This window comes from Bufo gargarizans, chromosome 8 (assembly GCF_014858855.1).
Source record: "Bufo gargarizans isolate SCDJY-AF-19 chromosome 8, ASM1485885v1, whole genome shotgun sequence".
In the NCBI taxonomy this organism is placed as follows: domain Eukaryota; kingdom Metazoa; phylum Chordata; class Amphibia; order Anura; family Bufonidae; genus Bufo; species Bufo gargarizans.
This window is the reverse complement of record NC_058087.1, coordinates 176,957,976-177,029,386: the sequence shown is the minus strand read 5'-3', so window position 1 is coordinate 177,029,386 and position 71,411 is coordinate 176,957,976. Positions and strand designations below refer to the sequence as shown.

General features: G+C 47.5%; 4 protein-coding genes across 4 annotated transcripts in view; 2 read left to right on the top strand and 2 right to left on the bottom strand.

Moving 5' to 3' along the window:
- WFIKKN1 (WAP, follistatin/kazal, immunoglobulin, kunitz and netrin domain containing 1) overlaps positions 1–977 on the top strand; it is a 3,453-nt gene extending 2,476 nt beyond the window's left edge. The window contains exon 2 of the mRNA XM_044305021.1: positions 1–977. This exon is cut by the window's left edge and continues 511 nt beyond it. Within this exon, the coding sequence (XP_044160956.1) occupies positions 1–977 (977 nt within the window).
- Positions 978–3,808: 2,831 nt separating this feature from the next.
- Positions 3,809–8,328, bottom strand: METTL26 (methyltransferase like 26). Its single transcript, XM_044304308.1, has 6 exons — positions 8,083–8,328; positions 7,073–7,232; positions 6,839–6,898; positions 5,451–5,518; positions 4,955–5,033; positions 3,809–4,004 (listed from the first exon to the last, which is right to left on the bottom strand). Exons 1-6 carry the CDS (start codon positions 8,277–8,279, stop codon positions 3,957–3,959), a joined length of 612 nt encoding a protein of 203 aa, XP_044160243.1. The 5' UTR covers positions 8,280–8,328; the 3' UTR covers positions 3,809–3,956.
- Positions 8,329–14,297: 5,969 nt separating this feature from the next.
- On the top strand, positions 14,298–27,026 carry MCRIP2 (MAPK regulated corepressor interacting protein 2). The gene is made up of 5 exons (XM_044303904.1): positions 14,298–14,443; positions 14,717–14,813; positions 17,544–17,668; positions 20,128–20,223; positions 26,284–27,026. The coding sequence occupies exons 1-5, from the start codon at positions 14,392–14,394 to the stop codon at positions 26,352–26,354; spliced, it is 441 nt and encodes a 146-aa protein (XP_044159839.1). The 5' UTR covers positions 14,298–14,391; the 3' UTR covers positions 26,355–27,026.
- Positions 27,027–38,014: 10,988 nt separating this feature from the next.
- On the bottom strand, positions 38,015–70,016 carry ABCA3 (ATP binding cassette subfamily A member 3). The gene is given in 33 exon segments (XM_044303092.1): positions 38,015–39,522; positions 39,969–40,042; positions 40,455–40,639; positions 40,733–40,903; positions 40,990–41,177; positions 41,283–41,477; positions 43,233–43,367; positions 43,522–43,679; positions 50,528–50,689; positions 51,138–51,357; positions 52,930–53,134; positions 53,430–53,703; positions 55,391–55,697; positions 57,834–58,017; positions 58,107–58,205; positions 58,307–58,457; positions 59,988–60,198; positions 60,287–60,442; positions 60,533–60,687; positions 61,730–61,859; positions 63,188–63,334; positions 64,213–64,394; positions 64,504–64,677; positions 64,771–64,891; positions 65,840–65,956; positions 66,066–66,098; positions 66,100–66,326; positions 66,940–67,105; positions 67,829–67,956; positions 68,922–68,952; positions 68,954–69,178; positions 69,697–69,786; positions 69,882–70,016. Coding segments are annotated over 32 exon segments (5,097 nt in total). The 5' UTR covers positions 69,751–69,786; positions 69,882–70,016; the 3' UTR covers positions 38,015–39,390.
- Positions 70,017–71,411: the final 1,395 nt, after the last annotated feature.

The following is a 71,411-nucleotide window of genomic DNA, read 5'->3' as shown; positions in this document are numbered from 1 at the left end:
AGTTGGGTGAAGGTCCCGCTGCACCACTCATGCGACCAGACCAGATGTATGGCAACCTTGTGGTGACCAATTCTGGCCAGCTTGTCGTCTACAATGCTCGCCTAGAAGACGCGGGCATTTACGTCTGCATGGTGCGAAACTCTGCGGGAATTGTCCGGGCTCAGTTCCCACTCTCTGTGGTGAAGAAGGGCTCATCTTCAGGGGCTGCAATGAAACACCGTCCAGTTCACCCCTCTGAATGTCTCAAGCCCCCAGATCATAGAGACTGCCAAGGTTTTCGAGTCCTTCGCTGGTTCTACGACTCCCAAAGTGGTGACTGCCAGACCTATAACAAGGGGTGTTCAGGCGGAACGAACGTCTTTCAAACTTATGATGAGTGCAAATCATCATGCCAGCCCCGTCCACCAGACCTTTGTACGCTACCGCCTGTAAGAGGACCATGCAAGGCTCTGCAGTGGAGGTGGGCTTATAGTCCTCTCATGCGCCAGTGTTTCTCTTTCATTTACGGTGGGTGCCAGGGCAACCAAAACAACTTTGAGAGCCGAAAAGCATGTGACGACCGCTGCCCTCTGCCCCGTGACAAGCAATGCCAAGGTTGCCACCTACGAGGACGACTTGTGCCTAGCCTGTGCCGTAGTGACTTTGTGATTGTGGGAAGGCTTGAAGATTCTGGTGAAGAGCGAGTGGTGAGGGTGGTCCTCATTGAAGTGCTAAAAGATGACTACATGGGTCTCCGACTTTTCCATGCCAAGTACCTGGAAGTGACATTGGGGGATGGCGGGGGAGGCGGGTGTGTGTGCAACAACCTGGCAGGTTCGGGAGACAGTCAGCTCTTGATCATGGGGGAAGTACAAGATGGCATGGCTTTATTAGGACCCTCAAGTTATGTCAGACCCGCCAACGAGAAACGACTGAGGAAGGTCAGAGACATGCTTGAAAAGGGAACATGTCAGATGCTGAACCGATTTCAGGACTGAAATGACAAGGGATTTTATGGAGTCCCAGACCTGCTAGGCTGGTGGTCTTCATGACAGAGAAGGGCAAGTGATCCCAGTGCTGGTGACCAATGGACGATCGAACACGATATTGTCTCATGCCTTAATTATGTCACTAGTTACTGCTGACTTTATAGGCTACAATCTTATGATTATTGTATGAGCTCACAGGATGCGCCCTCCACAGGGTTCTGGTGAATGTAAAAAGAACTGGTAGAAGGAAATGCAGTAATTGAGTCCTTAAAGGGGTTGTCCAGACTCTTAAGAAAATAATCCACACAGGAAATGGTATAAAACACACACATATATATATATATATATATATATATATATATATAAAAAAAGAAAAAAGAGATGGCAGCACCGTCACAAATAAAACAAGTTGAATGCAGGGTGCACGCAGCCCAGTTTGGATATAAGCCAATCCAGCAAATGTAAATGATGAAAAGAAGGGCAGCACTCCAATGAATAAAAATTGAAAAAACTTTAATTACCCATAAGGCTATAGCGACGTTTCGGCTCCTTACATCTGAGCCTTCCTCAAGCTTGAGGAAGGCTCAGATGTAAGGAGCCGAAACGTCGCTATAGCCTTATGGGTAATTAAAGTTTTTTCAATTTTTATTCATTGGAGTGCTGCCCTTCTTTTCATCATTTATATATATATATATATATATATATATATATATATATATATTTGGAAAATTGGGCAGCACTCCAAAAAGTAAAATGAAAAAAGAGAATTTATTCACCCATGCAGGCAATGCGACGTTTCGGCTCAAGGCTTGAGGAAGGCTCCAGCATTGATCTGAAACGTCGCATTGCCTGCATGGGTGAATACATTCTCTTTTTTCATTTAACTTTTTGGAGTGCAGCCAGTTTTTCCAAATCCATATACTGGGTTTGCTCATTCCCAATAGAGCCACCCCCTTGTCTCTTTATTAGACGGTGCTGCCACTTTTTTCTTTATATACACCATTACATAGTTGTCCCCGGTTTCCCATATTGATCTATCCTAAGGAAAGGACTCAGATCGGCAGGAGTCCCACAACCCCCCCCCCCCCTTCCCATCAGCTGCTTTTTAAAGAGAACGTGGAGCTTGTGCGAGGATAGGTCATCAATATGGGAAACCGGATAACCCCTTTAAATCTCCCGCCGCTCGGTTGGTCCCAGCTGGTCCTGCAGTGATGATGTCACGTACATCAATCACATGACCACTGTGGTTAATCATTGGTCTCACGGGTGATGCTTTCATATACAGTACCGGCGTTGCAGAGGATTAGCGGGTAAGTAATGGCTAATTATATTTCTATGTCCTATAATATACCATACGTTATATTGTAGACAACCCCTTTAAATAGTTCACTTTGGACAATCTCTTATTGTCCCCTGACAATAAGCTGACCACAGGGTGTCCTGCTGCTGGAGCCATCTGTGATCAGCTGTAATCTGTGAGTGAATTTGGCAGTAAGTGTTCAGTTCTGCTGCAGCGCCACCACAGGGGAAATGGAGCATTACACAGACCATTTAAATCCATGGTCTGGATGGGTCCTCCAGAGTGAGAGACGCTCTTTTTAGCTGCTCTTCTTTCTGGCTAATAGTTGAGAATAGGAAAGGGCACCCTATTAAAGGGGTTGTCCGATGAGGACAACTTATCCCTTATCCACAGGATAGAGGATGTGTCTGATCGGTGGTAGTCTTACCGCTAGGACCCCCGGCCGATCACAAGAATAGAATCCCGTGCTCCCTGTTTGAATAGAGCAACACGCATGCATATCCTTCACCTCATTCAAACAGGGAAGAATGGGCCCCCAATCTTGTGATCTTGATTAGACCCAGCCTCTATTGTGTAGATAGGGGATAAGCTGTCTTCATGGGATGACCCCTTTAATTCAGAATTCCGGACATCCCTTTTAATACCAAGGACAGGAGGAAGTGTAACTTTTTAACATTGTGTGATGTATGACCAGCTGTTTTCTATGTACATTACATTTTTAAGGACTCTTTTTTTTTTTTATGCCAAATGTGTTTGATAAGACTGCTGCAGCTTTTCGTTTTACTATACCTATTATGTATCTTGGTGACTTTTATGTTATTTTGATAATTTTATATAGACCTTTTTTTTTTTACCTTTCTGACGTTATAAATAAATTAAAATAACCCTTTACTCAAAGTGGCCAAATGTCCGAAATTTCAGCAAAGTGGCTAAATGTCCCATCTATTATTATATAATGTAAGACAGTGCGTTACCACAAGTGGCCACACGAGGGCGCACCATACTTAAAGTAGAATTTTGCTCATTCAGAATAAAGTGGACACTTTTTTTATTATATTTTTTTTTCCTTATTGTATTAGACTCTTCTGAAGACTCTTAGACTCTGCCACTTTAAACTATTCAGAATTACACATTAAATATATAAACTGAAGTTGAGGGGGTTATGATACATTTTTGTAGACACTAGAGCAGGCATCCTCAAACTGCGGCCCTCCAGCTGTTGCAAAACTACAACTCCCAGCATGCCCGAACAGCCTACAGCAGGCATGTCCAAACTGCGGCCCTCCAGCTGTTGCAAAACTACAACTCCTAGCATGCCCTAATAGCTGTAAGCTATCCAGGCATGCTGGGAGTTGTAGTTTTGCAACAGCTGGAGGGCCGCAGTTTGGACATGCCTGGCCTACAGGTATCAGCCTACAGCAGGGCATTATGGGAGTTGTAGTTTCACAACAGCTGGAGGGCCGCAGTTTGAGGATGCCTGCCCTAGAGCATTATCCACCCTAAAGAAAGTGACAATCAGGTGTGATTTTATCATTTTTTCCCTTTTATTACAATACATGCACTGCACATAATTATACACAATTGTACATATATATATATATATATATATATATAGAAACCTCATCAAAGGTGCATTTGTCACTGCGGTGTATAATGGCTTTCTTCACTTAGGACCATATGACCCTGGGTCACATCTTACGGAAGATCAAACACTTGTTATTTGCTGGCATGTCCACCTGAAAGACAGCGTAAGAGTCGGAGATCAGTGGCACAAGGGTTGTGCGTCACATGACAGGGGACAGGGCAATGGTTAAACATAACCTTGTGAAGCGGGGGAGGCGCAGCCTGCAAACATTAAAATGCTTTTGTGTCTGGCAATGTGATAGATATGTAGACCATTAACCTCAAGTATTACAGCAGCAACGTGCTGCATGAAAGTCTGTTGTTGTTTTTACTAGAAACAGTGCCACCGTTGTCCACAGGCTATGCCTGGTATTGCAGCTCAAGTGAATACTGCAATACCAGACACAGCCCATGGACAAAGGTGGGGCTGTTTCTAGGTAAAATGCAGACCCTTTTTTCTAATCTCGGACACCTCTTTAACATGTAATGGTAATGGGGGGCCACCATCTTCCCATGGTGGAAGTGCAGAAATCAGAACAGGTTTTTTTTTGGTTTTTTTAAAGGGAAAGTCAAAAACTGATTCTTGTGTTGTAATGCTCGTTACCAAATTATTAGAGCCTTCGGCATGCCAGCTGTTGCAAAATTACAACTCCAAGCTGCTCAGCTGTCCTCAAAAAACCCGTAGGAAAGAATGGAGCATGCTGGGAGTTGTAGTTTCACAACAGCTGCAGTGCAAAAGGTTGCTGCTCCCTGCTGTATGGTCGATAATATATTACCGTCATGTCAGAATCTGACAATAAAGGAGGTCGTACATGTGGACATCAACCTAACCCACCAGTATCAGCAGGAACAGCCGACCATCTAAAGTGTATGGTGGTATCCCGACTTGTCTGCAGATGTCGGAGGAAAGAAAGATCACGTATGCTGGATTATAACACAACAGCTTATTCCCTTCTACCCATTAAGAACACATGCACGCTCAGCTGCATCAAGCATGCATGTGAACTGGGAGTTAAGAGGCATAGTTGTCAGCGTGAATGCCATCTAAGGTGTATGGCCCTACCATTCTCTCCAGTGCCATCCCGCAGGTCTTTGCCAACTCATGCAGATCAGACGTATCCCAGATTCCCCAGGCTGGATTGCTGCAAAATGAGAAGTTACATCAGAAAGGTCTATACAGCGTACAGACAGCACAGTGATGTGGCATCCGTCACCTGCAATACCAAACGCAGCCACAATACAAAATATGGCGCTATGGTTGGTGTGTTATGAAGAGGCCACAGCACAGCCACCCACCAATCAGATACTGATGACCTATCCCGAGGACAAGCCGTCAGTATTTCATTCCTGGGAAACCCCTTCGAGACCAATGATCATGAATCAGATTGACACACACTCTATATGACAAAGTCTGGGTACGTCCAGTACCTTGTTAAACATTACCTGTCGACTAATGGAGACCACCAATCAAATGTACACATCACTGACACAAGCGTATAGCACACCAGGCAACAAAGTTAGGAATGTGGAGAAAACAGCGAGGATACGTTGAGTAATACCTGTTTTTCAGACTCTGGTGGAAATCAATATTGCTCTGCGGGGTGAGGACGCCATTGACAGAGTACGGCTGGGGAGACAACAGGGATAGTGATTAGAAGTAAGATCTAAAGCTGAACAGATGGCTCCAGGTATGGCCTTTGTACTGTATGGCCCTTTAAATAGCAGCACCCCAATCCTATCACAATATAATGAAGTACGGACGGCACTCCTCTCTTCTGTAGGTCCCGGTGCTCGAGTCAGGGAAAGACAGCCCACTTGAAATCCTATCCAATCCTATCACATATGGGAGCGCTGGTTGGTTTGGATGCGGACTGTCTTAGCTATGGCTAGCTGATACTTAGTTGTTAAAAAAATCACTAGATTTAGATCCTTTGATTTAGACCCCTGGGGGCCTTTCTGGCAGACACCCCCTCCCCCAGAGTGCGACCTGCAGAGGGAATCATACTTGCCTGATCACCACTGCCTCTGCTATTTTTCTTGTCTCCCTCGTATCAACATCCAGTTTGACATGGGTCACGCAGCTGCTGCAGCCAATAACTGGCCCCAGGAGTGACGTGCCCCCCCATCCATCATGTCACGTGAGACAGGGGGGACATATCACCATTGCGTGCAGTCATTGGCTGCAGCAGACAAGTGACGGCAGTCGGGAGTGAAAGCAGCTGAAACCTGCTTTCACTTCCAGCTGCTATCTCTCCCGACCCAGGAAATCTCCCAAAGAAGAGGAAATAATGCTGTGATTCAGGTCTTGTTTTAAAGCTTAGATTGTCAGCTTTCAAACAAGACAGGCCCATATCACTACGGATCCTGAGATATGAGGGGTTAAAGCAACCCTCACCCTGCTTCCTGAGCTCTGCTCAGGCTGAACTGTTAAGTCCTTTCCTCAAAGCCCCAGTAGAGATCGACCAAAAGGGGTTAGGCCACTATGAGCTCACTGCCACCAATTTTTTTCAGGTTGGAAAACCCCTTTAAAAGAAGTTTTCCATCTTCAGGGACCTTTCGGACAGACCCCCAACCCTTGTGGACGGAACTATAGAGGGAATCATATTTTTCTGCTCCCTGCCTTTGGGTTCCAGCTCCTTCACTCCCCTGCCACTGCTGAAGTGATTCTGTATCCCCATGTCAACATCTGACCACAGAGGCCACTGGGTCACGTGATGAAGGGGGAACGCGCCACCTCTGCGGCTAGTTATAGGCTGCAACGGCTGTCAAACTGGAAGCTGACACTTTGTGGCTGGAGCAAGTAAGTATGCTTCCCTCCGCATGTATGGCTACATGGAGGGGGAGGGGGTCAGCCTGAAAGACTCCTAAAGATGGAAAACCTCTTTGAGGATTACGTTCAGTTTATACCTTCAGCTATTCACGTCACAATACTAGAGGTCAATCTTACCCCATAGGTGAGCAGAACACCTCCAGGTCGTAGGACATGGCCGGCCCCGTGAAACAGACCCTGTAAAAATTGTCAGAAAATATATTAAATGAGCGTAAAAATATAGAGATTCTCTTCATAGGTATGGACACTTTTTTGGATATAATATGCATTACATTTTTGGGGAACAGTAATGGGGTCCACACACAGGCCACAAAGTGAAAGCAGATTCTAAACATGAACTGAAGCGGTCACCTGGGTACAGACGGGATCAGATATATGAATCATGTTGATGGAGACAACCAGGTCCAGTGAATTCGGCTCCACGCCCCACGTCTTCCAGCTCAGAGAGGCATCCAGGGTGCGGGGCTGCTCCACATTTGTAAGGGACGACTTGGAGATGTGTTCGGTTATACTACAGAACAAAAAAATAATAAAAATAAGAACGAGAACCCATAAGACTCTAGTTTAACCCCTCCCTGCACCTTAACCTAATAGTACGTCACAATGGCCAGGGAGATGACGCCCCTTGTCCTGCTATTGAATCTAGGTAAGTGTTCATACTGAAGAACCTATGATTTTGGTGGTTTAACCCCTAGATGGTTGGATGGAGGGGGTGCCAATAGGTTGCCATGGCAACTGGGGTCCAACAAAGTCTATAGCCTATAGATTAGCTTGGCGTATTGAGTATATAACTCCCCCACCCCCATCAAAAAAAAAAACAACTAATTATGCAACTCCAAGTGGTTCTATAAAAAATGGCTCGCCAGCAAAGAAAATCGATACAGAATCATGCCTGGTTATTAAAGGGTTAAATGCATCCTCTCCTTATGGCACAGTAGAGCATGGCTTGCTGAGGCTTGTCGTTCCACAAAACACAAGTAGAAAACTAAATGATCCATTAAAAACTGCTGCAAGTTGCTCAGCAAATCAGAATCCAGCTCTCATCCCTCAGCGACCCTATGGAAAGTGAGTTTGCCCACAGTAGCCAATGGGAATCCAGCTTTCATTTCTCTGCCACCTAACAGAAAGTTTGCCCAGAGTAGCCAATCAGAGTCCAGCTTTCAATTCTCAGCCACCCTATGGAAGGTGAGTTTACCCATAGCAGCCAATCAGAATTCAGGTCTCCTTTTCCAGCGAGCCTATGCAAAGTGAAAGCGGCGACCTGATTGGTTGGTTGCTACGGGCTTCATTTTTCTTTCCCCCACTCGTTTCCTAGCTAACCTCATCCCCGTCACATGACCCGCTGTGACCACATGACTCACCTCCGCAGGCAGCGCTGATCCACCTCAGAAGGAATCCAACGCGCGTTGGGCAAGGCCTGGGCGAAATGAGCTGCGTGCTGCCCGGTGCCCGATGCCACCTCCAGTACCCGCACCACAGGAGCTGCGGGGTTGACATACTGCCGCAGGACTTGGAGGATCGGCTCCTTGTTTCTGTCCGCGGCTGCGGCCACTAGCATCCTTCCGAGTTTCAGGGTGACGGCGTGCCTTAACCCGTCTAATGGGCGGAACTACAATTCCCAAAATCCCACAGTCATAGCGAACTACAGCTTCTTAAAGTGACAGTACCACAGATTTTTTAGATTTTTTTTTACACTGACCATGGAGGGCGCTGTCCTCTATAACCTCAGAGGAATCATTACAAGGTAGAAAAAACGAAATCCATAGATACCTGTCAGTGCAGCACCATTCACTAGCTTTCAGATATGGTTACCGCCACAGATGTGAACCTAGCCTTAAAAAGCGTTTGCATACATTTTAGGTCTTGGACCTTCACCAACTGTGCACATATAGAAAATTTGTGTCACAGGGCAAAGAAAAAGAAAAAGCATATTTTCTTAGAATTCTAAAGTCCCTCTGTTATTCCTCCTGGAAATGTGGTGTTACCGTTCCTTCTGTCAATAGGACGAACCGTTCAGCAGCGTGTAGGTCCACGCCCTGTTCACAAGGGGAACGGTAACGGTCGTCAGTGTTTATACACTTCCAATAGGAATTCCAGAGGAATGTGCTCCAGAATTATTCTGTGGGGTCCTTGAGTCGTCATCTTCTGTCAGCCGTATGGAAACCAATATGGCCGCCGTTACAACCAACACAGGAATTGTCGCTTCGCCTTCTCAGGCTTCAGCGCGCTGTTCACATGTTAAGGATTTCAGGGCAAATTCTGAGGGGGAAAAAATCGGCATCAAATTTTTCTCAGAAAGCGCCATTTCTATACCAAGAGAACGCCCACAAACCATGCAGGGCCGCCCATTTTTGGCATGGGACAGCTGGAGGGCCGCAGGTTGAGCATGCCTGGCACTCTAGCTGCTGTGGAACTACAACTCCCAGAATCCTCCTTTCGCTTCTGTAGGAGTTACATGAACAGCCGAGTAAGGTTGCATGCTGGGAGTTGTAGTTCCACAGCAGCTGGAGTGCCGAAGGTTGCTACTTTTTTGTCAGCTGAGGTTTTTTTTTTTGTTTTTTTTTTCCAAATCGCAGCAACCATTGGGTCAGACATTTTTTCTTTACCTCATCATTTGGCGTTTTTCTCCCATAGACCTCTAACCCAGAAAGACAGGTGCAATGGTTTTAGTGTTTTTTAAATAGTTTTTTTTCCCCATACAACTCTATAGAGGAACACTAGCTGTGCAAAATACACTATTAAATAAACGCCAGGTGCTATGAGCGAAACACCTCAAAAAAAAAACACACCAAAAACTCTGATCAGGGTGGGTTTTTTAAAAGGTTTTTTTTTATGCCCAAAACCAGTAGAGGATCCTGTAACAGAGATATGTAATTCAGAAGCCTGGGAAAGCTGGGTGACGACCTCAGAGCTGTAATGACGGCCATACTGGTTCTCAGTCTCCCAGAAAAGGACGTCATACCATTTGAATAAGGGGTCCCGCACACGACCTTATGTATTTTGCGGTCCGCAAAAAGCACGGATGACGTCCATGTGCCTTCCGTATTTTGCGGAAAGGAACAGCTGGCCCCTAATAGAACAGTCCTATCCTTGTCTGTGATATGGACAATAATAGGACATGTTCTATTTTTTTGCGGAATGGACATACGGAAACGGGATGCACACGAGTAACTATTTTATTTTATTTTTTTCTTTGCGGACCCATTGAAATGAATGGTTCCGCATACAGTCCGCCAAAAAAAAAAAGGCTCATGCACACAACCGTATGTATTTTGCGGTCCGCAAAACACGGATTAGCAAAAAATACAGGTGACGTCCGTGTTGCATCCTTTTTTTTTTTTGGGATCCATTCTAACAATGCCGGTCCTTGTCCGTAAAACGGACAAGAATAGGACACGTTCTATGTTTTTTGAGGACATACGGAATCCACACTGAGTCATTTCCGTATTTTTGCGGACCCATTGAAGTGAATGGTTCCACATATACAGGCTGCAAGAAAACCCGTAACGGACAAAAAATACCTTCGTATGCATGAGCCCTAAAGGTGACAACTTCTATATGTGGGATTTTTTTGGGGTTAATGTTCCGCTCTTTCATTCTTGTGTCTGACTCCTCGACTGATCAAAGGAACTCACTTTCTCAACTGACAATGAGCAAAGCATGCTGGGAACCTCCGAGGCTGCTGCCCTGAAGGTCATTAAAGGGGAGCTCTCTGTTTTGTGACCTCGTTAGCATGGCAGATTTCCCAGAATCCTTTGTGTCGCACCATGCCTCTGCAGGATTCCACCTACGAAATAACAGCGCTATTTTCACGCCATGACAGCGCATGTTTTGCGCCAATGTTCCATTGTTTCCAGTGGGAATCTGTGTTGCCGTTAAGATTTTGGCATATGGTTTTGAAGTGATGTGGTTGAATGGGGCAAACAGAAGAGCGGCTCGTACCGCAGAAATCCGCCATGTGTGCGCACCCCGGGACCATGAGACCGATGACGGGGACGGGCTGCCGGAAATATTACCAATTTCTACATTTACTGTCTCCATATTGCACAATGATATAGTCAGATGTCTCACCCATCACTACCCAAATCACAGCATTGAAAACCCTACTATCTATCTATATCTATCTATCGATTCATCCATCTAATATCTATCTCCTATCTTTTTATCTATCTAATATATATATATATCTATCCCCTATCTATCTCTTTATCTATCTCCTATCTATCTATCTATCTATCTATCTATCATCTATCTCTTTATCTATCATCTATATCTTTATCTATCATCTATCTCTTTATCTATCTATCTATCTATCTCATATCTATCTATCTATCTATCATCTATCTATCTCCTATCATTTATCTCTTTATCTATCATCTATCTATCTTCTATCTCTTTATCTATCTATCATCTATCTCTTTATCTATCATCTATATCTTTATCTATCATCTATCTCTTTATCTATCTATCCATCTATCTCATATCTATCTATCTATCATCTATCTATCTATCTATCTCATATCTATCTATCTCCTATCTATCTATCTATCTATCTATCTATCTTCTATCTCTTTATGTATCTATCTATCTCCTATCTATCTATCTATCTATCTATCTATCTTCTATCTCTTTATCTATCTAGATTTGGAGCGGCTCCTGTTAGAAGTCCTGCAGACGTTGGCCCTGGTGGGCTCTGATGCTGTGACCTTGGATCCTCACATGTTCAGGGCCAGCTGTCCTAAAACAACAGCATGCTACACTTAACCCTTCACACACTGCAGTGTCCTGGGTCGCCCAGACATTCCTCATTCTTGCTCTGTCACCTTGAGGAGAGATAACGTGACCTTGGGTACAAGCCATTGCTCAGTATGAGGAGTCTGGTATTTGGGGTGAGGGGTGCTCTGTGTGCTGCTTCCTATGTTGTCCTGTCTTTATAGTTTGTTACAATGTATCATGCAATGAGGTATCTCCCAGGGAGAGAGAACCGTCTCGCTAGCGCCTCCTTCTGGAAGTGGCTCCCTAGAAGTCAAAGTCCAACTTTTTAACAAGCCTTGGGACATGATCAGAGAAAACAGCCAAATATCCTGGTCATGTCCCAAGGCTTGTTAAAAAGTTGGACTTTGACTCATAGGGAGCCACTTCCAGAAGGAGGCGCTAGCGAGACGGTTCTCTCTCCCTGGGAGATACCTCATTGCATATTATTTTCCCATGAAGCATTGCCTCTAAGTCTGCATGCACTGCTGGTCTCCTAGTGCCAGTACCAACCACACGTTACAATGTATCAGTCTGGAGTCCAGGATGACAAAGGACTATCTAGACTGGATGCTATTGTAGCAAACCCTCAGCTGTAAGAAGTAGTAGAAGACCCGGTCACATGCCACGCCAAAATCCATGTCAAATCTGACAACAATCCTGCCACGTCCTGGGGGGTCCACAGCCCTGTTCACAATAAATTTCTAGGCAACTGTTTGGGCCCCACTGTAGGACAAAAATCGGATGCTAAATACACAGGATGCTAGAAACGCCAAGGATTAGCGTTAGTTCACGTGGCGGATTTTGCTGCGTTTTTTTTAACTTTGAATGCTGCAGACCCGCTCACCATTTAACCCATTGAATGGAGCTAAACCACGCAGAGGCCTTTGTTTTTTGCGGAACGGAAAGAGAATGCACACGGAGTACCTTCCGTTTTTTTTTGCAGACCCGTTAAAATGAATGGTTTCATATACGGTCCGCAAAAATGAATTTTTGTTTGTGTGCATGAGGCCTTAAAAGCAACGTCTGATCAGAGCCTTAAGGGCTCATACACACGGCTGTATGTATTTTGCGGCCTGCAAAACACGGATCTGCAAAAAAAACGGATGACTCCGTGTTGCATCTGCTTTTTTTGTGGATCTATTGTAACAATGCCTGTCCTTGTCCGCAAAACGGACAAGAATAGGACATGTTGCGGAATGGACATACGGACACGGAATGCACACAGATTCATTTCTGGGTTTTTTTCAAGCCCCATTAAAATGAATGGTTCCGTATACGGACCTGTAAACGATCATTTTAAAACACGTATAAAGATTTGGATTGCTCGTTCATCGGGCAGTCGGTGGCGGTATTACACTACAGCATGATTGCTAACGAGTGTTCGTACGAGCGATCGTCCGCCGATGTAATACAGGCTTTAGGTTTCTACAGATTTGCAGCCAGAATGCTTCCGTTTCTTGACAGCAAGCAGAAAACTTGGCAGAGCTGCTCCCCTGGGGAATCAAACGGGCACTGTAAAATCTAGCACATGTCGGGGTACAGCCCAATAGATATAATACAAAATGGAATGTGATCAGTATCCCATCAGATAAGGGGCGCCTGATTGCTGCTTATCCTCCCCCTCCATAGTGAATGGGAGATTAGGGGAGGATTGCTGAGGACAGGGTAGCGTTCCCTGTGTGATAATAGAGCAGTAAAGTCTCACTGATGCAATAATCACAAGAACCCAGTAATACTGGCAAAGCCGGCGCCGCTGCCTGTGCTCTACATAGATAAGCTATAACAGGGATGCCCAACCTGCAGCCCTCCAGCTATTGCAAAACTACAACTCCCAGTATGCCTGGACAGCCTAGAGCAGGCATGTCAAAACTGCGGCCCTCCAGCTGTTGCAAAACTACAACTCCCAGTACGCCTGGGCAGCCTAGAGCAGGCATGTCCAAACTGCGGCCCTCCAGCTGTTCCAAAACTACAACTCCCAGTATGCCTGGACAGCCTAGAGCTATTAGGGCACGCTGGGAGTTGTAGTTTTGCAACAGCTGGAGGGCCACAGGTTGACCATGCCTGTTCTATAACCTGCGCTCAAATGCCGCTGCCATCTTAGAGTATCCGTAGAGTAACCGTATCCGTTTTGCGGTCCGCAAATCAGGGATTTGCTAAATACGGAGGTGGTCCGCGTGCGACTGCGTTTTTTTAAATTAAGGACCCATTGACTTCATTTGCATTTTGCGGATGTATTCTGTCTTTTTGCGAAAAGGACATACGGATGCGAAATCCACGCTATTTTATTTTTTTTGCCTCAAATAATGTCACGAAAGTCAATAAACCTTTTTTTTGTGCTTTTTTCAATCACATTCTTCCTGCATTTTTTGTCGTTAGACATTTTTTTAAAACCCCGATAGATAAAATGCCGCACCCAGAGCGTAGCGTTTTTGAAAAAGTGAACCTGCCCTAAAGCTTGACATCCGCAGCGATCATGGTAAGGTCATTGCGGCAATATTGCGCCTAGTTTAACCCCGCAGGGTTTCTTTTCATGTAAAACCTCCGCCGCCTTCGATGTTTCTGCGATAAATACGAAAGCTCTCCCTGTAGGGTTCTATTCAGATTGCCTGCGGTATATGAAGCTGATGGCGGTTTTATTCAACTAAAAGAATTTTGTCACGCTTCATTGGCAAAATATTCTCAGTGCCTGGATGCTGAGCTGTCAAACCACACAATAGCAGAGGCTCCTGTTGCACAACGCGTTAGATAAGCAAGCTGTGCGGTGCCTTTAAGAGAGACCAGGGGGCGTGTCCTGCAGCACATGCCTTCTTAAAGCGCCAGCTGCTGCAGTCAAAAGTCACAGGCAGCCTGCTCATCCTACAGGTACCAGGGGGCATCTCACCCTGCAAGTGCTGCCCTGTTCCCTCCCCCACGTCATGTACACCATCACCCGAGGACCCAGCAAGCTCACCACCCAGAGGAGAACAGGTAACCCTGTGTGCATGCCTGACCTTCCAGCTGCCCAGCCTGTTATATGCTTATTACACTCTCCTGCAGTGATCACAGGGCCAGCATAGCCTGGGAGGCTCCTCAGCCTGCTCCTTGTGTCTGCTCCTATCGATTATGCATGTGCAGTCTGTAATATTACATGGTTACAATGTTTCTTGTGTTATACTGTTATATTGTCTATTATTATACTGTCTGTTGCATATTATACTGTTATAATGTCTCCCGTTGATCTCTGTCTTGTTTCCTTTCCAGGTCCCAAGCAGCAGATTGACACTAAGCTGCAGGAACTGAAAAGCAAGCAGCAGCTGTTGCTCCCCACCTTGTCCAACGGCTGGGACCCCCTCCCAAGGTCAGTACCGTGTGTGTGTGATTATCTGGGGGGGGATGACCTGATGTGGCCTCCTCCTTTTTTAACTGTGCACTCTGGAAAGGAAAGAGTTAACGGCGCCGATTCCATCCGGGTCTTGTGCTGAGGCAGGATTTGACGCCGACTTAACTCCTTCCCTCCCAGAGCGCAGGTCGGCGTTGGCACCCATGCTCCCATTTACGTGGAGGTGAAAGGCGGCGGCGCAGCGTGACCTTGTGCAGAGGTTACCATGCGCACAGTGTCATTGTCACATGGTTTTTACAGGGAGGGCGTGGTGACGCAGGTGGGAGGGGAGGGGGCCTGGATTCCCTTAACCCCTTAGTGTCCTGCTGGCTGCCTGCAGGGTCACATGTGCTTTTGCATAGTTGTAAGATTAGGATCCTGGTGCTGAACCTGGATGACTACTGTATACTTGCCCAGGGCTATAGGGCAAACCCCCCTCCCCCTTCTCCTCTATATGATCTGACCTGGTATACGGCAAATATTTTAGAGGAGAATTCAATATATTCCCAAATATATCATTTATTTTAAATTTTATTATGCTTGTTTGGAGCCGTTTGTGGCTTGATTCGGGGCCAGCTGCATGTGGGTCTCTGGGTAAGTGCTCATGCACACGACCGCGCTGTTTTGCGGTCCGCAAATGGCGGATCCTGCCTATGTGCGTTCCGCAGTTTGTGGAACGGAATGGGCAGCCCATGATAGGAATGCCTATTCTTGTCCGCAAAATAGACAAGAATAGGACAGCACACCCCCACTGTCCGCATCCGCTGCTCTGTTCCGTGGGGCCACAAAAAAAAAAAAAAATAATAATAATAATAATAATAATAATAATAATAATAATAATAATTTTTATTTTATTCTCTTTATTTAAATTTTTTTTTTTTTTTTGTGGCCCTACGGAACAGAGCAGAGGATGCGGACAGTGGGGGTGTGCTTCCCAATATGGCTGACACGATAGCTGTATGGAATTCTCATAGGTATGAAGGCTGATCGGGACAAAAGCTTGTGGCAGGTGGTTCTCGAAGACTCATCTGTCCCACTCTGCAACCCCATATCCCTCCTTATGGCCTTGTGTCCACTCCTCTAACGCTGGGTTCACACCTGAGCGTTCTGAAAGGAGCGCTCTGTATGCGCGATTGTACCGGCGTTTACAATCGCGCATACAGAGACAAGCGAACGCCCATTGTCACGCGTTCCCGAAAGTCTATGTACGGGAACGTGCGACAAAACGCCCCAAAGAAGCTCAAGAACTTTTTTGAGCGTAGGGCGTTTTTCAGCGCGCTCAAACGCGCTGTAAAACGCTCAAGTGTGAACCAGGGCCATAGGGAAGCATTGGTTTTCATGTGTTGAGCGTTTTACTGCGCGTTTGAACGCGCTGTAAAATGCTCAGGTGTGAACCCAGCGTTAGAGTGCGGGTGCATGCGTCTGTCATGGAATGACATTATTAGGAATTGCTATATCCAGAACTGGAACAAGCGGCTGTGGACACCTAGACCGAGGGGCTATTATGATGGCTGTCGACACAAAGCGACAGCCCCTGTGCTCAGCATGGGAGTTGTGTGCTGCTGGGGGTCAGTGATGGGGCACCAGGTGCCTGTGTCTACTTCCTTCCACTAGATGCACAGATCAGGGGTCAGCAACATCTGTCGCAGAACTACGATTCCCAGCATGCTCACTTCCTTGGCTGCTCTCAAAACTCCTATAGAAGTGAATGGAACACACTGGGAGTTGTAATTTACCAGCTAAAGTACTGAAGGTTGGTTGCTTACTCCTGGTATTGAGGCATCAAGCCCGTCAGGGAGGGCAGATTCGCTGCCTCTGCAGCGATGTACCACATTCCCACTTCATCCATCAGTCCATACTGCCATCCTGTGTTATGCAGCCCGGACAGCAGAGTGTTTTACCCACATGCGACAGCCTGGTCTGACTATAGTTGCTTCTGAAAAAAAAATATAATTTTATTATTTCGTATTTTATTTTTACACTTTATTTTATGTATACATTTGACTTTGTAGTTACTTTTTTTTGTATTAATTTATTACTTTTCTTAAAAATAAAAATGTTTCCCTACTAAAATGAAAAAAAATAAAAATAATTAGTTTCATCTAGCCCAGGTCCAAAGGAACAGCACCTATGGCTACTTTATTCACAGCACTTTTTCTGGTGTACCCATTGAGACCCATGGACTAATCTTGGTTACATAGAATATTGGACACAACCTGTAAATTCTGCGGAGTGATGGACGCGTCCAGCTGCTATTAAGTACTGTTCCCAGTCCGGAAAATGTCCAGCATACTGTATCTTGTTTTCCAGAGATAATGGGTTACGTGGGAAGGGATGCATATGTTACAGTTCCCTTTATCGCCAGGAGCTGCGACTTCTCGATATAAAGATAAATGCATTTCCTTGTTTTATATTCTCTGCTGATTAGTATAAAAATTATATATATTTTATTATTTATTTATTTATTTATATTGTCAGAGCTCTCCTTTTGTGATGCACAGCTCCAAATCTCCAGGCACAGACACGGGAGTTAGAATTCTGTCTGCCTGCAGCCACCACTAGGGGGAGCTTACGAGTTGTATACTGTTCATACATTTTAATATAAACTCCCTCTAGTGGTGACCATCCATAATTTTTGTATTCTTCACATGCAATGCTTCTCTGTTGCTATAGATCTTTCCTTGACCTGGATCTCTTTTTCTCTTGCAGTCCTGCTCCTCCAAAGCTAGTTTTCAGTCGAGTGAACGGCAAGCGTAGCGCGTCCCTCAGCCCCACGTCAGAAGAAGAAGCCTACACACCGGCACACGAGGAGAACGTCCGCTTTGTATACCAGGGTAAGGGCTTCAGCATACTGGGGTCTCGGTAGAGGAACTATTTGCTTCCTCTTGCAGGACCTCCAAATGAAAAGGGTTGTCCCAACTTTCATGTGGCTTTTTTTTATTTTATTTTTTTCTACTAGCCTTCCTTTATAACCCATAGAGGTTGGTCCTGAATAGGGAGGCCTCACCCTCCATGATATCTATATGCCCTTGTATTGCTCTAACATGTCTCTTCTAGTAGTTGCTCCAGGATGATTACTTTTATGAGATTTTAGCTGTACAAAAAAAAGCATGTTACCATGCCGTCACTTGTGACACCAGAAAACATGGAGGGCATCGTAGACTTTATCTGTCAAAATACCCCTTTAATTGATATTATTAAAGGGGTATTCCCATCCGGGATATGGCTAAGCATATGCCATCAATGTCAGATGGTCCCACCTCTGGGACTCGCTCCTATCTCAAGAATAGGACCCCTCAAGTGAAGAGAGCAGCCGCGCGTGTGTGCTACCCTCCGTTCAAAGCTATGGGACTTCCAAAAATAATAGCCAGCGCTCAGCAATTTCTGAAGGTCTCTTAGCGCTGAATAGAGAGGTGGCTGCGCTTGCGCAGTGTGCTATCCATTCGCGACTAAGGGACCTAGGAATATAGCCGAGTGTGCTCGCTCAGCTATGTTAGAAACTTCCATTGTGATGAACAGAGAGCGTGCTGTGCATGCGCTCCATGCTTTCCTTCACTTGGAGGTGTTCTCCAGATAGGTGGACCCTCCCATATCTGACATGGTTGGCATATGTCCTTTAAGGTATGAGTGCACGTAGACTAGGTAGTGGCTCATCTACCTTAAGGTTAGGTCTACACGGCGGCGATGTGTCGCACAAAATTTGCGCAGTAATTTTATAATGATAATCTATGGTGACGCAACAGTCTCAGAAAAGTCCATCTTGTCGCAGCATATCGTAGTGCGATACCATAGACCAGGGATGGCTAACCTGAGGCTCTCCAGCTGTTGTAAAACTACAACTCCCAACATGCCCAAACTGCCTACAGCTATTAGCCTACAGCAGGGCATGGTGGGAGTTGTAGTTTTACAACAGCTGGAGAGCCGCGGGTTGGCCATGCCTGCCATAGACTATCACAATAAAAAATTGTCACGCGACCCTAGCCTAGGAACTAAGCACTGGGCATGTTATAATCCAACATGGCCGACTCTCCTTTCCATAACATCAGCACGTTTGGCCAACATTCGTCTACTGCAGGGATCAGCTACCTTCGGCACTCCAGCTGCTGTAAAACTACAACTCCCAGCATTCACACTTACTAGGCTGTTCTTGTAACTCCCATAAAAGTGAAAGGAGGATTCTGGGAGTTGTAGTTTCAGAACAGCTGGAGGTTGCTGATCCCTGGACTAATGTGTGTGTGCTATGGACGCCTCAAAAGTTCCCACAGGATTCTGTCATTCATATTAGTGCGGATGTGAAGATGGGGGTGATCCCCTGCCTCTAATGTCAGAAGCCAGCTGAACAGACATCGTAGGAGATCTTCACGCTCCCATACTTGTGTAACAGATCGTGGCTGCAGTCGCTGGTGCTTTAATTAAAATATGAATCCTGTTTTACGAGTTTTAATGGGTGATGCCAGCCCACGAGGAAAGCCGCTGCCGGAGACTTACCAGTCAGGCCTAAGCTGTATGGGAAACCACTGCGCTTGTCATATAAATTTAGTCACCAAGTAACTACACCCTTAAAGCGTTATTCCAGAATCTTATACTACCTGATTGGCGGAGTCAGACATCTCACCCCCCCAACCTCCCCGATCAGATGTTGCAGTGTAGCGGCAGCACTTTTACTGCTCCGTCCATTCATTTCAATAGGAGAAGTGCTGCAGTACCAGCCATTTCCACTACACAATGAATGGCGCTGTGTAGTTCCAGAGCTATTGAAGAACAGCTAAGCGGCGGGGGGTGCAGGGTGTTGGACCTCCGCCGATCAGACATTGATAGCCTATCAGACCCTCTTTTAAAGAGGTTCTCCCGTGATTGATGTAAAAAATGAAAATCAGACATCATATAGTACATGGCAATCTCTTCCTAATAAAGCTAGAACCAGCCCTGTGCCTCACATGGGGGGGGGGGGGGGGTCCTTTTTTGCTGCAGCTCAGGGGGTGTGTTCTTTCTGTAACTGTCACAGATTCTAGCATAACCTATAGCTGGTGACAGTTGAAGATTTAAACTAAGCATGTGCGACCATCTCAGTGAGGTGGACTGAAAAATAAGGGAAAGAACAAACAGCAGGTGGCGCTATACAGATACATTTTATTGAATAACTCAGTGGCTGTACAATATTTTTAATTGCATGCAATTAAGTATTCAGATCCAAGTGCTGTTTGAAAAATGCAGAATCCTTTTAAGACTTTTTTTTTTGTTTTTTTGTTCCCCTGCAATATTGACTTTTATTGATCTCTCCCCTCCCCATCAGCCTGGCAGGAGGTGCAGCATCAGCTGGAGAGGCCAGAACTCAACGGATGCAGACCCCAGCAATATCAGGATCCAACTCCAAATCCAACTCTTAAGAGTAAGCGCTCGGAATGAATGTCCTTTTACAATGGGGCTTTATTGCCTAAATTTATAACTTTAAAGGGTCTGTGCCGAGTTTGAAAAAGTACCCACCTATCCACAGGTAAGGGGATAAGAGTCTGATCGGGGTGGGTCGGACCACTGGGACCTCCATTGATCACAAGAATGGGGGTCCTACAACACCTCCTATGAACCACGTGGCGACCAAACATGTGCAACCGGTCGATAGAAGCGGAGTACAGTCCTAAGCAATCTCCGTAAGTGCCATAGAGCAGCAGTATTCCAGACTACCGCTCTAGTCCTATGGATAGCCACCGATTGATCTGATCAGACAGGACCCCGATTGATCAGATTCTTATCCCCCCCCCCCCCCAATCCTGTGGAGAAAGGAGAAGTTTAAAATCTGTCGCTACTCCTAAAATTAAAGAAGGAATGCTTCCGATTGTTTGATACGAGACCCATCTCCCTATGATGACACTTGGCGACAGCAGATCGTGTTGTCATAGGGAAACGGGTAAAGATGTACATTTTTATCCAAACCAAAGAAGCTTCAATCTAAAGTCTTGGGCCCCTTGCAGACGAGCGTGTCCGGATTAGGTCCGGATGCATTGCGGCAAACCCGCACGAGTAGGTACGCAATTGCATTCCGTTTTTATCGCGCAGGTGCAATGCGTTTTGCACGCGCGTGATAAAAAACTGAATGTGGTACCCAGACCTGAAGTTCATGTTTGGGTTCAAGGTTGTGTAGATGTAATTATTTTCCCTTATAACATGGTTATAAGGGAAAATAATAGCATTCTTTAATACAGAATACGTAATACAAGGTCAATTGAGGGTTAAAAAAAAAATATAATATATATATATATATATATACTCACCTCCTGCAATTGATCGCGTAGCTGCCGGTCTCCTGTTCTTTTTCAGGACCTGTGGTGACGTCACGGAGCTTATCACATGGTCCATCGCCCATGACCATGTGATGTGACGTCACCACAGGTCCTTTAGCCGGCAGCTCATGATTAAAGAAGTAAGAAGAGATCGGCAACTACGCGATCAAGAGGAGAAGGTGAGTTAATTTTTAATTTAATTTTTTTAACCCTCAATTGACCTACTAAGCGTTCTGTATTAAGAATGCTATTATTTTCCCTTATAACCATGTTATAAGGGAAAATAATACAGTGAATAGACTGTCATCTTAGCAACCATGCGTGAAAATCGCATTTTCTTGCGATTTTCACACAGCCCCATTCACTTCTATGGGGCCTGTGTTGCGTGATAAACGCACAATATAGAGCATGCTGCGATTTTTCACGCAACGCACAAGTGATGCGTGAAAATCACCCCTCATGTGCACAGACTTATAGAAATGAATGGGTCCGGATTCAGTGCAGGTGCAATGCGTTCACCTCACGCATTGCATCCGTGCGGAAATATCGCCCGTGTGAAAGGGGCCTAAGCGTCCTTGACTTCATCCTTCAGGAACTAATAAGGTGTAATTTATTCTTCTCCAGTCACATCCAAAGCTGCATTAAAAGCCCCAGGTAGTTTCTTGTGATAAAAAGGCTGTTTTTGGCACTTCCACTGTAAAATGAGATATTTGGCTCCATGGCCAGGTTTCAATTAGCAATTTGCTTTGTATGTGAACAGAGAATAAAACTTATTTTACTGCTCTGTATGTTACCAATGCTACTTCTTGCATTGACTGGCATCGGCTCGATAGATTTTAATTGGGGGTGCAGAGGTGGTGGTCCCAACAAGACCCTGGTGCTTGGGGGGCTTAAAGGAAGACATTGGTATTATAAATGGCCGCTGGGTTTGTTGGATTGGCCCCTGTGGTGGTGGGGCCCTGTTACAGATTTTGCAATAAATTCACTGATTTCATCACTTAGGGGGCATTCACACGACATTCAGTGGGGGGGGGGGGGGGGGTGTGTCTGACCACTTGGACCCCCTGATGATCACGACAACAAGATCAGTCAATACAGGATCTGTATTCTGCGGTTCCGAGATTGTGAACTGCAAAACTCTTATGGCCGTGTGCTCGACCCCTAAGGCATATACCGTACGTCGTCTGTGGCAGTGGTGGGCTTGTAATGAAGCGACACATTGCAGCCCACGCACAGGCTTCCTATAACCATTTATTATGAGTAATAGTAAACTAGATTCTGCCTCCTCGGCCAAAGTCCATCACTCCGTGGATGAAGCGTGATGTATTCATGTTAAGGATTTACACAAGCTGTCAGGTTGGGTTCTCACATGGCTTGTCTGTTAGGGCTCTTCATCCTGATTTCTGTGCTGGTTAACCTAATCTTCTGTAGAGTAGACGCAGATTTATGGGATAAAATTCTATGTTACGTACAGCCACCACTAGGGGGAGCTCAATAAGACAGTATTCGGATAGCTCCCTCTAGTGGTGACTGTGGGCAGTCAGTGTTTTAAAGAGTACCAATTACGTCGCCTAGCATGTCTGTTTTATTACTTATATTTGTTTTCTACATGTAAATTCTGGAGCATCTACTCTTATGCTTCTATTACGGCTGTAGCTATCAATTTATTTTAGTAATCAAGTATTCTATCAATTAGTCGAGTACTCTAAGAAAAAACTAAAAAGAACATTTTTCTTTATTAAAAACTCAGCAGACCCCCGCCCCCCTTCCAGTGCCATCAGCTCTTCCCCCCCCCCCCCCCCCATGCCACCATCTCCCCCTCCTACCCATAAGTCTCCAGCGCCAGTGAAATAAAATACTTACCTCTCCTGTAGGGGCGCTCCCGACACTCCAGAGATCTTCCATCCTCTTCTTCACGCGCTGCACCGTCGTCCTGATGTCACACAGCGTCACTATATCCTGCCGATGTGTGTATGTCAGGATCCAGTGCGGTGCAGGCCGGTGGGAGACCACAGAGCATGAGTAATAAGCGCTTCACTCGCGCTCCGTGGTCACATGACACAAACAAATTCTCGATGCAAAAAATTGCATTGAGGATTATTTTCTTTATTTTTTTTTATTTTTGATCGAGTGACTCTATTTTAATTGAGTAATCGTTTCAGCCCTAGCCTCTATTTTGTGCAATTTCTTTGTTCTTCCTGCTAGAAGGTATGAATGAACTGCCTACAGTTGCAGGTCCAGATGGGTGTTGCAGGGACACGTCCTTAACTGGTAACACTGAACTGGACCTTGTCTGCAAACTGCTGGCAATTCATTCATAACATCTAGCAGGAATAATAGAGGAACAGCACAAAAAAAAGGTGAGGAATGTAAGTAGGTACTAAAACAGACATGTCAGGAGAGGTGACGGCTCCTCTTTGACTCTGTAGTAGCCAGTGCTTCAAATCCCCGGCATAGCCATAAAGCTATTAATCAGTGCAGACTGATTGACCTTATATACACCACTAGCTGAATGACCCGGCTTTGCTCGGGTATATTTAAGGTTTGTGTGGGTCGTTAAAAGATAGACACTATCCACTATAACAGTGACCTCCACAGCCCCTGTGCCTTAAAATGGGACCTCCACAGCAGCCCACCCCCTTAACTTTGACCTCCACAGCAGCCTTTCCCTTTAACAGTGGGTTTCACAGCACACCACCTCCACAGGGGCCCACCCCCTTAACAGTGGCCTTTACATCAATCTGCCCCTTGGGCGTCTAGAGGTCCAGTTTTAGGCTGGACAGTCCAGCTTTCAGACTCTCTGTCCTCCGTCTGGCACAGAGCCTGAATGGACACAGGGATGTCATTTTGAACAGCTTACTCTTAGACAGCAGCACTATGCTGTCTGAGTGTGAGCAGAAGGGAGAAAGTCACCCTTAAGGCCCCTTGCAGACGAGCGTGTCCGGATAAGGTCCTGATGCGTTGCGGCAAACCCACGCGAGTAGGTACCCAATTGCAGTCAGTTTTGATTGCGTTCTGTTTTTATCGCACGGGTGCAATGTGTTTTGCACAGGCACGATAAAAAACTGTGGTACCCAAACCCGAACTTCTTCACACAAAAGTTCAGGTTTGGGTTCAAGGTTGTGTAGATTGTATTATTTCCCCTTATAACATGGTTATAAGGGAAAATAATAGCATTCTGAATACAGAATGCATTGTACAATAGGGCTTGAGGGGTTAAAAAAAGAATTTAACTAGCCTTAATCCACTTGTTCGCGCAGCCGGCATCTCTTCTGTCTCCTTCTTTGCTGTGAACGGAAATAGGACCTTTGACATCACTACGTTCATCACACGGTCCGTCACATGATCCATCACCATGGTAAAAGATTGTGTGATGGACCATGTGATGAGCGCAGTGACGTCAAAGGTCCTATTCCTCAAAGAAGGAGACAGAAGAGATGCCGGCTGCGCGAACAAGTGGATTAAGGCTAGTTAAATTCTTTTTTTTTTTTTTAACCCCTCCAGCCCTATTGTACTATGTATTAAGAATGCTATTATTTTCCCTTTTATAACCATGTTATAAGGGAAAATAATAATGATCGGGTCGTAGGGTGGCCACTGGCTTCACCCTAGAAAGCCGGACCGGCCAAAACCACACCCACAACGCCCAAACCACTCCCACAATGACCCAAACCACAAAGCCACGCCCCATGCCAGTGAAGCCACGCCCCCACCATCGGCTGGAAAAAAACACGGGGGAGGAGAGGGAAGAACTTTGTGTTGTGAATGAAAGGTAAACGGGGGCAGCTGGGGCGCTTCTCTTCCCCTCAGTCATCCACAGGGAGCCATATCTGCGGCTCTAGTGACTGACTGGGGGTGAGAGAAGCCTCGGTCAGTTGCTGCAGCTCACGCTCAGACAGCACAATGCTGCTGTCTGAGACGTGAGCTATTGAAAAGGAGGACATCCCTGTGTCCGTCCAGGCACTGCGCCGGACGGAGGACAGGGAGCCTGAAAACCGGACTGTCCGGCCTAAAACTGGACGTCTGGCCACCCTATCGGGTCGCCATCCCGATCGTCTCCTAGCAACCGTGCGTGAAAATTGCACCGCATCCGCACTTGCTTGCAATTTTCACACAGCCCATTCACTTCTATGGGGCCTGCGTTGCATGAAAAATGCAGAATATAAAACATGCTGCGATTTTCACACAACGCACAAGTGATGCGTGAAAATCACCGCTCGTGTGCACAGCCCCATAGAAATGAATGGGTCCGGATTCAGTGCAGGTGCAATGCGTTCACGTCACGCATTGCACCCGCGCGGAAAACTCGACCGTGTGAAAGGGGCCTTACTCCCACCCGTGGAGCTGACAGTAGTTAACTTTTAACTTCATTTTTTCAATCCCTGTCGGCTGAGGAGTGGGAGGGGCGTGGCCTAATTTGATCAGAGGTGTGGCTTAATGGGACCTGTGGCGAGGTTTTAAGTCCGTCTTTTGAAGGAGGCCTGAATGGCCATCCTAGACCTACCTGCCCCCTGAACTGTAACCTGCACAGCACTCCGCTCCCTTAACAGTGCCATCCAAAGCTGACCTACAGAAGTGAAGAAAAATTACAGGGTTGTTATGGAAACCTGGTGTAAAACTGTGTGTATGTTAAGGACCTGCGAGCTTCTATTGGCTGATAAGGGACATGTGACCATGTGTATGGCAGTTGGGATCTGAAGAGAAAGATCTGCAGGCTTCTATTGGCTAATTTAGGTCATGTGATGTGCCAGTTTTGCATTTTTGGGGAATATCTTAGGAACAGTATGTCCTAGAGAGCTGAGACTTCCCGGACACCTTATGTACTTGTGTGACAAATTTCGTGATGGTAAACGCGACGGTGCAGATTTCTTTAGCGGGCACACACACAGCTTTATATATTAGATTGTAATAAAAGAATGAATTACAACCAGCAGCAGCAATGACCATGGTGTGGTTGGGTGAGACACTTTATGGATGATGACAGCTTGGCTGGCCATCCATGTCCAGAGTCCATGCCTGGTTGACTCCGCACCGGACAGACGCTCCTAAGAAACACACAAAGTCTCATAGGAATGGTCCGTGCCAGCTGGAGAGCCCCCAGTGGTGACTACTGGTTTAGCGGAGTCATGGATTTTGTGCGGAGCTAACTTTTCACCTTTTCCCTCCTCCAGATTTTGTTCCTATCGACCTTGAAGACTGGTGGGCTGAACGTTTCCTGGCCAACATTGAGAACTGCGCCTGAAGGACCCTCGGAGGAGACCGCCTGACCTTTATAGTTTAATATGCACATTTTTTTTGCTCATTGCAGTAGCGTCCAAGAATCCAACCGTCCAATGCGGCTCTGTTCACACACTAGTATCCTAAAAGATGGCTGCAGCGAGACATGGTGCTGACATCGGGCCTGCTTGGACGAGGATTACAGTATTCAAAGCTACTTGAGAAAGCACAGAACGAGTAGGCGCTGGAGGCCGGGGCCTTCACGGTTCACTATGGGAGGAGAAGGGAACACTAGCACGGTGGTACTATGCACTACAGCAGTAACTGGCAACTTGTGGCTCTTTACAACCCTCAGCATGCAACAGGGGGAATGCTGAGAGTTGTAGTTTCACAACCGCTGGAGAGCCGCCACAGCTTGTCCATCACTGCACTATAGATTATGGAATGGGCAATAGTTGTACAAACTTGATATTGATGCTCAGTCTGAACCTTAATGGTCTCACGCACATTGACTCATTTCCCCTTGTCGTTCTCCTGTCTGCGTCTGTAGGGTACTGGGGTCTCTCTCAAGAGCTGTGAACCTGTGTGATGCCCACAACTGGTCTCCCTCATGTCTTGTCCATTTTTTTTTTGTATTAGAGGGATCTGTACAGAGCGGGAAATGTCTATTTTTCTAAATAAAGTTTGTTTTGCCTGATATTTATATGGTGCTGTACAAGGTCCCAGCTATCCCCATCTACAGTAGTGAAAGCCTCACTGGGACCTGTCACACGGCTCTGCTCATTATGGGCACTTCAGAACTAGTTCTACATGTCTCTGAATTACATATGAGCTGCTTATAACCACCTATCATAGTGCTAACTAGGTGAATACAGCTGGTGCACCACGCGGAATGGTTTGCAATGAATGAACAGATCTGTCATCAGATTTGTACCGATGAAACTGGCTGACCTGTTGCATGTCCATTTGGCATCTACGTTGGTCCCATGTTCATATGTGCCCGCATTGCTGAGAAAAATGAAGTTTTATTATATTCAAAAGAGCCTCTGGGAGCAACGGGGGCGTTGCCATTACACCTAGAGGCTCAGCTCTTCCCGAAACGGCCGCGCCCTCTCCATTGTGATCGATAGGGCCGGACGTGATGCCGTTTTCACTGCCTCGCCCTGTCAAAGTGCAGAGGACGCAGCAGTTGCAGAGAGAGCAGAGCCTCTAGGGGTAATGTTGCTTCTACAGGATCATTTGCATATATTAAAAGTTCTTTGTTCCCTGGCTTTTCATACAGCTGCCGAGCGCACATGTAACAGGTCAGCCGGTTTCATACGTACAGATCTGCTGACAGATGCCCTTTATAATATTCAGAGAAGTCCACAAAAACCCAATCTACTCCAGAGCTGCATTTAAATTTCAGGTTGTTCTTACTGGAAACAATTGAGGCAGTCCAATCGTATAAAAACACTTCCCAGAATTCAAATCGTGGAGGAAAAAAAAAAATATATAATCTTTGCGGAACAAGGAATGCTGGGGGGATTTTTAGCCCTGAAGCCTTCAAAACTGTAAATTTGGCTTGGCCTATATGTTGGAACATGCTAACTATACCCTGGGATGTAACAGTATATATATATTTGCTATACAAGTTCAGGGATGACCTAGAATAGGCCGTTTTCTGTCTTGCCATAGAAAGTGGTGCACAAATGAAGGGGAGGGGGAACCTACTGTTTTTGTGCATACAGCTCCTATACAGATTTATGTGTCTCCATGATTACAGACTACAAGCAAACCCACAAGTAGTCAGATTTAGTTATTCCCTTCCCTCTGCCTGAAGCAGACTATAGGGCAGGCATCCTCAAACTGCAGCCCTCCAGCTGTTGCAAAACTACAACTCCCAGCATGCCCGAACAGCCTACAGGTATCAGCCTACAGCAGGGCATTGTGGGAGTTGTAGTTTTACAACAGCTGGAGGGCTGCAGTTTGATATAGAGTATGTGTGTCTGTAACCATGACTATGCAGTGATTTTTTTAAATTTGGTATTTTATGCACTTATTTGTGCTCGGATCGTCTATCAGCACGTACCTAACCTGACTCCCCCTAGCTACACTTAGCAGTAGAGTTATGCCACAACTGCCGAAGTAGGGCCGCCTAAAGGGGGCAACCCTAATATGAATGATTGTAAGATGGTGTGGGTGGGTGAAACATTACCGAGCCAACGTCAGCCCGAGGACGCAGGTGAGGCTAAATAGGGTGGTCAATCAGCCTCCCCTGCCACAAATCCAGCAAACACCTTTGCTTAACACTTGTGCTCGGATCGTCTATCAGCACGTACCTAACCTGACTCCCCCTAGCTACACTTAGCAGTAGAGTTATGCCACAACTGCCGAAGTAGGGCCGCCTAAAGGGGGCAACCCTAATATGAATGATTGTAAGATGGTGTGGGTGGGTGAAACATTACCGAGCCAACGTCAGCCCGAGGACGCAGGTGAGGCTAAATAGGGTGGTCAATCAGCCTCCCCTGCCACAAATCCAGCAAACACCTTTGCTAAACACTTGTGCTCGGATCGTCTATCAGCACGTACCTAACCTGACTCCCCCTAGCTACACTTAGCAGTAGAGTTATGCCACAACTGCCGAAGTAGGGCCGCCTAAAGGGGGCAACCCTAATATGAATGATTGTAAGATGGTGTGGGTGGGTGAAACATTACCGAGCCAACGTCAGCCCGAGGACGCAGGTGAGGCTAAATAGGGTGGTCAATCAGCCTCCCCTGCCACAAATCCAGCAAACACCTTTGCTAAACACTTGTGCTCGGATCGTCTATCAGCACGTACCTAACCTGACTCCCCCTAGCTACACTTAGCAGTAGAGTTATGCCACAACTGCCGGAGTAGGGGACAAAAAATAACAGTCTATAGATTCAGAAAGAATATTTATATACACGTCGTTACAACACCAAGGTCTGAAAAGCGAGAGACATTTCATGATGAGGGTCTGGAATGTACCGTACGTAACAAGATGATTTCCACCTTCCCAATCTCTGAATAATATGAACTGGGACGTTGTTTCTGGAGGCAGCTGACGCTGCCTCAATTCTGAAGGAGTGGCCCGTGATAGACATAGGATCGACCCTCATATTAACAGTAGCCGGATATATTTCATGAATGTCTGAGTACTCAGGGGTGCAGCATTAAAGGCTAACAGCGGCGAGTCCGCTGAAGCCGCCCTGACGTACTCCAACCATTCATGAAGAGCCACTACCGGACACCAACTGTTCCCGGTGGGAAAATACTTCACCGCCACCAGTTCCCCAGGCTGAGCTGTTTTCGACGAACTTAAAGTTAAGACATAACATGTGTTACTCCACACAAGTTGTCCTTTATGTAAACATGCTTTAGCGGAAGCGGAACGTGTAAACTCGCTAGGCCTGAGGAACCCGTAAAACCCCAAATACATGGCCGTTTTAATCAACAGGCTAGTGCCATGGCCAAAGGGCTTCTTCTGCAGCAAGTCAGACAATGTCCTAAACATCCGTCCTGATAACAGCTGTCGAGTAGGAAGGCTCCTAGCTGTCACCATCTGAATACCTTTCAATAAGGCCTTCACCGGATGTGTCGAAAACAGCGACGGCTGATCGGGGTGTAGGATATAGCAGTGATGTTGTATGCCAGCAAGGTATAATTTGATGGTGCTATGTGCTAATTTAAGGTGAGAGTGGCAAAAAGCAATGAACGCCATCAAGTAGGTTATGTGCCCCCAGGTGGGTAATTTTCCTTAAATTTGCTGAACAACCCTCAAGCAGTCTCGTATACTCTAAGGCTGGGTTCAGACCTGAGCGTTTTACAGCGCGTTCCTACGCGCTGTAAAACGCTCAACAGGCAAGAACCAATGACTCCCTATGAGAATGGTTCTCACCTGAGCATTTTACAGCGCGTACGATCGCGCTGTAAAACGCCCGACGCCCCAAGAAGTACAGGAGCTTCTTTGGGGCGTCTTGTCGCGCATTCCCGTACATAGACTTCAGCAGGAATGCGCGACAATGGGTGTTCGCTTGTCTCTGTATGCGCGATTGCAAAGCCCGTACAATCGCGCATACAGAGCGCTCCTTTCAGTACACTCAGGTGTGAACCCAGCGTAAGCGTGTTGCTGGACAACGACATCTTATTAGCAAAATAATAACGGCCTTCCCACTTAATGCCGTGCCACTGCCATAAGTCTGGCTGTAAGGGAAGTAATTTAAAGGAGTCTGTGATGTCTGCTTTCGATAACCATGTGCCTTAACCTAAAAGAAGTATCACCTGGATAGCCTAGTCAATGGAAGCGTACTTCATAGAGAACTCCTCCGATGGTATCAAGGAGTTCAGGCTAGAGATAGGCAAGGAATGTGGTGCTGACAGATCATAAATTAATAATTTTTTTACTGGAGAATTTCCCAGTTACCACCCCCACCGGGTTTACCCTCCAACAGTCGAAGGGGGGGGGGGCTGACCAAATAACCTTTCTCCAATTCAGACTGTATCAGTTCCGAGACTGACACCGGGTCTTTGAAGGTTGAGAGCAGGTTCCTACACTCATAGGAGCCCTGAGGTAGTGCCACCAGCCCTGTATGGAAACCATTAACCATACCGTTCACCACATATTTAACCCAGCCTAGCTCCGGATGATCTCAAATAATAATCAAGCAGTTCTGAGTCTACCACGCCTAGTCATGCCGTATGGTTATTCCTCTGAGGACAAGCCACAAGGGGATAAGCCCTAAAACAAAATCGAACATAAGTGTAGCAACCTACACTGGCTGTAGTGACATGCCGAGAAATTAAAGTTGTTACACACCTGTGACCTGCCCAGATATTTAATTGGTCGTTCCTAATTTGTCCACCCCTGCCACTGCTGGTCGATGGACACGGAATGTTCCTAATCTGTAAGGCCTCTGTTGGTACGCTAAGACTGGAACACCAATCCGTAGTGTGTGAGTAGGAACTACACGTGGCACACGTCAGGGCTCTGAGACCCGCGAAGTGGCGGCAGAATAGTTCCGTGTCGACGACTGACCAGTCAACATGTTGGCTCTGCGCGAAGGTTGCCGCTGCCTTGGCCTAAAACGAACGGTGGTAGTCATTGAATGCTGTACCACTGTATTTATAACCTAAATCCACCACCTTGTACAAGTACAGATCCAACTCCTCCCTCCTCTGTGAGGTGACTGACGCAACCACGTCCCGAAATAAACTAAAGGCGAGGACAAATTCTGCCACACTTCGCTTTCTGTTGAGCCTGGCATCTTTGGGACTTAAGGACAATGGACACTTCCCCACAGGCTATCGTCTAATTATCGGGCACTTCATGCGTAGCTATAAGCAACAATGCTAAATTAACTTCCTTACCCGCAAGGATGTCCTGGCGAATGTTGGCTGGGAAGAAATGTGATGGCGCCACAGAGGGAAGATTAACTACCCCAGTAGCCACACTGGTCTGTGATGTCGAGGCCCTTGAAGGTCCCTGCATCGCTAACCCAGCGGCCACCTCCCTACTTTTCACCATCTCCTGCCTAGCCTGAACATCCGCATACAGCCGAGTCAAGAAAGTCTGTATCGTGCCCATGGACACTACGCCCTGACCAGGACCTGCTGACTCTGAAGAGAGTAGACGGTACAGTTCCGCTTTCCTGGCTGTTGCTGGGAAAGGAATTCCTAATTTCAGTAATTCTGCCGTCAGCTTGGGTATGGTCCAGGATCTTAACGAAGGTACAGTGGTCCATACAGACTGCCGATCCATGCTCCCATGCAATAAAGACGTGCCCTCGATGTCCGCGTTATGAGACATCGTGCAACTAAAACGAGACAAATGACAATATGACCAACCGAAACAGCTGCCTAGTGCTGACACCTGTAACTGACCCAGCCACCTATTGCTTATGACATGAGAAGCTTCATGCACAGTTAGTGCCTAATGAATGTGATGTGACCGTTCCGTAACATGCCTATGCTCTGCCAACTGCTAGTGAATGACATGACCGGACTGTTGTATCCAGTGCCTGTTAATCGTGGTTAACCTCGTAACGTCGTGCCTATGAACGTGCCTGGAGTCGTGACAGACATCGCAACCTCGTCACAGCCGTGGCGTTGTCCGACTGGACACGAACGGGATGGCCCCGAAGCAGCGGAGTCCAATGCCGAAGCGATAGGAGAATCGCCCTCAGTTCCAGAATGTTTTTCGGCAGTTGGAACTCCGACGGAGACCAAGAGCCCTGGACGGACCGAGAAGGAAACCCCCCACCCCCAACCCTGCAGACTGGCATCGGTGGTAACCACCAAGCAGGACATCGGCAGAAAGGATTTTCCTTGGAGGGGAGTCCGTAACCACCAAAGGAGGGAGGTCCGAGCATGGGGAGGAAGGGGGAAGGGCCGGTCCAGACTCTCCGGAGTCTTGTCCCAGGCAGACAGAATTGCCGCCTGGAAGATGCGGGAGTGATATTGCGCGAAAGGAATCGCTTCGAAATAGGACACCATCTGTCCCAATACCCGCATGCTGGACCGGAAGGACGGACGGCGGTGGAGAAGCAGGGTCCGAACCGAACGGTGAAGGAGCTGACGCTTTTCGAGTGGGAGCCGAACCTCCGCCGCTTCTGTATCCAGTAGCATCCCCAGGAAGACGAGTTGTCTGGATGGGATAAGTGAGGACTTGGGGAGGCTGATTATCCAACCGAACCGCTCCAAGGTTTGCAGCGCAAGGTTCACGCTGGTGGACGTCTGGGAAAAGGAGGGCGCCTTGATGAGCAGATCTTCTAAGTAGGGAAGTAGGAAAACGCCCCTGGAGCGGAGCAAGGCCAGGACAGGGGCAAGGATCTTGGTGAACACCCGAGGAGCCGTTGCCAGGCCAAAGGGGAGGGCGACAAATTGATAATGGTTGTTCCCCACCGCAAAGCGAAGGAAACGCTGGTGACACCGAGCGATTGGGATGTGGAGGTAAGCATCTTGGATGTCGATAGACGACAGAAACTCCCCTCTTTCTAGAGAGGCTACCACGGACCTGAGGGACTCCATCCTGAACCGCTGAAGACTGAGAAAACGGTTTAACCGCTTGAGGTCCAATATTGGTCTTACCAAACCGGCTTTTTTGGGAACCACAAAAAGGTTCGAGTAGAACCCCTTGAAACGGTCCCTCAGAGGAATGGGAGTGATCACTCATTTTTCCAGAAGGTTGCGAATGGCTTCGGAGAAGTTGGCTGCACACTGGGAGTCCCTCGGGACTCGGGAGCGAACCGGAGGGAGGGACGCAAATTCGATTTTGTATCCGGAAGATACAACTTCGAGAGCCCAGGCAGCGGAGACGTGTGCCTGCCAGATGTCCCTGAACAGCAAGAGTCGTCCCCCCCACCCGGGTGGGTGGGGGCTCACCTTCAGGTGGGGGTCTGCTTGGCCGAGGGAGGGCGAGCAGGCTGGGACTTACGCCAGGAGGGTTGAGTCCGAAAAAAAGGCTTTTTACGTCTATCCTGGGAAGAATTGGATGACGGGCCGGACGCGGATCGAGGACCGGAGGCCCTGCGGGAGGACCTAAAGCGAGAGAAACCAGGACGGCCACGAGTGGCGCTCTTGGTCCTAGGCTGGGGAAGATGGGTGCTCTTCCCCCCCCGTGGCTTCAGAAATGATCTCGTCCAGGCGGGTCCCGAATAAGCGGGAGCCCAAGAAGGGAAGACCAGCAAGTGACCGTTTGGAAGCAGCATCCGCCGTCCAAACCTTTAGCCAAAGTTCTCTCCTAGCTGAAATGGCCAGAGCAGAGGAACGGCCCATGAGGGCACCAGCATCAAGGGAAGCCTCACAAATAAATTTCCCTGCCTGAACAATGAGCTGGACTAAAGAACGGAGGTCCTGAATGGAGACGTCCGAATCAAGTTCCTGATCCAGCTGGGAAGCCCATTCCGAGACCGCTTTTCCGACCCAGGCGGAAGCAAAGACCGGCCTGAAGGCTGAACCGGAGGCGGCAAAAATGGCCCTTGTAAGGGATTCCATGCCCTCAGCGGACTGAAGAGATGAGCCGTCCGCCACAGGAATGGCCGTGCTTTTGGACAAGCGGGCCACAGGAGGGTCAACCTTAGGCGGAGACGCCCAAGTGGAGATGCAGTCCGCCGGGAAGGGATAACAGATATCCAGCTTCTTAGGGGGGGTAAAACGGGCATCAGGGCGAGACCAAGCCTTAGAGACTACCGACGAGAAGTCGGCATGGAGAGGGAATACTGTGGATGCCTGTTTGGGGCCGATAAAGGACACACCGGCCTTGTCAGAGCTGAGAGGGTCATCGTGAATTTTAAATGTGTCACGAATGTTGGTAATGAGATGGCCCACAGCAGAGGCCAGCTGGGACGGTAAAGCCGAGTCCATATCCCAATCTGAATCTACTAATTCTCCCTCTGAGGGCATGTCCTGTGAGGAGGAGGGGCCCGACAGAGCGTACCCTTGGAGGTGACAGGGATGCATCCGAGGATGAGACGCACTCCGCCCTGGACCGCTTCTGGGGGTGTCGGGCCCTGGAGGCGTCGCTGGGAGCGAGGGACCCAGACGGGTCAGCCGAAGTAGCGGACCCGGAGGGTACGGCAAGGGGTGTATCAGGCTGCGTGGCAGGCTGTGCATTTGCAAGGCGACCCACGACATGAGTGAGTCTTTCCACGGCTTGGGACAAGGATCTTGCCCATTCAGGAGGATCCAAGAGGACAGGGGGCAGCACAGCAAGTGGCGGGCCCTGTATTGGGACCTGGCATGCAGAGCAATGCGGGTCTGATTGCCCCTGTGGAAAGGGTGCACCACAGGCGGATACCAGGGCCCAGAGGCCCCTGAGGGATTGGACATGTTGGCTAGAATGTTATCGCCGACCAGACCTCAGGGCTGGAAGCAAACAGCAGGGACCGGAGCAGGAGCACGATCTCTCCTCAGGAAAAAGCGGCAGCAGAGATCACTGGTTTCCTGGACTGATCGGAAGGCGGGGATAAGAGGAGAGCGGGAAGCAAAGCCCCGCCCCCTGCTAGTTTCGCACGCGCGATTTAAATACACATAAGATCGGAAGTGATGGCCTGCAGCGCAGTAAGGGCACCAAAAGATGCCGGTTATTTTCATTCTTCCCCCCTGTATAATCATGGGGGGGGGGGGGTATGCGGCGCAGTAATGAAAAATGTCGCCGCAGGAAGGTACCGGCGCAAGAGCCACACCGCTCTCTCTGTGCGGCCATTGCGCTGCCAGCTGGCGGTTAAAGGGTCCGTCCGATGCAGAGGCAGGCTTAACCCGCCGGCACTTTCTGGGTGCCGCTGCTGCAGAGGGAGGAAGAGAGGGAGGGGAGGGGCGGTCTGCGGCTTGTAGCGAGAGACTGCGATTTCATATGGCCAGAGTCCACCTCCATTAGTCCCTGAGCAGCGAGCCGGCACTCCGCCCTAGCACAGCAAAGAGAGTCTGTGCCACCCCTGCAAATAAACAAACGCCGCGATTCCCATTTGCGGACATTCGCGATGCCGCCAGCAGTAAAGTGTGCCGGCTGCCAGGTGCTGCGCTCGCGATTGTTGGAGCCTCTTCCCCCCCCCCCCCCCTTCCTGTCGTGGCTGAAGAGGACTTAGCCAGACGTATCAGGGTCCGCTCTGTGGTGATTGGGCCCAAGTAACATTTCCAGCATACCATAGGTGAAGGGTCTTGGGGGGTGAGCGGAGAGCAGGAGAGGGGGGGGGGGGGCTGGAACAGCCACTCTCACCATCCTGAAGTCTTTACCCTCTGTCCATTCCAGCAGGGTCGCCCCTTCAGCTCCTGACACCACAGTGGCAGAAAGCTGGAGAGGGGCTTGACGTGTGGGCGACCCTTACGCTGGTGGGATGCAGGGGAGCTGGGCTCCCCTGGTCCTCCTTGTCTTCTGTGGGGGAGGCAGCAGTGCGGGTGACCGGCGCTGGCGCAGCTCGACCCTGGGAGAAACAGAGAGGTCTAGTGCGTCTCTGTTGTCCCTGATGGTCTGGAAGAAAAATAAAAAAGTAAAAATCTAAAAACTAAACAAGGAGAAAACAGCAGGGAGTGTCTTGCCTCCTTGGACACTAAGCAAAAACTGGCAGCTTCTCTCTCTCTCTCCAGGCTGAGGGTATAGCTGTGGAGGAGGGGCTTAACAGTCTTCACTTAGTGTCACGCCTCCTAGGGAGCTGAGCTATACCCAAGGTCTCCTGTGTCCCCCAAGGAATTGGGCGAGAAACAAAATTGTATTATCCCCTTTTTTTTTTTATAACATTTTTATTTATTTTTTGCGTAGGGCCCGCAACACCCACCCGCTTAATGTGATGCTGTCTTGCTCTGGCAGACCGACCAACTCTTACTCCGTCAGAAGCCAAAAAAAAGCGAAGCGTCTCCCTGCCGAAGTCAGACCAACTACCGATACGCCCTGTGAATTTGAGACATCGTCCAGAATGTGTATTGGGCCGAGAGATAGCGCTCACCACACGACCGTAACTTACCGTATTTATTTATATTTCACATATGTATTAATTTATTTATATTTTCCCTTCCTATTTCATGCCCCATCGCTCCCTTTGCGCATGCGCTGTGTGATGCCGTGCAGCGCAAAGCCTCAGAACCGGAGTGCTTGCTCTGAACACCCCCCCCGTGCACATGTGCTGCGCAGTCCCCAGCTGCGCGTACACTTAAAAGCCGGCTCCGGAGCATGCCCCGCGACAACCGCTGGCCGTTTAGCGGAACACAGGGCCCACCACCGAAGCCGTCACATCGCCCAACCAGTACCTGCCGGGCCGGCCGGGCCCAGTGAGGGTAAATTGGGCCCAGCCTCTCCCCCCCCCCCCCCCCCGGGAAGGACCCCCCCGATCCTATCTCACCGGCCATGGCACCCGATTCGACTGCCGCTTCCTCCGCTGCACCCTCCGTAACCGAAAAAAACGCTGCACGCTGTTGCCTGAAGTCACCCCCAGCGCCGACCTGGAATGTAGACTACCGAGCCGACGTCAGCCTGAGGACGCAGGTGAAGCTAAATAGGGTCGTCGGTCAGCCTCCCCTCCCACAAATCCAGCAAACACCTTTGCTTAACGCATAGCACTACTATATTTCGCAGCGCTTTACAGACATTAGCATCCAGCTGTCCCCAATAGGGCTCCATTGCATATAACACTACTTTTCTCATTTTTATTTCAGAGCAATAAGAATCTAAAATAGCACAAGTGTACACATCCTTTAAGGAGGTTATCCAGCTTTGGGGGCCTTTCCACCAGACATTACTCCCCCGGCCTCGCCAGACTGAATGAGCAAAGCATACTTACCTGCTCCCTGCCTTCTGACTCCTTTGGTCCCCCAGTGATTGATGCGTTCCAATTCCCGCTAGCAAAAAAATCCGGTTTGAAGGGGGTCACGTATGCCGCTACAGCGGTGGCATCTCCCCTCCATGTGTCGTGACTGGGTCACATGATGCATGGGGGACAAGTCACTGTTGCAGCCAATGACTATCCATCAAACCGGATCTTTTTGAAGCAGGGACTTAAGCGTATCAATGGCAGCGGGGGATTGAAGAAGCCAGAACCCAGCAGCAGGAAGCATTTAGGCATTCTTCGCTCCTTAGGTCAGGTGGGGTGGGTCTAGCAGAAAGACTCCCCAAAGCTGGACAACCCCTTTAATATGTCCGTTATACTTCACATTTATATTTTGCCTGGCCTCATAGATTAAATGATGCAAAGTCATTGGCTTTCAAAAGAGCAGCATAAATAAGATTTATTGAGTTTGTACAATCAGACGTCTGCATGGAGCAGTCAAAGTGTCTTCCGAAGGACAGACAGGGCAACACACCCATTGTTCCCTGGCTCTTCATACAAGGGGGTTAGTTTCGCAACGAGGGTCATGTCAGTGCCGACCATGCACAGCTGTGCGTACAGAGCACATACATTCACTTCAGCCTTTGGAGGCTAAAGTGTTAAATATTACTCCCTAGCTGTCATTCCTTGAAGCTCCTGGTCCCTCCATCTGGGCACTCAGTAGAGCTAGAAGGCACTGCAGGAGTAGGGCTACCAGTCCATGTGATGTAAAGGCAGCGCTCACAACGACAAGCCCATGGTTTAGTATTAATAATTCCCTTCTCTATCGAAATCCCTTTAAGCCTTAGTGTCCGATTCTAACCCAAAAAAATAAAAAATTGCATTGTTTCAAATCAACATAGTGCTCAACATAATTTCCATTCCAGCAGTAGAACAATTAGGGCAATATTACAAATCATCATGTAGTAGATCCCCGCTGTGCCTCATACAAGTTTTAGTGTGCAGTTGTCAGTGGTAGATCTTGATTTCAGTGCAGTCACTCCCAGGGTAGAATGACGGAAGTAATCCTAGAAGGCGGGACGGGTTAATGGTGGGCATCGACGGTTAGACAGTGGAGGAGACTGGTCATCGGCACGGGATAAGCTGGTTATAAAAAGTCCTGCCATAGAAGGGATCGGACGGGCGGATAATTCTCACACTGAAATGGTTAGACAGATGTAGACGTTGGTTCTTCTGCTAAGGAAAGTGCAAGTCTGGGCTAGACACCAAAAGTAGAAGCCACGGACGGAAAAATTGGTCAAGAGGGCAAACTGTGCATGGATGAACAGGGGACATCACAGGACAAAGACATCTGAGAATGCAGGCAGTGTCTGCAGTCTGTGGAGAGGTCTCACAGCAAACTGGACGGCTTGTCTCATCTCAGACACTGATAAACCATTAATTTTAGGTAGGTGCAGGTCCCACTGCCTACCTCCAGAACGGTGCCCCCAAAGTGAACAGCCAGCATTGCCACCCTCCATTCACCAGTATGGGAGTTCTGAAAATAGCCGAGTGCCAGCTCTGCTACTTTCGGCAGTGCAATAGCGGTGAATAGAGTGGTGGTCACGCTTACACCGACTGCGCTCGCTCGGCTCTTTCCTGAGCTCCCATAGCAGTGAATGGAGAGAAATACACGCAGGCATGGTGGCCTCTCCTTCACTTAGGGAGCAGAGTTCTAGAGAAAGAATGGGTCCCATCTGATTTTGTCGGCATATCCAAACCATATGTCTTCAATGTCTGTGACGGGTCTACCACTGTATGTTCTTCTATACTACGACCTCTTCTGGTGTCTGCTGGAAATGACTGAAGCTCAGGAAGACTTGCTCCAGCGAGATCTGACTCACGCAGTAATCTTCGAGATCAAATTTCTCTTTGGCTTTTTCTAAAGTTCCAAATACCTGAAAAAGATTAAAAAAAAGATTAATCTGAAAGTGTGGAGTAGATAAAACACAAAACACCAAAATCAAGTTAGAAAAACAGTTCCATAATCCACCATAGCTTCTCATGCATGTCTCATTACTATAGAGAAGTTAACATTGGACTGGTGGGGGGGGGGGGATACAGAAGGACCACAGTGGTCATTGTGGGCATACTTCTAGTGGAGACTTGTATCTTTGTAGTGTGTCCACGCTGCAAGGGTCTGAATGTTGGAAAACCACTTTAATACTTTATTCTGGGCAACAAACTGGAAGTTTGGCTTTTGGCCAGAGCTTTGGAGTTCTACATGCTCAAAGTCCCTTGCAAGATGTTAGGGTGTTAGTAGGATGACTGTGTGTATGCAGACTGTAAGATTATAGATATCGTACACAAGAACAAGAAGATATGATTATGACCCTCTTCTTACCTGTGGCCAACTCAGGTCCTGGTTTGTTATGTGGTAATGGACCATACCCTGGTGCTCGTGCTTCAGCTGGCTGCCTGCATGAGACAAAACATACCACTGCTTACAGAACAACATGTTACCGGCAGTGCCACCATCAGGGAACTACAGAAGGTCCTCAGATACCCGCCCAAACCATGAGCCCACCTGCCAGCTCATCAACGGGAGAAGCAGCCATAGGCCCCATGCACACAACTGTGTGTATTTCGCGGATCCAGAAAATATAGATACCGTCCGTGTTGCATCCACATTTTTTGTGGACCCATTGACTTCAATGGGTCCATGGTCTGCATTTTTAGGCCAAGTATAGGACATGTCCTTTGTGAAACTGGCATTACGGACGTGGACCCCAAACCCACTGAAATCAGTGGGTATGCAAAACAGAAACGGTCGTGGCCATACAGCCGGAGTAAGAGAAAGAAATAATTTGGCAGCTCACCACATACTAACCTGGGAAGACAGTCTCCACAAAATCTTTAAAAGCAACCAGATCGTCTCCACCTCTAGAAGTCTTGGCTAGCAGTGTGTATCCACTACCAAATTTGCATTTCAGGTGCTGAGGACTGCCGAGGCACTTGAGCTGACCATTCACCATGATGGCGAGCCGTGTGCAAAGAGCTTCGCACTCCTCCATGCTGGAAGACATGAAGAAGTTTTTGTCTCTAACTACATAATAAGAACGTGCCTTCCGTCCTCCTCACACTTCATGGTTTACAATAGTGTCTAACCTGTGAGAAGTGATGATTACAGCCTTTCCATTCTCTCGTGTTCTGGTCACTGCGTCCCACAGTAATCTCCGAGCCACCGGGTCCATTCCAGTGGAAGGTTCATCCATGAAGATGACTGGTGGACCACCAATCAGAGCAATGCCAGCACTGAGCTTCCTTTTGTTTCCACCGCTGGATACATGGGAGATAAATAACCATTATAATAGGGAAGAAACTAAACAAGACTACAAGACTGGCCAGCAGTGCGACCCACTCACCTGTACGCCCTGACTAGTTTATTAGCGTGTGGTTCCAGGAGAAGCCCCCGCAGCATGTTCTCTACACAGCTATTAATGTACATCTCAGGGACGCCCCGTAGACGGGCATACATGCACAGGGTTTCTCTGCCAGTCATATGATCCAGTAAGGGGTCAAACTGTGGGCAATAGCCAATCCGCTGCTGGGCCTTAATAATGCAAGGAAATTATCATAAGACAAGGAGATGTTTATAAGGAATTAAAAGGAGACAAATGAAAGAAGAAAGGTTTGGCCCGTGCATTGGCCCAGTTACCTTCTTGGTGTTGTTCAGGATGCTGTACCCGTCGATGTAGGCATCCCCCGAACTGATGCTTTCATCTCCCGTCAGCATTCGGAATGTGGTCGTCTTACCAGCTCCGTTGAAACCAAGCAACCCAAAGCATTCGCCACGACTCACAGCCAGAGACATGCGGTCGACGGCAAGAAGTAGAGCGCGGTGGCCATAAACCTTCAGGATGAAAGCGGCATTAAATCCATGGTGCTGTACATCAAGATGGGAATACACATATATAATATAAAATGCCATAAACCAGGAACTATTAACTGGTACAGAGGTCCCTTACAATCTACAAGGGAAGGGGGGGAGCACACAGTAGGCGAGGGTCAATGCTGCTCATTTGGCCATGTGGTAGCAGCATGCTTTTTGCAGGTGGTAGGCTTTCAAGGTTACTTGAATGTTTGGATATTGGGGGAGCGAGTTACAAAAGTAGGGGAGAGGCACGTGAGAAATCTTGTAGTCGACTGTGTGAAGAATAGATGAGAGGAGAAAAGATGAGGAGCAGGTCCTGTGAGGATCAGAGATTACGTGTGGGCAATGGGGACCCAGTGAACAGTTTGGTAGAAGAAGGGGGTGGGCAAAGGAGAAAGAGTGGAGAATAGATTTGAGGGGAGCAAAAGTGCTAAAAGAAAGGCCACAGAGGAGAACGTTGCAGTAGTCAAGGCGGGAGATGATGAGGGCATGCACTAGCATTTTAGGCTACTTTCACACTCACGTTTTTTGCGGATCCGTTCAGTTTGTATTATCTTTAACATGGCCAAGACGGATCCGTCTTGAACACCATTGAAAGTCAATAGAGGACGGATCCGTTTTCTATTGTGCCAGTGAAAACGCATCCGTCCTGGCACACAATGTAAGTCAATGGGGACGGATCCGTTTTCACTGACACAATCTGGCACAATAGAAAACGGATCCGTCCTCCATTGACTTTCAGTGGCGTTCAAGACGGATTAGTCTTGGCTATGTTAAAGATAATACAAACTGATCAATTCAGACGGTTGTATTATCTGAATGGATCCGTCCACGACGGATCCGCACAAAACTAGAGTGTGGAAGTACCCTGGCATCCCTGGAAGAAGCCTGTTAGGCGAAACGGCGTTGGGTGGTGGAGGCTGCAGGGTCGACGTGCCACACACTGTAGTACAGCGAATTCGGGATACAGGAAAATACTGACGTGTGAATGTAGCCCTAGATTTAGGTATACACTACAATGTCATAACTCCAGGTTCCCTAGTATCATACTCACTCTCTCCCTCCCCCCCCCCCCCCCCCCCCCCTTAATTATGGATGCATATGTCCCCTAGTAAGTGCCAACGACGGAATGCAGATTCCAGATCAATCCAGGGACCCCAAATAGCCTCAAATTTTGAGAGGCGGTTTCGCTTGAGATAGACCTCCTTGCATCTCACCAAGCACAGCTCTGTACATTGGATCCTGGTTGTGCTTGCTATTGTAGCTCAGCCCCATTAATTTGAATGGGCCTAGGTCGTGTGGCCAATGAACGGGACATCATATGGCTTAAGCATCGTGGCCGCTTCATAAAGCTAATTGGCATCAGACTCCTTGCTGAACTGATATCCCAAGGCCATCAATATCAAAACCCAGAGTGCCCCTGATGATGGCTGAGATACCTCCTTCCCTCATGCTTTATATGAAGATAAACCCCATTTCTAGTCTTGACCTTTAAATCCAGCTCCGACTTGACAGGCCATAGGTCAGGGACCCCCCACCATTAACCAAGTACCCTTTTCCAGCTAAAAAAATAAATAAAATTAAAAATAAAATTAAAATCAGGCGGTGCTCTAGCAGCCACTCTCCACAGAAATCAGCACCAACTAGAAATGAAGGTTTGGGCCCTTTCCTTCATGGTAATATTGGGGCCCCCATCTATTCATTAGGTGACCTGTCGTAGCCACTATAACCGACCTTGCTGAGTTCCCGGATAACCAGCGGGCTGCAAAGTGTCGAGAGCTGCTCCGCTGGAGACTCCAACACCTTCTTCCTCTCATCTGCCACATCCCGGTCCTCTGAGGGAGGCACAGGAGAATGAGGACGTGAAGACTGCAAAGATGAAGATAGATAGCAAAGATTACATACAAGGTAAACCCAATGACTCCCTCACATCACTGATGAGGGTCAAACTAAGACTAGCGGATCAATCATAGCATAGGCCGAACACTATTATATTGCCTTCAACCCTTCCCAAATTCCGTACCCAGTGTTTGCGCCTGAATCGGCAAAGCTGGCAGAGGACTTGGCTCTCAATAATGAAGAGAAGGCAAAGGAAGGCGAGTCCCTGACCAGCCATGGATGTCAAGTAGCGCCCCACACCCGGCGAGGAGAAAGAATAATAGTTGGTTTGATAGGTGATATCTGGAAAGGAAAAATATGGGTGAACTTCATAGACTTCATCTTCAGTGGTAGAACATGTGATAATTAACAATTATTTAATAACTGTAATGTTCAGAGGTGATCCTATAAGTGACAACCCCCTTTAAGAAGTTATCACTGGAGGATACTATGGCCGGTAACATCGTCATGACCTCAAGCAATTTATTATTATTATCATCAAGGTTTTGGTTATAAAGGGTCTGTCAAGGATTAGAAAAAAAAAAAAAAAGATTTTTGTAAAACTTACCAGTAAAATCTCTTTCTCACTCTTCATTGGGGGGACACAGAGACGGTGGTATAGCTATGTCCTCTAGGAGGCGTTGACACTAGATAAAACTGTTAGCTCCTTCCCTGGCAGCTATACCCCCCCAGCCTGGAGAGAGAGCTTCAGTTTGTGAGAAGCAAGTAAACCAACGAAAAAACATGGAACACCAACCATGCCAAAAGACCCAACAGGGTTCGAACCAGCAACAGCCCCAACTGTGGCCGAACAACAATACTGGGTGGGTGCTGTGTCCCCCAAAGAAGAGCGAGAAAGAGATTTTACTGGTAAGTTATACAAAAATCTTCTTTTCTCGCCCATGTTCATTGGGGTACACAGAGACCGTGGGACGTCCGAGAGCAGTCCACAGGGAGGGAAAAACCAGAGGCCCATGGAAGCAAGCGTCCCCGCTGGTATCTAAGAAACTGCCGCCTGCAAGACCATGCGGCCTAAGCAGCGGCCGCCGATACATAAGTATGCACCTGGTAAAATTTTGTGAATGTGTGTAAGGAGGATCGGTAGCCACGTTACACAACTGCGCAGCCGAAGCGCAATGCCTCAGAGCCCAAGAAGCGCCCACCGCTCAGTGGAGCGAGCCGTGACACTTTAGGGCGGAACCCCGCACCGGGTGCAGAATGGTACAGCATTTGCAGACCGAATCCATCGTGCAATTGCCACCTTGGAGGCCGCCAATCCCTTGCATGGAACCTCCGGATGACAAAAAAAAAGGGGTTCCGTACGCCAGAAGGGACTGGAGGCAGCCAATAATGATCAGAGCCCTGACGTCATGACGTAACTCCCTTCCCTAGGGAGTGAAGGAGAGGGACAGTGAAGGAAGGACAATTTCTACATTGATGTGGAAGACAGAGACTATCTTCGGGAGAAAAAGAAATGGGCCGGAGATCCGCCTTATCCTTGTGAAGACCCAGGAAGGGTTCTCTGCAAGAGAGCACCCCCCAACTCGGACACCTGTCTGTTGGATGTGATAGCCACAAGAAAAAACTACCTTCTAGGACAGGAGCCGGAGAGATCTCTCAAAGGGAGAAGACTGGAACGCTGAGAGAACTATATTCAGATCCCAAGGCGGTAAAGGATGGTACGGAGGAACTGAATGTCCCACTCCCTGAAGGAAAGTTTCCATGGGCACCAGAGGACGCTGGAAGCTGCCCCAGGATAGAAGCACCAACACCTGACCCATCAAGAGAACTAAGGGCTAAACCAAGGTCCAACCCTGATTGTAGAAAGGATAGGATCGTGGAGAGAGAAAAAACTGAGTGAGGGAATGTCCCGGCTTTCACAGAATCCCAGGAGGACCGCCAGGTCCTATAATAGATCCTGGGCGGTGCAGGCTTCCCGGCCTGAACCATAGTGCAGATGACGTCCGCCGAAAAATCTTCTCCACATCAGGATGACGGTTTCAATAGCCACGCCGTCAACCAAGACCCTAAATGCCGATGCAAGACCGGACCCTGAAAGAAGGTAGTCTGAGTGGCAGTGACCAAGGGAGGGAGAACTCCCGCCAAGGAGATGTCAGGGCGTCCATGCCGTATGCTTCCGGAACTCCTTCTCAGGAGAGAAGGTGGGGAGCTTTCGTGTAGATACCGTTAGCACACCCAGACCAATAGAAGGAGTCCCCATAGGAGGAGGGATGTGGAGGGCGCCACAGCCCACCAGTCGGGACCGGAGAGTGTCTGGAATGGAAGGCCACCAAAAGAATACCCCGTGCAAATGCAGATGAGGGAAGGTAGCAATATAGGAACTACCAAGGCATGCGGGGTGTCTATGAACCAGAGGAGTAAAAGGACAAGGGAAGAATAGGCTAGGTCCAAGCCCATTTCCTGTCTGAGACTGGCGCTATACAGAAGTAGCCAAGGATTAAAGGGGTTGTCTCACTTAAGAAAATGGCATTTATCATGTAGAGAAAGTTAAAACAAGACACTTAATAATAAATTATTATCATCCGTATTGCTTCCTTTGCTGGCTAAACTAATTTTTCCATCACATTATACATGTCTCGTTTCCATGGTTACGACCACACTTCAATCCAGGATTGATGGCCGTATTTGCACACTATAGGAAAAAGTGCTGGCCTATGTGCGTTCCTATGGTCCCGGCTACCAGATTAGCCAGTGCTTTTTTCTTTAGTGTGCAAGCACGGCCTCTGATGCTGGATTACAGGGTGGTTGTAAGCATAGAAATGAGACATGTATAATGTGATGGAAGAATAAGGCTACTTTCACACTAGCGTTCGATCGGATCCGTTCTGAACGGATCCGATCATAATAATGCAGACGGAGGCTCCGTTCAGTACGGATCCGTCTGCATTATTTTAGCATATAACAGCTAAGTGTGAAAATAGCCTCGTACGGATCCGTCCAGACTTTCAATGTAAAGTCAATGGGGGACGGATCCGCCTGAAGATTGAGCCATATTGTGGCATCTTCAAACGGATCCGTCCCCATTGACTTACATTGTAAGTCTGGACGGATCCGCACGCCTCCGCACGGCCAGGCGGACACCCGAACGCTGCAAGCAGCGTTCAGCTGTCCGCCTGGCCGTGCGGAGGCGAGCGGAGGCTGAACGCCGCCAGACTGATGCAGTCTGAGCGGATCCGCTCCATTCAGACTGCATCAGGGCTGGACGGCTGCGTTCGGGTCCGCTCGTGAGCCCCTTCAAACGGAGCTCACGAGCGGACCGACGAACGCTAGTGTGAAAGTAGCCTAAGTCTAGCCACCAAAGGAAGCAATATGGACAACAGTATATTAGTAAATGCTTCGTATTTACTTTCTCTACATGATAAATGTCATTTGCTGAAGTGAGACAACCCCTTTAAGTGCCTGCGCAAAAAAAATAAAACTCTGCCTGAGGAGGAAGCCAGGCAAGGGGAGTCGCACTGTATTTCTAGCCCCATCCCCAGCAGAGGAGGGGGTCACCCGCAAAGGCCACCGAACACAGTAACCACTTTCCCAGATAAGGAGGAGGGGTGGATAGAGAATACAGTCAGTGAAGCACTTGACTCACTGGGACCTACTCACCATATATGTGCAATGGTGTACGCACTACTACTGATGCGGACAATATCATGACAGACTGGAACAACGTAGGCCCATGGAGATGGGAGTCTCTAGGACACAAGTGATGCTAGTAAGCCCCCTGAGAAGACAGAAGAGTTATAATCCTGCCCAAAAACAGCACCAAAAGAACACAATGAGGAATAGCCACCGTATCCACTGGCGGCACTCATATAGCACTAGAGTAAGAGTACCGGGCACCATCGAGTACCGACTGTTGCCACGCCCCCTTGTGAAATAAGCGAAGGCCGTGGCGCAGTTGAATTGCCGTATCTGAAAATGTTCAGTTATTCCCCCGCTAGTGGATCACTTGCGAAGGGGGCAAGGCAGGCAGGAAGCACAGTGATGTGCAACACTCCGCCTATGGAAGGATAACGCGTCAGTCGGACCGTATCCAATGGTGGTGCAATTACCCTACCTATGGAAGGTGGAATGCGTACAGAGTACTTAAGCCAGTGGTAGGGAAAATACCCCACCTAAGAAGGGGGGGGTTAATGCCCACGGCGAGAACTAGTGCATATGGCAAGTCCTGTACCCCGTGGGAGTGCAATAGCACCTAAGTAAGGGGGTAATGCATGCAGCACACCTTGTAACCAGCGAGAAGGTCATCGCGCACCCTATAGAAGGAGCTAAAGAATACGGCAGGTACTGAACCCAGTGGAGATGCAATTCCGCCACCTACAGAAGGAGGAATGTATACGTCCAGCACTGAAACCAGTGTTATTGTACTTAGTCCACCTATGGCAGAGGACAATGTATAAGGTCAGTACTGTATCCTGAAGTAGTGCAATTACTCCGCCTAAGGAAGGGGGTAAAGCCTATGACAAGTGCTGCTGGCCACCGTAGACGCAATCTTAGGATATTGCTTCGGATTCATGTCAGGGTTTGAACCAGTGATTCTCTCTCCCCCCCCCCCCTTCCTTGGACGGACCCACTCCTGTGAGAGAGGGTGCACCTGAGCGTGACCCGGAGAGGAAGAGAGAGGGGGTGTGGAGATATTAGAGGCGAAGATGACCTGCTGTGGTCCGCTAGCGCGCAGGTCTACCCCTCAGAATCTCGCCCCTGGCAGTTGCGGACTGCGCAGGTTGGGGCTCATCAACCAAACTACCCAGGGGGTGGAATGGGAACAGAGGTCCTGTATAAAATTGCGCCAGCTGAGAATTATCAACCAAACGACCCCAGAGGGCGGATTGTTAAGAGGAGGGTGGACTGGGAATATCAGAGGTCCCTTATTGAATACGCTGGTGGAGAATTATCAACCAAACGACCCGGAGGACGGATTGGGAATCCTGCAGGAGATCCTTCACTGAATTGCACAGGTGGAGAATTATCAACCAAACGACCCGGAGGATGGATTGGGATCCTGCAGAGATCCTTCACTGGATTGCGCAGGTGGAGAATGATCAACCAAATGACCCGGAGAGTGGATTGGGAACTGTCAGAGGTCCTCCCTATCAGAGATAGGATATGGCCCAGTGTGGTACCACACAGACAGGTTGGTCCCGCTGTAGTGAGGGCTGACCCGTGTGGCGCACATTTTTTTAATATTTTTTTTTAAACTACGATGCCGGCCTCAAGCGCACAAGAGGCGGGAAAGGGTTAAAATCCTCTGCATTACCAGCGTGCACCAGGAGTAGATCCCCAGATATGCCGGCCTAAAGAGGTGGCTGGGCATGAAAGGGTTAAAGAGGACCTTTCACTAGTTTAAAAACTAAAAACTAACTATATCTGTGGGCAGAGCGGCGCCCAGGGGTCCCCCTGCACTTACTAGCATGTCTGGGCGCCGCTCCGTTCGCCCGGTATAGGCTCCGGTGTCTGCAGCTCCCCCTGTTGTACTGGGCGGAGTTTTTGTATTAGGGTTGTCCCTTGCTGCAGCACTGGCCAATCGTAGTGCACAGCTCATAGCCTGGGAGTCCCAGGCTATGAGCTGTGCGCTACGATTGGCCAGCTAAAACCCTATGCCTGTAGAATCTATTGCCACCAATAGGGAGGGTAGGAGGAAGAAGACCAGGTGACCCAGGAGGGTTAATCCACGTCAGAATGGACATACTTACCTAGTCCCGTGTACTAACCTAATCTTCTATCTTGCCGCCATCTTCACCCCTCCTCTGGTCCAGCAGGGTCACCCCTTCAGCTACTGGCACCGTAGTGGCAGGACGCTGGAAAAGGGGGGCTTGGATGGGTGACCCCTTGGCTGGCGGGATGCAGGTGAGCGAGGCTGCACTGGTCCACCTTATCTTCTGTGGGGGAGGCAGCAGTGCGGGTGACCGGCACTGGCGCAACTTGACCCCGGGAGAACAATAGAAAAAACTGAAGCTCTCTCTCCAGGCTGGAGGGGGTATAGCTGCCGGGGGAGGAGCTGACGGCTGTTACTAGTGTCAGCGCCTCCTAGAGGACATAGCTATACCCACGGTCTCTGTGTCCCCCAATAAATATGGGAGAGAAACATAGCCGCTTTCTTCCAAAAACAGCGCCACATCTGTCAATTACTTCGACGGAGCAAGAGCCTCTTATCTCTGGAAGATATGTGGTACCAAGTGTCTGGATGTCCCTTATCCTAGGACCATAAACCCGACCAGACATAGACAGGAGAGGATGGCGCATGGGTTACATGTCAACTCAACCTCATTTACTTCAATGAAGAGCTGCAATCCTAGACAACTCATGGAAATGCGAAGCCTGATGAAGAAAAGCAGCCACGTTTTTCCAATCCTGAACAACCCCCTTTAAAAAGGGGTTATCCGAGGACTAACAAGTGTCCCCCCATATACCGGGCCCCTCACACTGAATCTACTTACCTGACTCCCCGCTCCTGGGCCCCGCACCACCACAGCTGCTTCTCCCCGTGCGCGGGTAAAAACATCCGGTGTTGGGGAGAGCAGCCAATGGCAGATGGAGACGAGCCCCCCCTAGCATCGCGGGTGACGCTAGGGAGGCTCATGCCCGTCACCGCGGATGTTGTCATCTGCGCACGGGGAGAAGCAAAAGCGGTGGGTGCAGGGACCAGGAGCGATGCAGGAGCCAGGTAAGTAGATTCAGTGTGAGGGGCCAAGCTTATGAGGCGGTGGGGGGGAATTTGTTAGTCTCGGATAACCCCTTTAAGGTCATGAATAAGGACTAATGCAGTCCAAAACTTGTCGACAATAGAGTTTCTCCTGTTCACACGTGCCTCATGTGTCACCCCATTTATGCGATTTGAATACTGCTTGAAGTTGGGTTGAACATTTGGAATAAAAGCTGTAAGTTTTATGAAGAATTTTGTGCTGGATCTCATACACATGTGCTGTTACTGGAGATATGAAAATCCATGCACAGCTAGGCGAGCGGATCAGCTGGAAGGTCACTGCTATGTGGCGGACACATTAATAGGGGCAATGCTATGTGGATATTATTACTGTGCTGAAACCGCATGGTCAGGTGTGGGCACACAGCGCTGAGCATGGGGTGGATTGTGGAGGCAGCAAGCCACTAAAATGGTAGAACTGCAAGTTACTTACTCAGCTTCCGGCAGATAATTTCAGATATTGGTACAAACGAAGTGCAGGTTTGCAGAAACTGGTAGTTCTGGTAGAAGTCACTTAATGATCGCCCCAGGCAATAGTTGGGTAGCACTAAAAATATGAGGTCCAGGGTGCGAGAAAGCTCCACCAAGCCCAGGGCTGCAAAAACAGATATAAAAATGGTGAGACACAAACATATCAACCTGTTCTCAAAAGGCAAGTCATTCCTGCGATCAGCTGATCATTACTGGTCAGATTGTGATTGGCTGAAAACAATTTTTGTGTTATCATCTCCAATCCATAGGACTAACATATTGATGACATATCCATAGGAGAGGAGTGCAGGTCCGATCTTGGGCACTGCAGCACAGCTTCCATTCACTCGGAGCGGTGGTGTTCTAGCGCCATCCGCCAGTTACTTCCAGAACCTGCAGCTACCGCTAACTGTGGATGGGCAGAATGCTGGCTGACAGAACCCCACAGATCATATAGGTCATCAATATGTTGGTCCCACAAAAGCCGTTTTAACATTATAGCCAATTAAAATGGGGGAGACATCGGCAGGTAAGGAAATATGCTGGATGGTGCCTGATGCCTCTGGACTTACCTGGAATGCTCATGATAGTGACACATAGGAAGGTGGCCGTGCCCGACAAAATGTTGAAGATACTGAGCCGGACGTAGGCGGTGGCAGGGGACGTGAAGAGAAAGCTGAACAGGTACATAAGAGGAATGCTGGCCCAGCCGTACAGGAGAAATATCAGCATCACGTCTGCAAGGTGGTGGTCATCTATATACGCACGCACGCCAAAGGCATAGAAGACCACCTGTAAGTATAAAGAGGGCATGGTTATGGGAGTCTATACCGAGTAGAAAGAGGACATTTAATGGCTTCACATTCCAAGAGCAGGCCGCGACGGGAACAAGCCTCCCTACAGTCACCCACAATGCTAGGAAGGCTCGTTCCCGTCACGGTTTGTTTTGATCCACGCGACGGCGGCCGTGCAGGCATCAGAAGCTACACCGGTTCCGGGGAGCGGGGTAAATATGACCAGTATGAGAGGCCCGGGCATTTTGGAAGGCATTATATTACCCCCTTAAGGAGGCCCCGATATACAGGATCCTTTCTGACAAGGATTCTTGCGAATTCAGAGGCAGATCTAACACAGATGTACAAATCCCCTGCAGGGAGAACGTCCTGTTCTACATTACAGGACATGCTGACTATCTTCGTCTTCTGTTTCTGCAGTATGAATCTGGAGGTGGGCCTGCCTCCATTTTGGCCGTGCACTCCCAACAAAACCATCTTTTCCACAGGCCGCCTTTAATAAGTGCAAATTATAGCTGTAGTCTGCTTTTATTAGAGGCGGCTGGCACAAACAGAGGAGTCATACACAGCAAATTCAGTATGCATAAGGAACCCGCTTTCCCAGAATTAATTTGGGGCCTATTGGCACAGAGAGTGGTATCGTTTAGAGAAGGGGGGGGGGGGGGTCATTAACGACCAGAAATATGCTGTATTTCTGGCGCAAACTGCAGCGCAAAGATTATTTGCACCGCAATCTACGATTTCTCCCTGCTCACGTCAGGTCTAAAAAAAAAGTGGCCGTGGAAGGGGACGGGTTGGCAGGATTCATCATTTTATACGCCCGTTTTAGGCGTATAAAATGGTCTAAATGTAAGGACAGCAATGGAGCTAGCCTACATTTAGACTGGCGTTGGATGCGCCAAGGTATGTAGAGGCCGGCCCCTCTAGATAACTTCAGCTGATCCACCGCCAGCGCAGGGGCTTATTAAGACCGGAGTCTAAAAGGCTGATCTTAATAAATGACCCCCTAGGTTCCCATCCAAAAAGAGGTCAACTTGCAGTGGTGTACGAGCACAAATACATTTTTATAAAAATATATATTCGCCAAGTACCCGATTTTAAATAGCGAGTATGGCATTAATTGATATAGTCCATGTTTGCAGAGTGCTGTTGCATTGGGTTTGCTTGTACTTCTGTAGTTTCAACCATGGCGACATGCACTTACGCATTGACTTCATTTTACAGGATGCGCCGACTAAACTTTTGGGGAGATTTATCAAACTGAAGGAGAACTGGCTTAGTTGCCCATAGCAACTATATTCCACCTTTCAATTTCCAAAAAAAATGGAAGGTGGAATCCGATTGGTTGCTATAAGCATTTAAACATTCTGGATGTCTGCAGCAACCACTAGAGGGCGCTCACTGCGTGGTTCCCACTAGTGGGTCAAGGTAGCTAGAATTTTATGCACAGAAGGTTAGACCTCAAAATGACACGTTCCATAGTGGCGATTACCTTAAGTGTTTTGAGTGAAGGAGACGAATTGAAAATAAAGATGTAAAATGAAAAAGAGCCAATACATGGGTCACTTACAAGCATGAGAGCACAGGGGATTAGGAAATTCAGCATGTCCCACGTCAGTGCAGACAGCCAGTAACTGAAGGAGGATGCTCCGCTCACAAACTGCACGTGTTTAGACTTTACCGCCCTCTCACCGACAAGCAGCAGGGAGAACGTACTAGCCAAAGATGCCATTCCGTACAGCAGATTAATGGCTATGGTAAAACCCGTCTGACTCCTGCAGCAAGCAATAAAAAGTAATTCTGTCAGCACTCAGTACGTGGTATACCTTATAACCATCCCTTAATCTCCCGTACATCCCCTTAGCGAAAGCTGCATGGACAAAGTGGCTACCTGCAGCCACCACTAGGGGGAGCTCACTGCATACAGATTTATACCATTTGAAGTATAAGTTCCGGTAGGCATTATGGAGAGTGGAGAAGCACAGCTTGACTTCCACTAGTTCAAGAACACCGATTCATAATAATTTGAATAATAAAATTAGATAATTTAACTAAATTAAATAAGCTTACACGAGAAGCTGATCCTGGGCAGTCTCTGTGGTGTTACGTGGTTGAGGGTAGTTAGTTACTGAAAGAGAAGCGTTGGCGCCAGCCGTCAATCTGAACAGAGCGTTATCAGCCAGCGCCAGTGCGACAGCCACCACATGGAAGGCCTGGTTATTGAAACGGGCAATGATATTGTAACGGGAGCCGACACGAAGGAGCTCGGCGGCACAGAGGCAGTGTTCGGCAAACAGGGCGCCTTCCTCAGTTGCCTTTGCCAAAAGGTAGTCATCAAGGTTACCTGAAGACAGAAAAAGAACAATCACAAACAGAGATCAGGCGCTCTATAGACCTGGTATGCAGCATCATTTGGGGAGGATGAACTTTTTAAATATTTAATGACTCAGATGGCCATATTTTTCAGCCGTGGACCGCACTGGGACAGCACATAGGAGATATCGGCGCAATGCACACCTTCATTTTTGTGCCCTCAGCAAATACATTTCTTTGGTTCACGTCTCAGAACATGGACCTGGAGACCACCGTCTTTGGTGGTCACCATGTCAGTGTTCTACAAAGGACATACGGACCACACTGTAGTAGTTTCTGTTTTAGTGAGTATTCCTATTCAGCAGAAGACTTATTTTATATTTCTATGCAGGTTAACATGTAGCTCTATAGTGTAGTGGTTAACATCCTCGCCTCTAATGTACAAGCTTGGGAGTTCGAATAGAGAATGAAAATATATATATATATATATATATATATATATCTCTATATATATATATATATATATATATATATATCTCTATATATATATATATATATATATATATATATATATCTCTATCTATCTATCTATCTATCTATCTATCTATAATATTATTATTATTTTTATATGTATGGCACAAAATAAATGTGTAATGACAAAAAATAAATTATATATATTTAGATAAAATCATACTTCTGATATATATGAACGGATAATATGTGGGAAACTACTACTGATGATTTTAGCCATAATATATTTACATATATTATAGATTTAGAATATATAATATATTATAATATATTATGGCTAAAAACATCAGTAGTAGTTTCCCACATATTATCCGTTCATATATATCAGAAGTATGATTTTATCTAAATATATATAATTTATTTTTTGTCATTACACATTTATTTTGTGCCATACATAAAAAAAATAAAAAATAAAAAATTATATATGTGTTATCTCTATTTCTAAAATGTTTCTGCCGGGATTCGAACTCTCAAGCTTGTACATTAGAGGCAAGGACGTTAACCACTACACTATACAGCTACATGTTAACCTGCACAAAAATATAAAATAAGTCTTCTGCAGAATAGAAATACTCACTAAATCAGAAACTACTATGGAGGTCTTTCTGACACGGTTTAGCATTCAGCTTTATAGCCGAGTGGAAAAGGTCCTTGCCTCTAATGTACAAGGGTTTGTGAGTTCAAATCCTGGCAGAAACTTTTCAGAAACAGATGATAAATTACATTAATTTAAATATACCGACTCGAGAATTGCGCTCGAGCACGCGTGGTGTTCGGTCGAACTCCGCGATGTGCACAGCGATGCTCGAGCCAAACTGGCCTCAACCTTCAACAATCTGGACCGTGGTTGGTTTCTTGCACCGTGGGAGAATCTGTTACTTTGGAAAGTTTGCATCTTCTTGGGGATTTCAGGTATCTCTGATAAGAAGACCTCCATCCATGGCTGCAGACCAACTGCCATCTGGGATTCTAGTACACATCTTGATGAGCCCTATCTAGAGTTGTGCCTACAGGTAGCACAACCTTTCAAGGGGAGCCTTATGCTGGAATCATTACTTACCTGATTTGAACGTTATCACCCTATTTGTTCAACAGCATAAATACCACCTGTAGATCTGACACTGACAAACGTAGTCAGTGCTACACATAAGGAAAAAAAATAAAAAATCCTGTGAAGCCATAAATACCTATCACTTCCTGGGGCTCAGCGTGCCTCGTATCCAGCTGGTCTCTGAAGCTGTCCGCCAGGGTCTGCAGCAGGAGGGAGGCATTAGGAGGCAGCGAGTATGGTACTGCTGTGTATCCATAAGGTGCCAAACTCAGCTCCAGCGGAGGAGAGTCTTGAGGTCCAGGGAACATCAGTTCTGCGGTCAGGCCCATTGTGGTGAACACCAAGGGAACCAAGAACTGTCCCACAACGATCTTCCAGTTTCTCCAGCTGTAAGACGCTCGCTTTACAAAGAGGGCATAGAACTGCTGGCACCAGAGCGAACACTGGGAGGGAAAAACGGAAGGTGTAACGTACATAAAGATATAAAATGTGAGATGATATCTCATTAAGTTCACATTATTATTTGAAAGTTATTTTATTACCTCTTATACTATCATTCTAATGTATGTAAAATGGAATATAAATCCCGGAGACCAGACGCCAAGGGTCATTGTGGCTAACGTATGCCCAGCTGAGATCATTCGTACGTAGCCCATTTAACCAAAAGCAGTGTTCTGACATGACGGACTTTGACAGTCTATATGCAAAACCTGATACACATTATAGAACACTGTCTCAATTATACAAGATCCTACTGGACTTGAGTAATCCAGATGTAGCTCCTTACTTCCAAAAATGGGAAGCAGACTTAAAGCGCACTTTTTCAGCAGAAGATGTTCTCAAGATGTGCATGTTCTCACATGGATTATCTATAGCAGCTCATGCCAAGGAAAAGAATTTCAAGATCCTATCTCGGTGGTATTATTGTCCTTCGACTCTCCATAAAATGTTTTCAACCTTTGTTGGAGATGTGGAAAAGAGGAGGGATCTGTTATACATATCTGGTGGTCCTGTGCGATTATAAAAAGATTCTGGGATCATGTATTCTAAGTATATGGCAACTTTACTGGGAGAACCATCCCTAACTCACCTAAAACATCTCTGCTATCACTAATACCAGGATCCATTGCTAAACTGAAGAACAACGCACTAAGGTCCTTCCTTACAGCAGCGCGACTGGTAGTCCCGAGGCACTGGAAATAGTCTCTGAATGGGCAACCGAACTCAGACTTCTACTAAGAATTGATTGCGCAATCTCATGACCAAGAGGTTAGGTTCTATGCTAGGTGGAACTCCCCTTTTAGAGTTCCTTCACTCTACAGAACTCTCCATTGCAGCTCACGAGGTAACAACGGAAGTAAACTAAGACTCAACCACACACTTTTCCCTTTCCTTTCCCTTCTTTTGATCCGCTCCTCCCTTCTATCCTTTTTCTTTACCTTTGTATTTTTTTTCTGGAAGCATAGATAAAATATTCCACTTTTTGCTATATGTGGAATGTATAGAATTACTATTATTGGCTCAACAAGTCATACACATATGCTATGTGACATCAGACACCAAGAATATGTTCTTAAGGCTCCATTCAAACGTCCGCATACGTCCGGTGCGGACCCATTCATTCTCTGTGGGAACAGAATGGATGCAGAGAGCACACTATGTGCTCTCCGCATCCGCATTTCCGGAGCGCGCCCCCCCAATCTTCCAGTCTGCAGCTCCGGAAAAAAAAATAAAACATGTCCAGAGAAAAGGCATTTCTATGGGGGTGCCGGCCGGGTGCATTGCGGATCTGCAATGCACTACGGACGTGTGAACGGACCCTTAGCTTGTACAGCTTTATTGAAAGCTTTGTTCCTAATTACAATACTGCTTAATAAAATGAGAGGGCACATAAAATGGAATATAAAGCAGTTCTGCAAACAGTCAATAAAAAATAAAAACACAGGTTTGTATCTGCAGCTCCTGCGCAGACCTTTGTGTCTCCATGGTAACAGACTACAAACCCCGAGTTGTCTGACCTTGTGTAATACCATCCATCTGTCCCCGACTTCTTACTAAGGCTAGTTTCACACAAGCATTAGAACCATCCGGCAGAGTAAGAGCCTGCCGGAGTTCACCATATCTGGCATAATCAAATTATGCCTTTCCCCGCCGGAGTCCATTGACTAACGGTGACCGGCAGGGGTCTGGCCTGTTTCCGTCATTAGTGCCGGAACAGCCTGCCGGAGGGCGAAACTAGCCTAACGTACATTTGGTCAGTTATCAAGAAGGAGGGGACAGATTGTTGACATCAATGTTTGCAGGGTTCGACTGCACAGGGTTTTGCTTGTAGTCTGTTACCATAGAGACACATACCGTAGGTCTGTAAAAAAATAAATAAAAAAAACGGTATTTTAATTCTTCCTATTTCAATTTAGTTGCATTGGGCGCAATAAAAGAAAATTGGTTGCGAACGTGGAGCTTCCCTTTAGAATTTCTGAGTCACACTGCCCAAGAACCATATACAGTATATACCTCACATGGAAGACATCGCTCTCTACTGCAGTGCCATCTGCTAACGCCTCTACTTCTCCACTCACCCCTCCATTGAGCTTGATGTTGGAGCAGTCCTCGGTAATCAGGGTCCCGCTGTCGTCGGTGCAGTCACTCATGGAGCTGGATTCCTCCACCGACCAGTCATTGGCCCGGCGCTCATGCTGATACTGGAGAGCAGGTAGCTGTATGGCCTGTAGGTCCAGGCTACTGTCCACTAGTTTCCCAACCCTGCAATGTAGAACAGGTCAAATCAGGAGATAAGACGCAAAACCAATGCATGTGGAGTTGCGAAGACGTAAGGCAAAAAAAAACCTCACCGTAGAAATACTTCCTCCATAGTGGTGACCGACGCTCCGTAACTAGCGATACCCAGCTCATCGCGACGAAGCTCCAGCTCGGAGAACAGCGGCTCAAACCTGAGGAAGAGGAGGGGAGCACAGGGTGGATGGTATGCAATAAAAGACTAAGCGTGGCATAAGCACAATGGTGATATACATGTCATTTACGTGAGGCTTACCTGTGGGTACTCTCCTTAGGCAAGATGTAAGATAGTTCTGCCCCAGCATTGCTCTCCATAGTGGCAAGAGGGACGTAGCTGGTAACGAGGTCTGTGATTTCTTCTACTTGGCAGTGCGGATGCTTCACTATTACCATATGGTACCCAGCACCTGCAGAGCAAGGAGACCGGAAAATAGGATGCACAACTGTTAGCTAGCGGGGTAAGGTGGGCTACGCAATTCTAATATATGTACAGTTTAGGCTACTTTCACATTAGCGCTCGGGGCTCCGCTTGTGAGTTCCGTTTAAAAGCTCTCACAAGCGGCCGCGAACGGATCCGTCCAGCCCTAATGCATTCTGAGTGGATGCGGATCCGCTCAGAATGCATCAGTCTGGCACCGTTTGGCCTCTGCTCAGCAGGTGGACACCTGAACGCTGCTTGCAACGTTCGGGTGTCCGCTTGGCAGTGCGGAGGCAAACTGATCCGTCCAGACTTACAATGTAAGTAAATGGGGACGGATCCGTTTGAATTTGACACAATATGGCTCAATTTTCAAACGGTACGTCCCCCATTGACTTTCAGTGTAAAGTCTGGACGGATCCGTCTGAAGCTACTTTCACACTTAGAATTTTTTTCTAAAATATAATGCAGACGGATCCGCTCTGAACGGATCCCATCGTCTGCATTATAGAAGCGAATCCGTCTGGGCGGACCCCATACGGATCCGCTCTGAACGCAAGTGTAAAAGTAGCCTTACAGGGGTATTCCCGTCATAGCGTGCTATGGCATAACTCCACTGATGGAGAGCAAAAGGTCGCTTTGAAATTTTCTCCTACACAGCAAGACTATTGGCAACCCACTAGGCCGTAAAATGCAATTCAGCCCCCGAATAATATTCTACAGTTTTTAAACCGCCCCCTGGATCTGAATTCTTTTATAATTGCATGTAAATAAACATTTATTATAGCTACTGAGTTATTTAATGAAATCTATCTGTACAGCGCCACCTGCTGTTTGATCTTTTTCCAATTTTTCTGTCCTGCTCACTTCGTTGGAAGCACATGCTCAGTTCGATCCTTCGACTGCCACCAGCTGCAGCAGAAAGGACACGACTCCTAAGCTGCCAGCTTGAAATAAATCTAGCAGAGCAATTTGAGCAATGAATGGGGAGATCTCTGGACCCATGTGAGGTACAGGGCTGGTTCTGGATTTGTTAGAAAGAGATTGTCATGTACTAGACTATGTCTGATTTCAATTAATTTTTTTTATTTATCATTAATCATGGGATAACCCCTTTAAGTGAATAGTGCCGAGTCAGAGTCAAAGGTTCCTTGCTGGGAGTTTGGCTCTGCGAGATCTGCAGAACTTAAGCTCTGTTCACATTTCCTTCTGAGCCAACATGGGAGGATGTCCTGTCATAGCTCCGATGGAAGGCTGCGACATATCCCTCTGTACAAACATACAGTGGAATACATCGCCTATGGGCTCCCATTTTAAACAGTATACCACGCAGTGTACTGTTGTTTCTTACTTGGTCTTCTGCATAGGAAAGTGCAGTAGACTACGCCTTACATACAACATTTCTTCATAGGTAATCTATTGTTTCACTGTTCTATAGACATCTGGACTTATCCCATCCGTCTAATTTCCTGCTGAACTGAAGCGTGTAACACACAAGATTCCTCTCCCCCTCTCTCACCATATTTGCCTTTGAGGAAGAGCGGTGAACCGCAGCATTGCAGTTGCCCCTGAGCAAGTATGGCAACTCGATCGCCTAGGATATCGGCTTCGTCCATGAAATGCGTGGTGAGGAGGAGGGTGCGGTCATGTTTGTGCTGCTGTAAAAGCTCCCACGTGTCCCTGCGAGATGCTGGGTCCATTCCTGAAGTAGGTTCATCCAGCATGACCACCTGCAAGGGATCACAATGTATGCAAGATCAGGTAAATACCGTACAATACGGCTTATGGAATGCTGCGTGCAGGGCGTACAGCTATTACCTTGGACCCTCCTATCAAGGCGATGCCAATGGACAGCTTTCGGCAGGTTCCGCCTGACAACTTAGTGATGAGAACTTTACGTTTCTCCTCAATTCTTAGGATCTGCAAAATCTTTTCCACCTCCTCGGGGCAGCGCCATCGGGGACATCCTTTCAGCTGCACATAAACATGCAGATCAGTATGTTTTAGGCACAGGGGGTTCATACAAGGCTACATTGTCTGCTTATTGTGTTATATGACCCTTACTGCTGCGTAAAAATATAGGTGCTCCTCCACAGTAAGACCCTGGAATAAGACGTCATGTTGAGGGCAGAGCCCCAGATTGCGTCTGATAAGTGCGGTGTCTCTGGAGATCTCATACCCTCCAATGTAGCATTCACCAGAGGATGGGGGAAAAAGCCCTGGAAAAAAAAATTAAAAAATAGTAAAAAATAAAACAAATAATGAAATTGGCAATTATAAAAAAAAAAAATTTGTTTAAAATGTCAGAAAGCTCAAAATTGGTGGCAGCAAAAGGGAAGACATCCAGTGCATGGCAAATGTGACAAAGCATGCAATGATAGAGCCCAAATTTTTGCACAGCCAAGCACATCCAGTATGTCATTCGGGGGTCTGGGAAAGCTAGGTGACCATTTCCAACATATGTCAAATAGCAGTGGGTCCCACACCTATCTGCAAAACAGGGCCCCTGAAGTGAAGGGAGAGCAGCAGCGAACGCGCAGCGACCCTCTGCAACTTTCAGCAGTCCCATAGCACTTGATGGAGAAGATGCTGCACATGCATGGTTTGCTCTCCTTCTCTTCAGGGGCCCCTTTCTGATGATACGATCCCAGAGGTAGGATCTGCACTTATCGAGGGGTGGACAGACCTAATGGGAAATTTCCCACTAGTCTAATGCCCAGGGGGCCACCCGAGCCCTTCTCATGGCCGCCAGCTGGGCACCTAATGATCTGGTGCTCTTGGTAGTAATTAATGCTAGGGGCATCAGGCACTTATGCGGGTGGTTGCAGGTTCCCTCCTGAATTAAGCGGTATCGCCATCTTCAGGACAGCGATACAGTTTAATACTGCAGTGGGAGGGCAGAATTTAGTGCTGCACTGCGGTATTTGGTTCTGCTGGGGCAGTATTTTGTGCTGCACTGCGGTATTTGGTTCTGCTGGAGTGGCCTTTTGCACACCACTATGGCGTTTTATTTTTTCCAGGGCCACTTTAAGCTTCCAGTCTGCCCCTGCACCAATCTGACATTTGCAGCATATCCTAACAATATACCACAAATAAAGAATTGAATTAACACATGGCTGATTGGGATGTTCCAGGGGCATTTCGGTTTCAAGCAAGGCCTGCGTACAATGAAGTGGCCTCGCTTGCTGAGCTCAGAATACCTGTTCTATAACAATGTGACAGAAAACAAAAGACTTGAAGTAAAAGCTCCTCAGGGCATACCTGTCAGCATAGACAGAGTTGTACTCTTGCCAGCTCCATTATGTCCCAAAAGTACAGTAATTTGTCCTTCATACATGTTAAGCGAGAGATCCTGCACAGCGACGCGCCTCTTACCGTTAACCTGGAATGCCTGAGGAACGAAGAACAAAAAAAATAAAAAAAATAAATAAGAAATGGGGTGCTTAATCCCAATCTGCAGTCTAAGGCCTTCACTTGAATTTGAACTTGTTCTATTTTTTTTGCGGTGTGGACGGATCACGGACCCCTTCAAGTTGAATGTGTCTGGATCCATAACGGAAGCCGTACAGATGTTGCCCCTGCATTAGGGACCGCATTGCGTTTCCCAATGCACGGAACGGGCTGAGTAACAGCCGTGTGCAAGAGCCTTAATGGAGTAGATTGCACAGTACATGTGGTATAACTAGCTTCACTACGTAAAATACAGTAAAAGAAAATGTGCATATGTCAGATATTTAAACTAGGACATAAGACAAGACGTTATAGACAGAACTTAAAGGGGTTTAATATATGACCTATCCTCAGGATAGGTCATAAATATCTAAGTGGTGGGGGTCCCACTCTCGGGACCCCTGTTGATCAGCTGTCTAGGTAGAAACTGCTCAGAGACAAGTGCTGCGGCCTCTTCCTAGGCCATCACGTTCATCGGTCACATGGCCTATGTGCAGCTTAGTCCCATTCAAGTGAATGGGCCTAGGCTGCAATACCAAACACAGCCACTATACAATAGACGGCGCTGTGTGAGGGGGCCAGAGCGCCACTGCCTTTTCAAATATCTGGTCGGCAGTGGTGCCGGAAGTTTTTTCTTTCTTTTCGCAACCAATCAGATATTGATGACCGGAGGAGAGGCCGTCAATATTGAACTACTGGTAAACCCCTTTAAAAGTATTAGAAAACTCACGGCCACTTGCTGCCAGTAACAGCACCTCACCTTTCTAAGGTTGCATCTGGTATTGCAGCCTGGCACCACTGAAGTGAATGGGGCAGAACTGCAATAACATACACATATCAGTGGAAAGGTGTGGTGGTGTTTTTCAAAGAAAGCAGCCATGGTGTTCTAAACCTGCACAACCCCTTTAAGAGAGAAAGAAGGAGACAGGGTAAGACGGCTCTCATATGGCTGTGTGTGATCCGTAAAACACAATCCGTGTCATGGAAGCATTTCCCGAACCAACTGTTGCTCTTCTGAGCTAAACTCATTGCATCAATTGAGTACGGGACATCAGACCCGCATTCAGGCAGGAACTCATAGCATCTCAGATCATTATGATGCCCGGCGTTCAGCTCAGATGAGCAGCAGTCGGTCCAGGAAATGCGGCGGTCACACTGGACTGTGCTTCAGTTCACAGACTACATACAGCCAGGGGAAAGCAGCCAAATATCATGTGGACAATGAGGTGTACCACAGTGACATCTAGTGGCCACAAGACAGAACTTCACCTTTGTTAAATGTTTAATACGAATGCCTGGTATTAGATCTGCTGGTTCTTCCTCTAAGTATTCCACTTTCACAGCTTTTTCAGGATCTTCATCGTCTTCCTTTTCTACGAATTCTGCATCTCTGGGAGTCCCACACCAATATGAAGGCTGCAAAGACACCCATAGGAGGTATTGCTTTAAGCAATGTAAAACAAAGGACAACAAAATCCATTTTCACTTTAATGCTTCCAAGGTTAGACTTTAAGGGGGTAAAGGCTACGTCCACATTTCAACCAAATGTATGTAAAAGCAACTTTGCAATAATTCTGAATTTAAAAAAAGTTTCTACAATTGTATTTCCGCAGCTGCTATGCAGACAATGTGTCTCCATGGTAACAGACAACAAATGTAGTCATAGATCCCGCCATTTGCCTCGTAGTGTAGTCACCTCACCCCACTAAAATGCAAACAGTGAGAGGGGGAGCCTGGACTCCTTCTCTGGTTCCTGATTTTAAATTTGCTGAACTTTCTTGCAGCCACCACTATGGGTTGCTTAGTGCAAAGACATTTTACAGCTTCCATTGTGTTCAATGCTAATTGTATACATTTCTATGCAATAGGCTCCCAGGTAGCCATTTTTCTAATATACAATGGAAAGGGTAAAGTTGAGGCAGAGCACATTATTTAAAAAATAATTTGGCACAAAATTGCATGGGAGTGGGGGTGGTGGTGCATATCAAGTTATATTTGGTAGGTTCCCAAAAAGTAAAGGAAAGATAGAAGGGAGGATGGTTGCAAGATCAGACAGCACAGAGTTTGTTGTCTGTTACCATGGAAACACATTGCCTGCATAGGAGCTGTTGAAGCCATACGAACTTTAATTCTAACCAGTTACTAAATTTCTTCATTTCTCATTCTAGATGCCTTGTGACTATAAAAATTGGTTGCAAAGGGTGGACAAAGATTTGGCAGACTGAGAAACTAAAGGTTTTTGAAAATGAAGTAGTAAGAGCAGAAGGTGGTTCACTTGTGCAATGGGTTCTTACCAGAAAGCAGAAGTACCAAGGCTGGGGAACTCCATAGTCTCCTGGCATGACGGACTCCACATACCAGCCAATGATGGCGTACACCACAGAATCAAGGACCAGCATTCCCATGACTTGCCCCAGAGTGAAGTTGTCATCCACACTGACTGGGGTAAGCAAATTTGACCATTGAGCTCCGGTACCTAGGGAGGAACCAGCGACTTATTAAAATGGACTTCAGAGGCATCCTGCACAAGAAATGGAGAAGACGACGTACACCATAAAGGAAAAGATGTGCTGGCTCACACTGACCTTTGCCCTCAAACATTCCGATAAGTTGGGCGCCCATGGCCATGCCCACGTTGGAAACGAGACAAGATGCCACTTTCTCGCCATGTGACATCATGTCATAACGAGGGGAGATGAAAAAATAAGGGATGTAGGAGAAGAAATACAGGAAGCCGCTGGTAGCAGCTGCCACATTTGCTGTAGGAAATAAGAGAAGACCGGACAGAGGTCACCTTCACGTCCCTCCTCATCACGAATGGTTACAGAGGTGGACGGAGAAGGTCTTCCTACCTCGAGAAAAAAAGCTGCTGATCATAAAACTGAAGGAGATGGTGGACACAACAAATACCAGGAGATAGACGAAGATCACGGTGGGGTCACTTCGAGTGAGTACTGCACCCTGGTCACTGGCCTGAAAGGAAAGGGAACGCTGATCAGGCAAAGTCACACATCAGCCACCCAAAACCGTGATGCTCAAAGGGTCTTTCAAGGGTGTAAGCAAGTGCAGGTTCCTTCCTGCAGTGCCAAGGAATTAAGGGTGCTGCTGCAAACTGGGAAGTCGCTGGGGGTTCCGACGCCCGTCGTCCCTGCCCATCAGCTGTTGGGCGGGATTGCAGCGCCTGGATAGGCACAGTGGTCTCTTCCTTGGCTGCGTGATGATTATGTGATTGAAATGCAATACCAAGCACAGCCACAATACAACGTAAGGCACTGTGCTTGGTAGCCCCTTCAAACAGCTGATCGTTGGGCGTGCCAGGAGTCGGACCCCTATCTAGCAGATTTAATTTAAAATTTTATGCACTTCTATAGCGCTGACCTTTTCAGCAGCGCTTTACAGACATCAGAATCACGCTGTCCCCAATGGGGCTCACAATCTAAGTTCCTGGAAACCGCAGTACCTGGAGAAAACCCACGCAAACTCCATCCAGATGTTATTGTTCAGATTCAAACCCAGGACCCCAGCGTTGCAGAGCCACCGTGCTGCCTTTGAGATCAATATTCAATTCCCGGACTATACTTTTAATCTCATAAATGACAGATTTAGGTCACAGTCATACAAATGTATCCATTTTGCAGTCCGCAAATTGTGGAACCGCAAAATACGGATGCGGTCCGTGTGCATCCTGCAATTTATTTGTAGGCCCCATTATAAAAAAAAAAGAAAAAAAAGAAAAAGAGAAGCCTATTCTTGTCCGCAAAACAGACATGAATATGGCATGTTCTATAATATGCGGCACGGACAGCACAAGGACAACACTTTTTTGCGGCCCTATAGAAATGAATGGGTCCACGTGCGATCCGCACCGAAAATAAGGTAGTGTGAATGCAGGCTTACTCCGAGCCTTAAGGTATTACTGACCTGAACGCACAGAAGCAGAGTGACTAAAGAGATGGACACCAACAGCAACAAGAAGAAATGGATGAACCAGGCAGTGGAGTGAAGCCAGGACTTCAATCCCATCACACGCATGTACTCCTGTAAGACATGTCACATACAGGTCATTAAATACATATTGCCCAGTTAGATAATTGTGTGACAATTCAGGCCTTCAAGAAGGGACCCCCCAGGTAATCAGTGCCCGCACCTTAAGCTTCCGCTCTTTCTCTAGGACCAGAGCTACGCACAATGCTCAGGGAGGTATAGGTCAAGCTGAACATAAGTAGCAAAGGAAGCTGGTTCTGGATAGCCAGGATGAAGAGGTCATTGACGTAGGGTGGGAAGGGAAAGCGCTGGACGAAGACGTCAATCTTATCCAGGAGGGCCCGTCCCGTCTCGTTGGCATGGTAGTAAATGATTGCCCGGTCCACAAGGTGCTGCAGAGCCAAAAAGCACTCTCTATAGTATCCTGGAGGGTGAAAATGAAATTAATGCCATGTACGCAGCGATGAAGAGCCCTGGTAGGGGAGCTGTTAGGCTCGGTTGAATTAGGAGCGTCCATCAAGGGTTCCTTCAACCGTTCCGGCCTTTTTCATGGCGAGAAAAGCACAGCCTACAAAGCTATTCTTCCAGTTAAAAAGAACGGAAGGCTGATGGACCCTCGTTAACCCCTTTAACGCAAAACGCTGTACATTCACGGTGCAGGCGTTAAGTAGTTGTATGTAAATATATGGCACAGGAATTGGGCAGGAGCTGTACCCGCACCATCCACAGTAGCCGTCAGCTGGCATCTAAGTGGTTAGACAGAGGGGGAAGGGGGGCTTCCTTTGTCAACCCTCTGGCACCCTGTGATGAGATTACATGGAGTCAATAAGTTGCAGTGGGAGCCGGGGGGGAGGAAGGCGGCCCCCAGGTCTGCTTTGTGGGCATTTATACCGAATGGTGAACGCCAAGGCCAAAAAAAAAAAAAAAAAAACAATGGTGGGATTTTTTTTTATTTCTTTTTTATTTAATTCAGTCTAAAAATTATTTTTAAGAGTTCTTCAGTGCGTTATATGAGCCCTATAATACAAGAATCTCACCTGGGTTGCCACCAGTGGCATCTCCTCGCTCACGAGGCCCCGGAAGCTGGAAGAGGGGATATAGGAATCTTGTGTGCCAGTTCCGATCCACATTCGGGTTAAGTTCAGATAGTTCACTCAGTGGAACATTACGAGGGCTGTACTTTAACCGCAACTTGTAGCGGACCTGGGCAAAGTATAGATTACAGGGGCTATGCCATGATTGATGAAAAACATTTAAAATCATACAGTACATGACAATCTCTTTCTAACAAAGCTAGAACCAGCCCTGGACCTCACATGGGTTCAGAGATCTCCCCATTCATTGCTCCATTTGGGAGGGGGAGTGTCCTTCCTGCTGCAGCTCTCTCCCTATCACAGCTCAGGGGGGCATGTCTTTTCTGCTGCAGCTTGGGGGGGGGGGGGGCCCCATGTGCTTTCTGTAGTTACACTTCAAGGTTTAAACTGAGCGTGTGCGACCACCTCAGTGAGGTGGATGGAGAAATAAGGAAAACAACAAACAGCAGGTGGCGCCGTACAGATACTGTGGCTATAAAAAAAAAAGTTTTATTACAGGTTCTGGTTTGAAAAATGCTGAAAATTTTTCGTGGGACAAGCTTTAAGTTATTCCAGTCTGTGTGTGACTCCATACAACAAATAAACTATTTACCACCCTGCCTCCCAGAGACCTGCCAGAGCATGAAAATATGTCCCGCTAGATGATGCAATTGCTTTACAAAGCAAGTTGTCCAAACCAGAACAACTAGGTAACCCCTATGACTGCGGACAAGACTGCACACCCAATGAAGGCTCAAGGACAGACGCTTTAGCAGCGGTCCCATAGGGATACATTGAGGATGCACCGCAGTCACCCCACATTTTTACTGCGACCCTTGCACGCATCTGTTACCTGCAGTGGTAATGGATCATCGCTGCGATTGAAAGCATGTTCGAAGACCAAAGCTGCCAGCACTTTGCCCGACTGGTTGCCACGTCTTACAAAGTTCTCAAACTCTCCTTCTGTGCGAAATCCCTGAGCTGCGGACCAACGAGAATATAAATGGTGAACCCGACCATGTCACTGTCCTAATGCATTTAAAATAGAACGAGCTTTGCAAATAGCCTCAACTAAAAGTCTACTAGAGGTGGGTATATACAGCTCCTAGGCAGACCTAGGTGTCTCCATGGTAACAGACTACAAACAAATCCAGTGTAGTCGTCAGTTTTGTTTTATACCACTCGCTCTGCCCCATACATCATGGGCAGGACACATACGTCTGCATACACAATAACATTTTAATCAAGGCTGTCAGCAAAGAAGTTGCTTTACCATTTTATTTTTTATTCTAGATGGATTAGAGCAATTAAAATTGCTAAAAAATAAATAAAAAAATCCATAATTTTACAACTTTAAAGGGCATCTGTCAGCAGTTTTGTACCTATGAAACTGGCTGACCAGTTACATGTGCGCTTGGCAGCTGAAGGCATCTGTGTTGGTCCCATGTTCATATGTGTCCACATGATAAAATAATGTTTTAAAATATGCAAATGAGCATTTAGGAGCAATGGGGGCGTTGCCGTTACACCTAGAGGCTCTGCTCTCTCTGCAACTGCCGCACTCTCTACACTTTGATTGACAGGACCAGACAGTGATGACGTTTTCATTGCCTGGTCCTGTCAAGGTGGAGAGGGCGGGGCAGCTGCAGAGAGATCAGAGCCTCTAGGTGTAACGGCAACGCCCCCATTGCTCCTAGATGCTCATTTGCATATATTAAAACATTATTTTATTATGCGGACACATATGTACATGGGACAAACACAGATGCCTTCAGCTGCCAAGTGCACATGTAACAGGTCAGCCAGTGTCATAGGTACAAAACTGCTGACGGATGCCCTTTAAAAGGCATTTCGGAGCAATCCGGACTTAATAGGTTGTGGAGACGATCAGCGTCGGCAGAGATTAAACTTGAAGATAAGGGATCAACAGGGGCTGGTCGCCTTACCTCGGATATCGATCGCCAGATTCTTCTCGACTTGTGCTCACAATTTCCTGCACGGCAACACTATTGGAAGGAACATACGCCAGCTGCCAAGGTCCTCCAGTGTAAAAGACGCTGGGCAAGGCGAGAAAGTCCACCCTCTGGAACGTGGTGGAGTTGGGGTAGTTCTCCGAATTGACCCTGTGCCTCAGTGCTATAAGGATGGCAGAAAACAGGAGCGGCAGCAGCAACTCGATCAGCGTCACCAGCACTTGACGTTTCTATGGGGGGGGGGGGGGGGCACAGGATACAAAAACATGGTTTTAAAGGGGTTTTTCAAGATTTTGGAACTTATCACCCATATTCTGGATAAGTCATCAGCATCTGATCGGTGGGGGCCCGACACACTGGATCCCTGCTGATCAGCTGCTCGAGAAGGAACCTAGCGCTGCAGCCTTCTCCCAGCTCACCAAGCACAGCGCGTACAGTGGCCGTGCTTGGTATCGCAGCTCGTTCCCATTCACTTCTATGGGGCTGAGCTTCTCCTAGGCCACGTGACATCACATGGCCTAGGGAAAGCTGCAGAGAACCCCTTTAATATAAACATAAAGGGACAGGCCTTTATCCTGTATATCCCCAATGCAACCTGGTGGGCGGGTCGGGGAACAGATTAATATATAGGCACCTACCTGTGTCTCGTTCAGGCTAATATTTCCTTTTCGGTGCCATACATGTACATAATGCATACCACCTCCCCCATAGCAGCTTCATACCCTTCCCCGGTATTCTTCTGTGTTACCTGCAAGACGTAATTCTTCCACAGAAGGAGCTGAAGCTGCCGTAACACCGCCATGGTGGTTCACCCCAGCAGACGACTGTCACTCAGGAGCTGTAGAGAACAAATACAGCGTCAGCCAAGGAGGAAACGTAAGGAAGTCCTCATATATGTCAGAGAGCCTCTTTCTTAACCTATCAGCTCCTTACATTCCTAGGACCTCTCTAATATAGCGCTAAGACCGATGATGACTTTTCCAAGGACACCCAAGAAACATCTGCTGCAGATTTCTGTCAAGCCTTGCCGTGTTCTGCACCGTATTGTGTAATGCACTTCACGCCGACCCATCCTCCTGCTGGTACCCCCTCTATGAACACGTAGCACTTGTCGCCCTTAAGTGCCCTAGATTTTAACCTATTGGGGAGAGTGGCATACTTCTGCGGGGGGGGGGAAGGATCGCTCAGGGACGCAGAGTATTGCGTAACGCTAGGCAAAGTTTGCACACCTGAAGTGGAGCACTTGGAGGCTGCATTCCAGGAGAGAACTGAATGGAGCAATGCTCTGCAGGTCCTGGTTCATTTAGTATGTGGTGCAATGCTCTGCAGACGCGTGCATTGTACAGCGCTGCAATGCACTACACATCACAATGGCAGAGGTCTCTTACACAAAGCTCGGCCGCAGCTCAGTACGTCCCCGGCGATAAAACCGAAACGTGTACCTAGGACAAGAAAGAGGAGTTTTCCTGCACCGACTGCCGGGGTGTGGATAGTAAATAACCCCATAACTAGGATTGTCCTGCGGCCTTACAATGTCATCATTAGCAGTCACCGTCTTGTTTCCGTTTACACAGCTGCCATCTTTATTCCCTCTGTATTTGTTATGGGGTCACATGACGCACACACACACACACACACTGTATATACACACACACACACACACCATGGATTTGTATTGGCCCGTTTATTACATATACGCATGCGGCTGATTACACATACAGGGAGATATATGAACAAACCATCTAGGGCGAGGGAGTAAGGTAACGGATCCCAGGAACTGTCCTCTCATCCCCAGACACACAGAAATAAAATAAAAAATGATATTTGGGGGTGGGGGAAGGACCAGTATTGTGCATCAGTGACCTCTGCTCCAGTCACTTCTATGGGGACTGCGGCGCTCACCATCATAGGAGTGCATGGATCAGGGGTCACACGTCCCTCACCCCTCCGCTCACACAGGGGACCCTCATTCTCGTGATTACTGGGGGGCCCAGTCTGTCTGACCCCGATACTTGGAATGCAGTGTCTCATGATGCTTTTGGTAAAGCACTGAATGAAAGCAGAGTCGCTCATCCTGCCAGATCAGCAGAGGATCCCCATGGGGACAATGCCGACAACTACTACTCAGGACCTCCCCAAAGCTTTCTTTACAGTTGTCACCAACCCTACCATCCTCTCCTCAGCAATTCTATAAGAAGATGTCAAGTACGGGACAAATACCAACCCCCTCTCCCCCGGCTGCTCTACTAACGGTAAGCTCTGTGGTCAAGAAAGCACATACCAAGCGCATGGGCACGGTATGTCAGACAGCCGGCGGTGCACACCTCCCTTGAGTTGCCGGATCCGGACGGCTAATTGTACACGTGTGATCATCTCAAGAGACCGCGCCCGGGACAAGGATCAATTATAAAACCCTCCATATAATGCAAAACAAGCCAGACCCAGAGAGGGCACATACAGTCG

Excerpts from the sequence above, each read along its gene's own strand:
- METTL26 (XM_044304308.1), bottom strand. The coding sequence starts at position 8,279 with ATGCTAGTGGCCGCAGCCGCGGACAGAAACAAGGAGCCGATCCTCCAA. Across the intron at positions 5,519-6,838 it reads GTGTTCTGCTCACCTATGGG|CCGTACTCTGTCAATGGCGT; the intron begins GTAAGATTGACC and ends TTGTCTCCCCAG. Across the intron at positions 4,005-4,954 it reads GGATGGCACTGGAGAGAATG|GTGGACATGCCAGCAAATAA; the intron begins GTAGGGCCATAC and ends GCTGTCTTTCAG.
- MCRIP2 (XM_044303904.1), top strand. The coding sequence starts at position 14,392 with ATGTACACCATCACCCGAGGACCCAGCAAGCTCACCACCCAGAGGAGA. Across the intron at positions 14,444-14,716 it reads CACCACCCAGAGGAGAACAG|GTCCCAAGCAGCAGATTGAC; the intron begins GTAACCCTGTGT and ends TTTCCTTTCCAG. Across the intron at positions 14,814-17,543 it reads GGCTGGGACCCCCTCCCAAG|TCCTGCTCCTCCAAAGCTAG; the intron begins GTCAGTACCGTG and ends TTTCTCTTGCAG.